Genomic DNA, 72,089 nt, shown 5'->3' with positions numbered 1-72,089 from the left:
AGAAGGACTCAAGCATCCACACTTTGCTCATCCTTCTTCTTGAGCTTCATGTGGTCTGTAGATAGTATCTTGGGTAATTCGAGCTTTTGGGCTAATATTCACTTATCAGTGAGTGGACACCATGTGTGGGTGTTTTATTTATTTATTTGTTCGTTTGTTTGTTTTTGTGATTGGGTTACCTCACTCGGGATGACATTTTCTAGTTCCATCCATTTGCTTATGAATTTCATGAAGTCATCGTTGTTGATAGCTGAGTTGCATTCCATTGTGTAGATGTACCACATTTTCTATATCCATTCCTCTGTTGAAGGGCTTCTGGGTTCTTTTCACTTCTTACTATTATATAATTCCATATCTTTGTTTACTGGAAGTACTCATTAGAATTTTATTAGTTACCCTTGTAAATTTCTAGAATATTTCACTGCATTAGGTTTGCACATCACTTCCGTAATTTTCCCCTGTTCCATCTGGCTTGCTATAGATTCTCTCCCTCCATATCGTTCCCCACCCCCACCAAATTAGTATTGTTCCCAAAAATGCCTGTCCACAGTACACACACAAAAATATATCTCTTTCCATGGAGATCCATGCATCCACCTAGAGCTCTTTTTGTCACTTAGCCTCTCTGGTTCTGTAGATTGAAGCATGAAAATCCTTTACTTATATATCAATATCCTCTTATATGTGGGTACATATCATGTTTATCTTTCTAGATATGGGTTGCCTCAATCAGCATGATATTTTTTAGTTCTATAAACTAGTATGAAATTTTCATAATGTCTTTTTAAACAACCAAACAATATTCTATTTTATAAGTATAACATGTTATCTTTATTAATCCTTGAGCTGAAGAATATCTAGATTCCTTCAAGTTTGTGGCTATTATGAATGAGGCCCTATGAATATGACTGAGCAAGTATCCTTATAGTAGAAGAAAGCATCCTTTGAGTATATGCCCAAGAGTAGTATAGCTGGGTGGTGAGGTAAATCAATTCCCAGTTTTTGATGTAACTGTCATATTATTTTCCATAGTGACTATGCAAGTTTGTACTCCAACCAACAATAAAGGAGTGATCCCTTGCTCAAAATACTCACCAGCATAATTGTAGTCCTCCAGACAGGTTTAAGATGGCATCTCAAAGTGGCTTTAATTAGTATTATCCTGGTGGCTAAGTATGATGAACACTCTTTAAGTGCTTCCTAGCTACTTTCCTGATTTCCTCTTTTCAGAATTTTCTTTCTGACTCTGTACCCCAACTTTTATTTAGATTAATAGGCTTCTTTTTTTTTTTTTTTTTTTTTTAAGTTGGGGACCAAACCCAGGGCCTTTTGCTTGCTAGGCAAGCCCTCTCCCCCTGAGCTAAATCCCCAACCCTAATAGACTTCTTAATATTTAGTCTTGAGTGATTTATGTATTTTTTAATATTATCATTCTATTAGATGAGTTAGTGAAGATCTCTCTCCTATTCTGTGTTTGGCTGTTTTGTCATTTTGACAGTCCCTTGTCTCACAGAAACCTTTCAATTTCATGAGTTCCCATTTATTAATTGTCAGTATTAGAGCCAGTGCTAGCTATCAGTGTTTTGCTCAAAAAGCTGTCTATTTTGCCAATGTACTCAAGGCTATTCCCCATTTTCTCTTCTGTTGGGTTCAGTGTATCTGGTTTTATATTGAAATGTTTGATCCATTCCAACTTGTTTTCTACAATGTGATAAATGTGGATTAATTTGCATTCATCTACATGCAGACATCTAGTTAGATCAATACCATGTTTTGAAGATGCTTTCTTATTCATTGTTTATTTCTGCATTATTTAACAATTTTTTGTCTGTAGATATATGGATTTATCTTTTGGTCTTCAGTTTTATTCCATTGATCAAAAAGCTTGTTTTTATGCCAATACCATGAAAATTTTCATTACCATACATCTGTAGTACACTTTGAAATCAGAGATGCTGGAATTGTGTGTTAATTTGATGGGGATTGCATTTAATCTCTTGTACACTTTTGATAATGTGATGAGGTTTAATATCTTGATTCCACTGATCCATGATCATAAGATACTGTTTCTTCTTACATGTTCTTCAATTTTTTTCTCCATAGTATTGAAATTTGTATCATAAAAGTCTTTCATTTCCTTGTTAGAATTGTTTCAATTTATTTTGTACTCAGGATTATCCAGCCTTCTGAGCATCTAGTTCTCTCCCCAAGGAATTGGGTTCAGAGAGATATGGGGCAAGGTCAGCTCTTGGCACTGTGAAAAAAATTCTTAACAATAAAATAATTATTGGTGTAATCACCATCCCTGACCTCAAGTTCCACTACAGAGCAATAGTGATAAAAACTGCATGCTATTTGTACAGAGTCAGACAGGTTAATCAAAGGAATAGAATCAAAGAGCCAGAAATAAAACCAAACATTTATACACACTTGAACTTTAACACAGAAGACAAAAATATTCAATGGTAAAATAAATGTATTGTCAATAAATGGTGCTGGTTTTACTGGCTGTCCATATTTAGAAAAACAATAATAGAACCATATTTGTCACCATGCACAAACCTAACATCCAAATGTACCAACAACCTCAACATAAAACCAGACACAGTGAATCTAATAGAAGAGAAAGTGGGAAAGTGCTTTGAACTCATTAGCACAAGGAAATACTTCCTGTACAGAACTCCAATAGCCCATGCTCTAAGATCAAGAATTGATAAATGCAACCTAATGGCTTGGAAAATCTTCTGTAAGGCAAATTGGCAACCTATAGATTTGGAAATTGTTTTTTTCTAATGCTATATCTGATAGAGGGTTAATATCCAAATTAAATAAAGAACTCAAGAAACTAAACAATAACAAAACCAAACAACCCAATAAAAAATTGGGTATAGAACTAAACCATGAATTCATAACAGAGGAATCTTGAATTGCTGAGAAGCACCTAAAGAAATGTTCAATATCCTTAGTGATCAGAGAAATGAAAATCAAAATGACCCTGAGATTCTACCTTAATCCAGTAAGAATGTTTAAGATCAAAACTTCAGGTGACAAAAGATGATGGTGTGGATGTAGAGAAAGAGGAACACTCCTACATTGCTGGTGGAATTGTAAATTGGTATAACCAGTCTGGAAATCAATTTGGAGGTTTCTCCAAAAATTGGAAATAGAACTACCTAAAGACCCACAAATACCACTCTTGGGAATATACCCAAAAGATGCCCCAGTAGGCTACAAAGGCATGGGTTCCATATTATTCATAATGACCTTATTTGTGATAATTGGAAGCTGCAAACAACCCAGATGTCCTATGTCACAAGAATGAATACAGAAAATGTGGTTCATTTACTCAATGGAATACTACTCAGTTATTAATAACAAGGACATCCTTAGAATTGCAGAAAATGGATGGAAATAGAAAATATCATTCTTAGTGAGCTAACTCAGAGCCAAAAGGACATGCCTTGTATGTTCTCACTAATAAGTGATTATTAATCCAAAGCAAAACAAAACAAAACACCAAAACTACAGAACACCCAAGGTGGATTCATAGAACTCAAAAAGGTCAACAATTTTCACTTGGGAGGGAGAAGAAAACAACCACGAAAAAAGGGGAGGTACAAGGGAGGGAACGGGATTGGAGGTGGGGAAAATGGGGAATATAATCTGGTATTGGACATGGGAAAATGAATGAAGCCCTGAAGGCCAGCAGAAAGAATGGAAACAAGTGACCTCAGGAGGAAGGAGGTAGGGAGGATGTTCCAGAATGTACAAAAGACCTGGAAGTGAAAGACTCTAAGAACTCTGGCCCTTTTACCAAAAGCGATCTCCGGATTTAATGCAGTCCCCATCAAAATTCCAACCCAATTCTTCATAGAGTTAGAGAGAACAATTTGCAAATTCATCTAGAATAACAAAAAACCCAGGATTGCTAAAATTATCCTCAACAATAAAAGGATTTCAGGGGGAATCACTATCCCTGAACTCAAGCAGTATTACAGAGCAATAGTGATAAAAACTGCATGGTATTGGTACAGAGATAGACAGATAGACCAGTGGAATAGAACTGAAGACCCTGAAATGAAGCCACACACCTATGGACACTTGATTTTTGACAGGGAGCCAAAACTATTCAATGGAAAAACAATAGCATTTTCAGCAAATGGTGCTGGTTCAACTGGAGGTCAGCATGTAGAAGAATGCAGATCAAACCATTCTAATCACCCTGTACAAAGCTTAAGTCCAAGTGGATCAAGCACCTCCACATCAAACCAGATACACTCAAACTAATAGAAGAAAAACTGGGGAAGAAACTCAAATACATGGGCACTGGAGAAAATTTCCTGTACAAAACACCAGTGACTTATGCTCTAAAATCAAGAATTAAGAAATGGGATATCATAAAAGTGCAAAACTTCTGCAATGGAAAGGACACTGTTAGGACAAAACAAAACAGCAACCAACAGATTGGAAAAAGATCTTTACCAATCCAATGACTGCAATGCAAAGACACTGTTGTTAGGAAAAAAAAAAAAAAAAAAAAAAAAAAAAAAAAAAAAAAAAAAAAGCAACCAACAGATTGGTAAAAGATCTTTACCAATTCTATGGCATGTATCCAAAATATACAAAGAACGCAAGAACCCACGATGTTAGACTGCAGGGAGACAAATAACCCTATTAAAAAATGGGGTTCAGCCCTAGTGAACTAGACTGTTGGGGAGAGGGCAGCAATGGGGGGGAGGGTTGGGAGGAACACCCATAAGGAAGGGGGGGGAGGGATGTTTGCCGGAAACGGAAAGGAATAACACTCGAAATGTATATAAGAAATACTCAAGTTAATAATAAAAAAAATAAAATAAAATAAAATGGGGTTCAGGACTAAATAAAAAATTCAAAGCTGAGGAATGAGGAATGGCTGAGAAACACCAAAAAAAAAAAAAAAGTCAACATCTTTAGTCATAAGGAAAATGCAAATCAAAACAACCCTGAGATTTCACCTCACACCAGTGAGAATGGCTAAGATCAAAAACTCAGGTGACAGCAGATGCTGGCGAGGATGCGGAGAAAGAGGAACACTCCTCCATTGTTGGTGGGATTGCAGACTGGTACAACCATTCTGGAAATCAGTGTGGAGGTTCCTCAGAAAATTGGACATTGAACTACCTGAGGACCCAGCTATACCTCTCATGGGCATACACCCAAAAGTTGCCCCAAAATATTTTTTTTTTATTTTTGCCTTTCTTCTAAATTACTAAGATACAGCTCAAATGTTCTTTCATATGCATCTTTCAATAATAAAATTATGTCTTGGAAATAATATTTAAAATCTCAAATATTATTATGCTAGCAGAGAAAATTGAGAATCACATTGTGAACTGTCATATATGCTTTAGAAATGCTCATTCTTTGGCATTTCATAAACTTTTAATATATTAGATAATTTATTTTTGATTTGCATGTAACTGTTCACACGTTTTTTTTTACTTTTAACATTTTTTATTTATTTATTTCTTTATTTTTTATTAACTTGAGTATTTCTTATATACATTTCGAGTGTTATTCCCCTTCCCAGTTTCCAGGCAAACATCCCCCTCCCCCCTCCCCTTGTTTATGGGTATTCCCCTCCCCATCCTCTCCCCCCTTGTCGCCCTCCCCCCAACAATATAGTTCACTGGGGGTTAAGTCTTAGCAGGACCCAGGGCTTCCCCTTCCACTGGTGCTCTTACTAGGATATTCATTGCTACCTATGAGGTCAGAGTCCAGGGTCAGTCCATGTATAGTCTTTAGGTAGTGGCTTAGTCCCTGGAAGCTCTGGTTGCTTGGCATTGTTGTACATATGGGGTCTCAAGCCCCTTCAAGCTCTTCCAGTTCATTCTCTGATTCCTTCAACGGGGTCCCGTTCTCAGTTCAGTGGTTTGCTGCTGGCATTCGCCTCTGTATTTGCTGTATTCTGGCTGTGTCTCTCAGGATCGATCTACTTCCGGCTCCTATTGGCCTGCACTTCTTTGCTTCATCCATCTTGTCTAATTGGATGGCTGTATATGCATGGGCCACATGTGGGGCAGGCTCTGAATGGGTGTTCCTTCTGTCTCTGTTTTAATCTTTGCCTCTCTCTTCCCTGCCAAGGGTATTCTTGTTCCCCTTTTAAAGAAGGAGTGAAGCATTCACATTTTGATCATCCGTCTTGAGTTTCATTTGTTCTAGGCATCTAGGGTAATTCAAGCATTTGGGCTAATAGCCACTTATCAATGAGTGCATACCGTGTGTGTTTTTCTGTGATTGGGTTACCTCACTCAGGATGATATTTTCCAGTTCTGACCATTTGCCTATGAATTTCATAAAGTCATTGTTTTTTGATAGCTGAGTAATATTCCATTGTGTAGATGTACCACATTTTCTGTATCCATTCCTCTGTTGAAGGGCATCTGGGTTCTTTCCAGCTTCTGGCTATTATAAATAAGGCTGCGATGAACATAGTGGAGCACGTGTCTTTTTTTATATGTTGGGGCATCTTTTGGGTATATGCCCAAGAGAGGTATAGCTGGATCCTCAGGCAGTTCAATGTCCAATTTTCTGAAGAACCTCCAGACTGATTTCCAGAATGGTTGTACCAGTCTGCAACCCCACCAACAATGGAGGAGTGTTCCTCTTTCTCCGCATCCTCGCCAGCATTTGCTGTCACCTGAGTTTTTGATCTTAGCCATTCTCCCTGGTGTGAGGTGAAATCTCAGGGTTGTTTTGATTTGCATTTCCCTTATGACTAAAGATGTTGAACATTTCTTTAGGTGTTTCTCAGCCATTCGGCATTCCTCAGCTGTGAATTCTTTGTTTAGCTCTGAACCCCATTTTTTAATAGGGTTATTTGTCTCCCTGCTTTCTAACTTTTTGAGTTCTTTGTATATTTTGGATATAAGGCCTCTATCTGTTCTAGGATTGGTAAAGATCTTTTCCCAATCTGTTGGTTGCCGTTTTGTCCTAACCACAGTGTCCTTTGCCTTACAGAAGCTTTGCAGTTTTATGAGATCCCATTTGTCGATTCTTGATCTTAGAGCATAAGCCATTGGTGTTTTGTTCAGGAAATTTTTTCCAGTGCCCATGTGCTCCAGATGCTTCCCTAGTTTTTCTTCTATTAGTTTGAGTGTGTCTGGTTTGATGTGGAGGTCCTTGATCCACTTGGACTTAGGCTTTGTACAGGGTGATAAGCATGGATCGATCTGCATTCTTCTACATGTTGACCTCCAGTTGAACCAGCACCATTTGCTGAAAATGCTATCTTTTTTCCATTGGATGGATTTGGCTCCTTTGTCAAAAATCAAGTGACCATAGGTGTGTGGGTTCATTTCTGGGTCTTCAATTCTGTTCCATTGGTCTATCTGTCTGTCTCTGTACCAATACCATGCAGTTTTTATCACTATTGCTCTGTAATACTGCTTGAGTTCAGGGATAGTGATTCCCCTGAAGTCCTTTTTATTGTTGAGGATAGTTTTAGCTATCCTGGGTTTTTTGTTATTCCAGATGAATTTGCAAATTGTTCTGTCTAACTCTTTGACGAATTGGATTGGTATTTTGATGGGGATTGCATTGAATCTGTAGATCGCTTTTGGTAAAATGGCCATTTTTACTATATTAATCCTGCCAATCCATGAGCATGGGAGATCTTTCCACCTTCTGAGGTCTTCTTCAATTTCTTTCTTCAGTGTCTTGAAGTTCTTATTGTATAGATCTTTTACTTGCTTGGTTAAAGTCACACCGAGGTACTTTATATTATTTGGGTCTATTATGAAGGGTGTCATTTCCCTAATTTCTTTCTCGGCTTGTTTCTCTTTTGTGTAGAGGAAGGCTACTGATTTATTTGAGTTAATTTTATACCCAGCCACTTTGCTGAAGTTGTTTATCAGCTTTAGTAGTTCTCTGGTGGAACATTTGGGATCACTTAAATATCCTATCATATCATCTGCAAATAGTGATATTTTGACTTCTTCTTTTCGGATCTGTATCACCTTGACCTCCTTTTGTTGTCTGATTGCTCTGGCTAGAACTTCAAGAACTATATTGAATAAGTAGGGAGAGAGTGGGCAGCCTTGTCTAGTCCCTGATTTTAGTGGGATTGCTTCAAGTTTCTCTCCATTTAGTTTAATGTTAGCCACTGGTTTGCTGTATATGGCTTTTACTATGTTTAGGTATGGGCCTTGAATTTCTATTCTTTCCAGGACTTTTATCATGAAGGGGTGTTGAATTTTGTCAAATGCTTTCTCAGCATCTAATGAAATGATCATGTGGTTTTGTTCTTTCAGTTTGTTTATATAATGGATCACGTTGATGGTTTTCCGTATATTAAACCATCCCTGCATGCCTGGGATGAAGCCTATTTGATCATGGTGGATGATTGTTTTGATGTGCTCTTGGATTCGGTTTGCCAGAATTTTGTTGAGTATTTTTGCGTCGATGTTCATAAGGGAAATTGGTCTGAAGTTCTCTTTCTTTGTTGGGTCTTTGTGTGGTTTAGGTATAAGAGTAATTGTTGCTTCATAGAAGGAATTCGGTAGTGCTCCATCTGTTTCAATTTTGTGGAATAGTTTGGATAATATTGGTACGAGGTCTTCTATGAAGGTCTGATAGAATTCTGCACTAAACCCGTCTGGACCTGGGCTCTTTTTGGTTGGGAGACCTTTAATGACTTCTTCTATTTCCTTAGGAGTTATGGGGTTGTTTAACTGGTTTCTCTGTTCCTGATTTAACTTCGGTACCTGGTATCTGTCTAGGAAATTGTCCATTTCCTGTAGATTTTCAAGTTTTGTTGAATATAGGCTTTTATAGTAAGTTCTGATGATTTTTTGAATTTCCTCTGGATCTGTAGTTATGTCTCCCTTTTCATTTCTGATTTTGTTAATTTGGACACACTCTCTGTGTCCTCTCATTAGTCTGGCTAGGGGTTTATCTATCTTGTTGATTTTCTCAAAGAACCAATTTTTTGTTCTGTTGATTCTTTCTATGATCCTTTTTGTTTCTACTTGGTTGATTTCAGCCCTGAGTTTGATTATTTCCTGCCTTCTACTCCTCCTGGGTGTATTTGCTTCTTTTTGTTCTGGAGATTTTAGGTGTGCTGTCAAGCTGCTGACATATGCTCTTTCCTGTTTCTTTCTGCAGGCACTCAGCGCTATGAGTTTTCCTCTTAGCACAGCTTACATTGTGTCCCATAAGTTTGGGTATGTTGCATCTTCATTTTCATTAAATTCTAAAAAGTCTTTAATTTCTTTCTTTATTTCTTCCTTGACCAGGTTATCATTGAGTAGAGCACTGTTCAATTTCCACGTATATGTGGGCATTCTTCCCTTATTGATATTGAAGACCAGTTTTAGGCGGTGGTGGTCCGATAGCACACATGGGATTATTTCTATCTTTCTGTACCTGTAGAGACCCGTTTTTTGACCAATTATATGGTCAATTTTGGAGAAAGTACCATGAGGAGCTGAAAAGAAGGTATATCCTTTTGCTTTAGGATAAAATGTTCTGTAAATATCTGTTAAGTCCATTTGGCCCATGACTTCTCTTAGTCTGTCTACGTCTCTGTTTAATTTGTTTCCATGATCTGTCCATTGATGAGAGTGGGGTGTTGAAGTTTCCTACTATTATTGTGTGAGGTGCAATGTGTGTTTTGAGCTTTAGTAAGGTTTCTTTTACGTATGTAGGTGCCCTTGTATTTGGGGCATAGATATTTAGGATTGAGAGTTCATCTTGGTGGATTTTTCCTTTGATGAATATGAAGTGTCCTTCCTTATCTTTTTTGATGAATTTTAGTTGAAAATTGATTTTATTTGGTATTAGAATGGCTACTCCAGCTTGCTTCTTCTGACCATTTGCTTGGAAAGTTGTTTTCCAGCCTTTCACTCTGAGGTAGTGTCTGTCTTTGTCTCTGAGGTGTGTTTCCTGTAGGCAGCAGAATGCAGGGTCCTCGTTGCGTATCCAGTTTGTTAATCTATGTCTTTTTATTGGGGAGTTGAGGCCATTGATGTTGAGAGATATTAAGGAATAGTGATTATTGCTTCCTGTTATATTCATATTTGGATGTGAGGTTATGTTTGTGTGCTTTTCTTCTCTTTGTTTTGTTGCCAAGACGATTAGTTTCTTGTTTCTTCTAGGGTATAGCTTGCCTCCTTATGTTGGCTTTACCATTTATTATCCTTTGTAGTGCTGGATTTGTAGAAAGATATTGTGTAAATTTGGTTTTGTCATGGAATATCTTGGTTTCTCCATCTATGTTAATTGAGAGTTTTGCAGGATACAGTAACCTGGGCTGGCATTTGTGTTCTCTTAGGGTCTGTATGACATCTGTCCAGGATCTTCTGGCTTTCATAGTTTCTGCGAAAAAGTCTGGTGTGATTCTGATAGGTCTGCCTTTATATGTTACTTGACCTTTTTCCCTTACTGCTTTTAATATTCTTTCTTTCTTTTGTGCATTTGTTTTTTATCTATTATGTGACGGGAGGTGTTTCTTTTCTGGTCCAATCTATTTGGAGTTCTGTAGGCTTCTTGTATGCCTATGGGTATCTCTTTATTTGGGTTAGGGACGTTTTCTTCTATGATTTTGTTGAAGATATTTACTGGTCCTTAGAGCTGGGAGTCTTCACTCTCTTCTATACCTATTATCCTTAGGTTTGATCTTCTCATTGAGTCCTGGATTTCCTGTATGTTTTGGACCAGTACCTTTTTCCGCTTTACATTATCTTTGACAGTTGAGTCGATGATTTCTATGGAATCTTCTGCTCCTGAGATTCTCTCTTCCATCTCTTGTATTCTGTTTGTGAAGCTTGTATCTACAGCTCCTTGTCTCTTCTTTTGGTTTTCTATATCCAGGGTTGTTTCCATGTGTTCTTTCTTGATTGCTTCTATTTCCATTTTTAATTCCTTCAACTGTTTGATTGTGTTTTCCTGGAATTCTTTCAGGGATTTTTGTGACTCCTCTCTATGGGCTTCTACTTGTTTATTTATGATTTCCTGGAATTCTTTCAGGGATTTTTGTGACTCCTCCTGGTTTATTTATGATTTCCTGGAATTCTTTCAGGGATTTTTGCAATTCCTCTATGTAGGCTTCTACTTTTTCTCTAAGGGATTTCTTCACGTCTTTCTTGAAGTCCTCCAGCATCATGATCAAATATGATTTTGAAACTAGATCTTGCTTTTCTGGTGTGTTTGGATATTCCCTGTTTGCTTTGGTGGGAGAATTGGGCTCCGATGATGCCAGGTAGTCTTGGTTTCTGTTGCTTGGGTTCCTGTGCTTGCCTCTCGCCATCAGATTATCTCTAGTGTTACTTTGTTCTGCTATTTCTGACAGTGGCTAGACTGTCCTATAAGCCTGTGTGTCAGCAGTGCTGTAGACCGGTTTTCCTGTTTTCTTTCAGCCAGTTATGGGGACTGAGTGTTCTGTTTTCGGGGGTGTAATTTTTCCTATCTACAGGTCTTCAGCTCTTCCTGTGGGCCTGTGATTGGTGTTCACCAGGCAGGTCTCTTGCAGCAGAAAAGTTGGTCTTACCTGTGGTCCCGAGGCTCAAGTTTGCTCGTGGGGTGCTGCCTACGACCTCTCCGTGGCGGCAGCAACCTGGAAGATCTGCGCCGCTCTTTCTGGGAGCCTCCGTGCACCAGGGTTCCAGATGGCATTTGGTGTTTTCCTCTGGCGTCTGAGATGTGTGCAGAGTGCAGTCTCTTCTGGTTTCCCAGGCGTGTCTGCCTCTCTGTAGGTTTAGCTCTCCCTCCCACGGGATTTGGGTGCAGAGAACTGTTTATCCGGTCTGTTCCTTCAGGTTCCGGCGGTGTCTCAGGCACAGGGGTCCTGCCGCTCCTGGGCCCTCCCCCACGGGAACCCAATTCCATAGGAAGACCAACAGTGTCAACTAACCTGGAACTCTGGGAGCTCCGAGACACTAAGCTACCAACCAAGGAACATACACAGTCTGGACTGAGCACCCTAGCCATATATGTAGCGAAGGATTGCCTTGTCAGTACCCAATGGGAAAGTTGTGCCTAATCTTGTAGAGACTAGATGTCCTAAGGAAGAAAGATAGGGGGAGGGGACGGAGCCGGCCCCTTCTCAGATGTGAAGAAGAAGTGGAATAGAGGGAAGAGCTGTGGGAAGTGGACTTGGAGAGGATCAACATTCTGCAAGTCAAAAAAAAAATAAAATGATTGATTATTTTAAAAGAAAAGAAAAATGAAACACACTACAAAAAAGTGATTTCAAGTACTACACTAAATAGCTATGTATAGAATGGAATCCTTGCTTTGATCCTGACTTTAGTGGAAACACTTTGAATTTCAATCTAAATCGGTTGTTTATAATGGGATTGATGTAAATGGCTATATTATATTAAAATATGCCCTTTGTTTCCCAAGACTATCTCCTTTTGTCAGAAAGGGCTATTTGATTTTATGAAAGTAGTTTTCAGCATCTAATGAGAACATCATGTTGTTTGTGTGTTTCTGTCTGCTTTTATGGTCAAATATATTTGCTGATGTATACATGTTAACCGTCACTGCTAAAATGAGAATAATCCTATTTTATCATTTTGGATTATACATTGCACATGTTCTTGAATTGAACATGAAAAAAATTACTTATTTTTTTTCACTTCAATCGTAATAGAAATTGGTCTATAATTTTCTTGTGATGGATGTGTGACTTTGTGTGGTATAGGTGTAGTGTAATTGGGGCTTTCTAAAAAGCATTAGGCAGGGCTCTTTTTGTTTCTCTTTTCTGGAATTATTTTATGAATTTCTCATTCAGTAGTTATTGTTAAGTCTGCATGAGGTTGTTTGATTTCTTTTGTTATTGTCCAGCTTTAATCTGTGTTAGTAAAGGAGGATTAAGTACGATATTTCAGCTATCTGTTGAGACTTGCTTCTTGTTCAACTATGTGGTTGTTTTTGGAGAAAGTTTCATGAACTACTGAGAAAAGGCAAATAGATTTGGGTAAAATCTTCTGTAAAAGTATAATAAGTTCATTTAATTTCTAACTTTATTTAGTGCCAACATTCTATATTGAGTTTTTGTTGAAAGACCTGTTTATTGGTGATAGTAGACTATTAAAAGCACCCATTATCCGCAAGGCCCTGGGTTCGGTCCCCAGCTCCGGAAAAAAAAAAAAAAAGCACCCATTATCATTATGTGTCAATATGTGGTTTTTATTTATTGGGTATGTTTCTTTTATGAACGTGGCTGCTCTTGTGTTTGGTGCATAGATATTTAGAAGTACAATTTCCCCTTGGGGAATTTTTTTCCTCTAATGAGTATGTAGTATTCTTTCCTCTTTCTTTTAATAAGTTTGGGTTAAATATCTCTTTTGTCATAAGCCAATGTGTTTACACTTGTTTGTATCACTGTTCCATTTGCTTTGAATATCTTCTCCTATCATATACACTGAGGTAATGTCTATCCTTGTTAATGTCATAATATAGATGCAGCAGGAACAAATTATTCTACACAAGAAGTTAGACTCTAGAGATTCAAATAATCTTATTAAAATAGGTTATAGAGCTTAACAATGTATTCTCAACTGAGCAATACCATTTGGGTGAGAAGCACCTAAAGAAATGTTAAACAACCTTAGTTATCCGGGAAATGCAAATCAAAACGACCATGACATAACTCATACTACTAGTCAGAATGGCTAAGATAAAATACTTACACAACTGTAGATGCTGGCGAGAATGTGGAGACAGAGGAACACTCTACCATTTTGGCTGGGATTGCAGGTTGGTACAACAACTCTGGAAATCATTCTGGAGGTTCCTCAGAAAATTGGACATTGTAATATCTGAGGACAGAGCTGTACCACTCCTGGGCATATACCCAAAGAATGCTCTAACATATAAAAAGGAAACATGTCACAGAAGCCTTATTTATAATATACAAAAGCTGGAAAACCCCAGACGTCCCTCAACAGAGGAAATGATACAGAAAATACTGTATAGTTAAACAATGGAGTACTACTCAGCTTTAAAAACAATGACTTCATGAAATTCTCAGGCAAATGGATAGAATTAGAAAATATCCTTAGTGGGTTAACTCAGTCATAAAAGAACAATACTACCAAGAGTTCTCAGGGATGAAATCTCTACCCAAAGACTACATATAGACAGACCCGTGGCTCCAGCTGCATATGTACCACAAGATGGTCTTGTTGGGCACTAATGGGAGGAGCAGCCCTTGGTCCTGCAAAGACTGGAACCTTCCCCCAGACATGTGTAGGGAGATGCCATGGCAGGGAGGCAGGAAGTGGAGTGATTAGCATGGGGAAACACTGTTATAGAAGATGGAGAGGGGTATGGTATAGGAGGCATATGGACTGGAAAACAGAAAATGGAATAATATTGGAAAAGTAAGTAACAAGCACAAGGAGGAAAACTACACCCTAGAAAGTAATCTCCTTGCAATGAAACCAAAAGAAGAGAGATACACAAATATAATTTCACCTCTAACAACAAAAGTAACAGGAAGAAGCAGTCACTATTCCTTAATATCTTTTAACATCAATGGACTCAATTTCCCAATAAAAGGACATAGACTAATAGACTGGATATGTAAAGAAGATCCATTTTGCTACACATGAGAAACATGCCTCAGATACAATGAAAGACACTACCTCAGTGTAAAAGGCTGGAAAATAACTTTCCAAGCAAATGGTCTGAAGAAACAGGCTGGAGTATGCATTCTAATACTGAATAAAATGACTTTCAAACAAAAGTCTTTAAAAAAGATAAGGAAGGACACTTCATATTGGAGAATGGAAAAATCCATTAATATGAACTCTCAATCCTAAATATCTATGTTCCAAATTCAAGGGCACCTATATTCATAAAAGAGCCTTATTAAAGCTCAATGTATATATTGCACCTCACACAATAACAGTAGGAGATTTCAACACCACACTCTCCTCAATGGACAGATGATAAAAACAGAAATTAAACAAAAACAGAAAAACTAACAGAAGTTATGAACAAAATGGACTTTACAGATATTTATTGAACATTTCATTCTAAAACAAATAATATACCTTCTTCTCAGAACCTCATGGTACCTTCTCAAAATTTGACCTTATAATTGGTCACAAAACAATCCTCAACAGATATGAGAAGATTGAATTAACCCAATGCATCATATAAGACCATCATGGACTAAGGCTGGTTTTCAACAAATAACAAAACAGCAGAAAGCCCACATATGCATGGTGGTTGAACAATGCTCTACTCAATGTTAACTTGGTTAAAGAATAAATAAGGAAATAAATTAAATACTTTTTAGAAATTAGTGAAAATGAAGGCACAATATACTCAAATTATGGGATACAATTAAAGCACTGCTAAGAGGAAAGCTCATAGCTCAGAGAGCCTCCAAAAGAAACAGGACAGAGCATACATTAGCACACCTAAGAGCTCTAGAACAAAAAGAAGCAAACACACCCAAAGGAAGTAGAAAGCACAAAATAATGAAACTCAGGGCTGGAATCAACCAAGTAGGAACAAATAAGGCTATACAAAGAATCAACAAAACCAGGAGCTGGTTCATTTAGAAAATCAACAAGATAGATAAAACCTTAGCCACACTAGCCAGAGTGCACATATAGAGTATCTAAATTAACAAAATCAGAAATGAAAAATGAGACATATCAACAGAATCAGAGGAAATTAATAAAAATCATCAGATTCTATTACAAAAGCTTATATTCAACAAACCTGGAAAATCTGAATGAAATGGATAATTTTCTAGACAAATACCAGGTACCAAAGTTAAATCAGTATCAGATAAACCATCTAAAAAAACCCATAATTCCTAAAGAAAGAGAAGTAGTTATGAAAAGTCTCCCAACCAAAAAGAGCCTAGGACTATATGGGTTTATTGCAGAGTTCTATCAGACCTTCATAGAAAATCTCATACCAATACTGTCCAAAGTATTCCACAAATTAGAAACAGATGGAGCACTACCCAATTCCTTCTTTAAAACCTCAATTAAGTTTATATCTAAACCACACAAAGACCCAAGAATGAAAGAGAACTTCAGACCAATTTCACTTACGAATATTGACACTAAAATAGTCAATAAATTTCTCACAAATTGAATCCAAGAATCCACCAAAATGATCGTCCATCATGATCAAGTAGGCTTCATCCCAGGGATAAAGGGATGGTTCAATATACAGAAATCCATCAATGTAACCCACTATATAGACAGACTCAAAGAGAAAAAAAAAGCACATGATCATTTTGTTAGATACTGAGAAAGCATTTGACAAAATTCAACACCCCTTCAGGATAAAAGTCCTGGAAAGATCAGGAATTCAAGGCCCATACCTAAACATAGTAAAAGAAATATATAGCCAATCAGTAGTGAACATTAAACTAAATGGAGAGAAATTTGAAGCAACCCCACTGAAATCAGGGCCTAGAGAAGGCTGCCCACTCTCTCCCAACTTATTCAATATAGTATTCAAATTCCTAGGCAGAGTAATCAGACAACAAAATGAGGTCAAAAGGACACAAATTGGTAAGGAAGAAATCAAAATACCACTATTTGTAAATGATAAGGTAGTATACTTAAGTGACCCCAAAAGATCCACCAGAGAACTACTGAGCCAGATAAACAACTTCAGCAAAGTGTTTGGGTATAAAATTCACTCAAACAAATCAATAGTTTTCCTCTCCTCAAAGGATAAAGAGCCTGAGAAAGATATGAGAAAAATGACACCATTCACAAGGGTCTCAAATAATATAAAATACCTCCATGTGATGCTAACCAAGCAAGTGAAAGATCTCTATGAGAAGAATTTCAAGTCTAAAGAAAGAAATTGAAGAAGATCTCAGCAGATGAAAAGAATCCCATGCTTATGGATTAGCAAGAATAATAAAGTAAAAACTGCCATTTTGCCAAAAGTGATCTACAGATTCAATGCAATCCCCATCAAAACCAACCTCAATTCTTCATAGAGTTAGAAAGAGCAATTTGCAAATTCATTTGGAATAAAACAAAACACAGGATAGCACAAAGTATAGTCAACAATAAAACAACTTCTGGCAAAATCACCATCCCTGAACTCAAGCAATATTAGAGAGCAATAGTGATAAAAATTGTATGGTATTGGTACAGAAACAGGCAGGTAGATCAGTGGAATAGAAATGAAGACCCAGAAATGAGTGCGCATGCCTATGGTCACTTCATCTTTGACAAAGTTGCTAAAAAATACAATGGAAACAAGGTACCATTTTCAACAAATATATCCATGCAAATATAGAAGAATGCAAATATATCCATTCTTATCACCCTGTACAATTCTTAAGTCCAAGTGTATCAAAGACCTCTACATAAAACCAAATACACTCAAACTAACAGAAGGAAAATTGGGAAAGATTCCCGATCACATGGGCACTGGGGAAAATTTCTTGATCAAAACACCAATGGCTTATGTGCTAAGATCAAAAATCAACAAATGGGACCTCAAAAACCTGCAAAGCTTCTGTAAGGCAAAGGATATTATCACTAGGACAAAAGGACTAACAACAGATTGGGAAAAGATCTTAACCAGTCCTCCATCTGATACAGGGCTAATATCCAAAATACACAAAGAACTCATGGAAGTTAGACTCCTGAAAGACAAATAACCCTATTAAAATGGAGTACAGAGCTAAATAAAACATTATCAGTTTGGTAATATAGAATAGCTGAGACGTACCTAAAAAATGTTCAACATCCTTAGTCATCAGGGAAATGCAAATCAAAACAACACTCAAATTCCACCTCACATCACTCAGAATCAAAAACTCACATGGTAACAGATGCTGACAAGGATGTGGAGAAAAAGGAACACTCCTCCACTGTTGGTGGGATTGCAAACTGTACAACAACTCTGGCAATCTGTGTGGAGGTTCCTCAGAAAATTGGACATTACACTACCTGAGGATCCTGCTATACCTCTCCTGGGCATATACCCAAAAGATGTTGCAACATACAACAAGTACACATGTTCCACTATGTTCATAGTAGCATATGCTGGAAAGAACCCAGATACCCTTCAACAGTGGAATGGATATAGAAAATTTGGTACATCAACACATTCAGCTATCAAAAACAATGACTTCATGAAATTCAAAGCAAATGGATTAAACTAGAAAATATCGTCCTGAGTGAGGTAATCCAATCATAGAAAAATACACGTGGTATTCACTCACTAATAAGTGGATATTAGTCCAAAAGCTCAAATTACCCAAGATACAATCCATAGATATATGAAACTAAAGAAGAAAGATGACCAAAGTTTGGATGCTTTACTCCTTTTTAAAAGGGGGAACAAAAATATTCATAGGAGGGATTATGGAGGAAACATTTGGAGCAGAGACAGAAGGAACAGCTATTCAAAGTTTGCCTACATGGGTATACAGCCCATGTGTGTACACACACACACACACACACACACACACACACACACACACACACACATATGCAACTATCAAAACTTCATAAGACTGATGAAGCATGCTGGCAGGAGCCTGATTCATCTGTCTCCTAAGAGACATGGCCAGAGCATGTCAAATACAGAGGCGAAAGCTAGCAGCAAACCATTGAACAGAGCACAGCATCCTTGTTGGAGGAATTAGAGAAAGGATTGAAAGAGCTGAAGGGGCAGGCAATCCCATAAGAACAAAAATGGCAACAACCAGAGCTCCCAGGGACTAAATCAGTATCCAAAGACTATACATGGGGTGATCCATGGCTCCAGCTGCACATGTGGCAGAGGATCGCCTTGTTGGGGACCAATGGAAGGAGAAGACCTTCATCCTGACAAGGCTGGACCGCCCAGTGTATCGGAATGTTGGTGGAGAGCAAAAAGGGGAGGTTGATTGAAAGGGGAATACCCTTATAGAAGTAGGGGAGGAGCAGGTTACAGGGGGGGCTTATGTATGGGAAACTGGAGAAGAGAATAACATTTTAATGTTAGGAGAAGCCCTTGGTCCTGTCAAGGTTGGACCCCATGTGTAGGGGATTGTCTGGAGGAGTGGGCGATAAGGGGAGATAGATGGGGAGGGGAGCACCTTTTAGAAGTGGAGGGAGAGAGATTAGGGGACTTATGGACAAGAAACTGGGAAAGGGAATAACTCTTGAAATGTAAAGAAGAAATACCCAATTTAAAAAAAATGGAAAAATAAATAAAAAAGAAATAAAGAATTTAAGACTTTAAAATTAAAAGAAAAGCATTTCAAATATAAATGAAAATACCCAATAAAAGAAAAAAAGAAGGAAGAAATGTAAATAACAAATATCTAATTTACATATACAGAAAAAATGAAATGAGAAAAAATAATGAGATAGAAAGTAGGTCAATGGGCCAGTGAGCTCACCACTGTTGAGAGCAATGTAAGCTACCCAGCGTGACAAAACTGGTTAGTTAGCAGGCCCCTGTTGAGAGCATTGTTACCAACCCAACCTGTTGACACTGGATATTGAGCGAGAAAAAGAAAGAAGGAAGGAAGGAAGGAAGGAAGGAAGGAAGGAAGGAAGGAGAAAGAAAGAAAGGAAAGAAAGAAAGAAAGAAAGAAAGAAAGAAAGAAAGAAAGAAAGAAAGAAAGAAAGAAAAAGAATTTATCATCCTGAAGGAGGTAACCCAGTCACAAAAGAATACACATGGCATGCACTCAGTGATAAGTGGTTAATAGCACAAAAGGTCAGAATATCTAAGAAAAAATTCACAGATTAGAAGTCCAAGAAGAAGGAAGACCAACAAAATGCTAATGCTTCATTCCTTCCTAGAAGGGTGAACAAAATACTCAAGGGCACAGATACAGGGACAAATGGTTGAGAAGGGAGTGAAGAAATTGTCATCCAGAGAGACTGCCTCACCTGGGCATCCATCCCATACGTTCCCACCAAACAAATCACTGATGCCAAGAAATGATTGCTGAGCGGAGCCAGATAGGTGTGTCTCCTGAGAGGCTCTGCCAGGGCTCTACTGATATAGATTAGAATGGTTGCAGCTAAACATTGAACTGAACAACGGGACCACAATGGAGGAGTTAGAGAAGAGACTGAAGGAGCTGAAGGGGTTTGTAGCACCATAGGAAAAACAAAAATATCAACCAAACAAACCAGAGCTCACAGGGACTAAACCACCAACCAATGTATGCACACAGAGGTTCCCATGATTCCAGCCATTTATGTGGCAGAGGAAATGTGTACCCATGGAGGTTCCCATGACTCTAGATACTTATGTGGCAGAGGATGGCATTGTCCAGCATCAATGGGAGGGAAAGCCCTTGGTCCTGTGAAGACTTGTTTCCCCAATGTAGGGTAATGCCAGGGTGGGTGGGAATGGGAACATTCTCATAAAAGCAGGTATACAGGAGGTGTTTTGGGAGAAGAAGTAAAGGGTATAATATTTGAAATGTAAATACATAAAATACTCAAGAATAATAAAAATTTAAAAAGTAACAATATCGGCTGGCTAGACAACTTATTATTCCTAGGAACTCGATTACCAGCCAAAGAGCATACAAGGAGGCATCCATAGAAGGTTTGGCAGGTAGAGGGGTTGTGGATGTGTAAACGAGAAATAGCCCATCATTTGAGATGTAAATGAATGGAATCATTAATAAAAGTATTAACAATGTAAAAATAATAAAATATAAAAATTAAAATATTATAAAGTGTATCAAAAATCCAAATGTAAACAAGATGATATCTTAATTTAAAGTATTAAAAAGTTTATGTAAAATATTAAAAAGAAGAAGTAAAGGGCTAAAAACAGCCACCTAAATAAGAACATCCTTAGCTATCAGGGAAATTCTAATCAAAATACTTCATTTTACCACAAGCAGAGAGGAAATGATTAGTCAAAAAGCTGACAACAATGTTTGGAGTCCTATCTAAGTCATGGAGTCCCCAGGGAGTGGCAGTAAGGTGGGATGAAGGGCTCCTACATCCAGACATTGAGGAAGAGTAGGGCAGAAAGGATATTGAAGCTCAGCTGTGTCCTACCCCAGTAACACTGATTTATCCCTATCAAAAATGAGCCATTATTTACACAAAGATTTACACTCTGTGCTGTGTTTAGTTCTTATGGTGGGCATTTGCATTAGCATGCATCATGACTACAGACCCCCATACAATCAAATCACTGGCATCACTTTTCTCTGATTTTAGAAATAATACTTCTCTTTTGACAGCATTACTCAGTATATTATAGGGGATTTAAAACAAGCTATTTTTCTATGGTATTCTATTTGTTAAAGGTGCTACATTCTCAGGTATGAATTATCAGTGGGTAGACCCAATGTTCTAGGAAAAAGGCATATCAAGACCATATATCTATTCAGAGATTCATGCTGGGTAAAATAATATCACAGAAAGTTTAGATTCATAAAAAAACTTGATTGCTGTATTGACACAAAGTTAATAATTTGGAAATCAAATCTGTAAAACAGTTAGTTTCATTGCAATAAGATACAAACTGTTTAGAAAGGGGCCTGGATATAATATTGGTGTACAGACACCTTTTTAAAAATTCTGTGACTTGTGGAGATCCTGGAAAGCAAAATTAGGATTGATTCTCTTCATTTGTACAGATCAGGTTGTCTGAGACTTTCTAAGGACAGATACGGACTTTGGGTACCTTCTCCATATCATTTAGCATGGCATCATCTGGTTTACATGTTTTTATCATCATAAATGCCTTTCCCGTGAGTAGTTTCTTTGGTTACATTTGTGGCTGAATTCACTAAGGCTTTCACGCCTTGTGCCTGAATCTCTGTTGTCTTGGATGGAATCATAACGCCTCTGGCTAGAGAGGAATCATGAAAAGGATTTTTTTATCTATATTGTTTGTTATTCTGAAAGCAAGCCCTCAGAATCAAAGCGTGTGGGAAGAAAGCACTTGGCAAATCCACTGGGGAGTGAAGTTTAATCAGAAAGAACTTGGGATGATTCATGTGATAACTTCAGTAACCAATAGAATTCTAAACAATTATATATACATACCCCATGCACATGTGTGCTGTACATTGCAGATTTCAACTTATCATGCTCACACAAGGGCAGATACTTTGTTAATATGCTGTTCTCTTGGACTTTTATCTCTTGCTTTCTGCAGATTCCAATTCTTGTGTGCTCCTACACAAGCAGCGAGTGCTTAGTCAGGATGAATTACCGTATACATGGTGAAGGAAATGTGGTGATTATTGGATATTTCCCTGCTTATGCGATCTACCCTCTCAACAAAACCACTGACTGGAGGATGCTTAAATTCAACAGAGATTTTATGGTTGAGTAAGTCCCTTACCGTTTATTCATTTTCAAGATTTGGCATTGACATGCCCTAGGGGAGGTACAGATTTAAGCTTCATTATTCTGAATGTTTACCCTAGTAAGATATATCCTCTCCTCCATTCCCAGATCTTTCTGCCGTCCTGTCTTTTTAATGACTCATCTGGTCCTTTAAGAGATAATGAATTTGGCATTTATTTCCTTTCTTCAAGAGTACTCACTGGAAATTTCCCCCATATTCTCAGCCATGCCTGTAACTCCTCAGTTTGGATGTTACCTATGTTAGCTCTGCAGGTGAAGGAATATAGAACAAAAAGAGTATTTGAGAGTATTCTAGAAATCTAGCTGTGTTCAGTGGGATAATGCTACTGTTGTTAGTGAACAACTATTTCCCTGGGTGAGGTTACAGTGACAAAGTCTGTATGTGCTGCAGAAAATTTGGGAATAGGAATGTCAGGATTAGAAATTGAGACCTACTGTCTGCTTTAGAAATACCTCCATCTGCCTCAGATTATTTTATCTAACTTTTAATATCTGTCTTCTGTGATAGCTTACTATGTTTACCTGTTTCCTGCATATAGATATGCACATATATGTATATATATGCACATATGCATATATATTTTTGTATATATTATATATGTAATGTGTATTTGTGGTCATGAATATATTTCTCTGCACATACTGAGTTTATTGTATTGGAGCATGTGAAAAATGTTTCTTGGCCTTTATGAGGGGCAAGATTAAGATCAGATAAGTTTGTTTGAGTTTTTTACATCCTGCTAAAGAGAAAAAAAATCATGCATATTAGTGTTAAAGGAAGACAGGTGTATTTTTTCCCAGACAGCCATGTCCATTGCTGTAGGCAACCACACAGTAAGTACCTGAAAATGAGGAGTGCAGCTTGCACTCAAGTCTGAACTCAGCAAGGGAAGGTGGGAATATACTTTCACGACTTTTCATGCAGGGACAAAGAGTGGAAATAAACCTAAAATAAACATGGAACTCAAGATTGATAATTGTTACTGTGTCATTACTGTGTCTGCTGAAAAGTGACTGTGGAAATAAGCCATTAATTCAGCAGTAGAAGAAGAACATGTTCAAGTGTACAATGTCACTTGAAATTAAGGATACTGTAATAGGTTTAGCTTTACCATAGGCAACTTGGGAAATTTAGAAATTGATGCCTGAACAAAATACTCTATAAAGAGTTTATTGGCCCAAGGGATCCTTGCTTACATCAAGGGAGATTAAAAGGCTGCATGGTCTTTCAGATGTTTCTACCTTGCACACTAAGATGGACAATGTTCTGGTTGACAGCAGATGCTATTTTTGTTTCTCATCCTATCCTTGGCTTTCCCGTATCAAAAGATCAGGCACCCCTCACTGTGCGTCATCTTGAATGCCACTTCAGGTGGTACCACAGCAGTCCCATCCCTGCAAACTTCACACTTGTAATTACATGAGCCTTCTGTGACTGTCTTGTTTAATATGTACAAGAAAAGACTGCTGTATAAATGTGATTTAGTACCCTATGATGTTAGAAATAATAAAATAAACTTAAAATGATAAATGCTATAAGAATAACATGTCTGATATAGGCAGCACATTGATTTTTCGCACAGTATTTTTCATTGAGATTGGGACATACGAAAACATATACACTTCAAGGTTTACAAGTGTTTTAAAACTTCAGTAAAATATTTTACATAGTAGTAAGAGACTTCATATGTTACTTGAAAGAGAAACCATTCTTTCTTAAGATAAATTTCTTCCAGTTATATCTGTAGCAGCATTAAGTGTAGTTGTCTTAATTATCATAAACACAAAACACCAAAAGTTTTGGAGCTAGCCTTATTTTCTCTGACACTAATTTGGTCAAATTTTGTAATTTTTTTTAACTTTTTAGTCAAATTAAGAAAATGGTAACTGAATATTTGATGTGGTCTGAATATAAATAATATGACCATCATCAGATTAAAACAGATTAAGTTACAGTAGTACATGTATGAACATTAGAGTATCATTCATGCATGATGGTTAATTTCCCTGCAAAACAATAACAGTTTCACCATGTATTGAAATACTATTCATTCACAATATCATAAAAAAAAAATCCAAATGACATTTTATGAGTTATGTATGCATTATGTATATCGATAACTTAAATTATTTATATATTGGAATATGAAATGTCATTTTACATTTTTTCTACTTCTCTGTGGATACTTTCCATTTATAGTATTTTGCAATTTTAAGGACATAAATATCTCCTTCTTGGTTATTTCAAAATATGTTACAATGTATTGTTTACCTTAAGTGCTTCTGATATTTCATGCTTAAGATATAAAATAACATGAACTTTTATTTCTCTAAAGTACATTTTTCAGTTTTCAAAATCACAGTTTTCAGGTATGGAAGATCTTTTGTGTTTTATTCAAAAAGAGTTTGCGCTAATTTAATTATGCATTGATACAGTTATATCAGTAATATATATGCACATTCCTTTATCATCGTGAGAGCAGTATCATTGCTATGGGAAATGTACAATGGTTAAATTATGGAATGTAATATATCTACTTTTAATTTTTGTCAGATTAATTATACAACTTATTGTAAACCATGTGCTCTCAAAACCAAGTATCTCACTGGGTATCATAGTTGTGCATCCCTTTAATATGAGCATTAGTGAGTTACAGATGGGTGTACCTTTGTTTTCAGGGCAAGTGTTATCTACACAGACAGGTGGAACACCAAAAAATTATACTGAATACTGTATTGCAATTATCTTTTTAAATTCTCTTAAGTGCCAGAGAAACAATGTAAGTAGACCTAGTAAAAATAGCACACTATGTAAATAGCTTTTGGTCAAAATTCTTGCATAGTACAGTTTGGGCAGGATATAAACAACCCTAGAGTTCCCCAAACTGTGATTGTTTCCCGATTTCCTCCCAGTTTCACAGAGGACCATTGTTCATTGTGTGTGTGTGTGTGTGTGTGTGTGTGTGTGTGTGTGTGTGTGTGTGTGTGTGAGAGAGAGAGAGAGAGAGAGAGAGAGAGAGAGAGAGAGAGAGAGAGAGAGAGAGAAACAGAGACATAAAATGTTTATTTACTTCATCTGGTCTACGTAAATGTAAAAAAAATTTAACATAACATCTTGAGGATTTTCAAATTTTTAATCTGCTAAATTCAATACTTGGTAGAGAATGAAGGGTTCTTGGAAAGTATCGTTATATTTTTAAAACTTTTTGAAAATGTGTTTTATGTAGATAGGTTGCTGAAGGATGATTAGTACATAGTAGACATCAATATATAGTGTAAACATATCATTTTTCTAGAGGTTACAGGGGTAAAAGTGGTGTTACATGTGGTGATAGAACTGACTGATGATGTCATTTAATATCAAAGCTTCTCTATTTAGTTTTTTTCCATATAACCTACTGCTGAAAGTGAGGTACTGAAATAACTCATTACATCTGTGCTGTGGTTAATCTGTCTTTGAAATCTACTACTGTTTCATTAGTGAAATTGGGTACTTCTGTGTTGGATGTGTGCATGTTTAAGGGTGTAATACCCTATTCTTTTTTATTTTTTTTATTTTTTATTTTTATTTTTTTATTAACTTGAGTATTTCTTATATACATTTCGAGTGTTATTCCCTATTCTTGAATTTTTTTCTTTAATGTATATAAAGTATGTTTGATTGGTCCCTTTGAATAGGTTGGTTTTATATCTATCCTTTTACATCTCTGGATAGCTATGCCAACTTAGATTCTTCTTCTTAATGTTTTCATTTCTAATTTATGCCTACCAAAAACTTTCCTGCCCTACAGTAATGACAGTCCTACCCTAATGCTTCTCCCCTTGATCTGTGCCACCATTTCTTTCAAAAAGAGCAGAGATATCACTGAAACACAGGCAGCATAACAAGACACAATAAGACTGGGCACAAACACATATCAAGGGTGAGTGAGTTAAACCAATAGGAGGAAATGTGATAGAGACCAAAACAAAAGAGTCATAGACATTCTGACTCCCTTTCTATTAGTCCCACAATATTACCTAGGTAAGAACCATAAAATATATGGTTAGGATTTAGCCCTTATTTTCTTCTGTAGCCTGTGTTCTTCGATTGTCTGAAACTCCACTCTCTCTTCTAATTTTTCCTCCTCTTTCACAGGGCTCCTAGAGCTCCAAGAGGAAGGAGCCAGTGGAGATCTCCAGTTTGAGCTCTCTCCACACATAATGTTTGACTGTGGGTCTCTGCATCTGCTCTCATTAGCTGCCAGTGGGGGCTTCTCTTATTACAAATGACCTAGGCATGTGTATGAATACAGCAAAATATCATTGGTGATCATTCTACTACATTTTTCCCTAACCTATGTCTCTGAGCTCTGCAGTCTCTGGTTCCTAGTCATTTGGACTATGACAAGCATGAGCTCTCTTGCCTGGTGGAGGCCTCAAATTTTACCAATCACTGGTTAGCCATTCCCACACCTTCTGCCTCTCGATAGCCTTATTACAGGCATCTTACAGGCAAGATACATTTAGGCTGAAGGTTTTGTAGCATTGATGTCCCAGAACCAGATCTTGAATATTTGCCTGGTTATAGACATGGATTGTTTTAACTCAGTATCTTCCTTTACTAGAGATCCTCATTAGAATCCTACTAATTACCCTTGTAGAATTCTGGAAGCTTTCACTGCACTAGGTTTACTCATCACTGCCCAGATATCCCCCAGTTCCATTTAGCTTGCCTTGTATTCTCTTCCTTCATATCTTTCCCAACCACTACCTCATCAGTCCTGTTCCCAACCCCACCTGCACACAGTCCACCCACAAAATGTATTCCATTTCCTCTTCCCATGGAGATCCATGCATCCACATAGAGCCGTTCTTGTTACTTAACCTGAGTCTGTGGATTGAAGCAGGATGATCCTTGACATATAAATTAATTTCCACGTATATGTGTGTACATATCAGTTTATCTTTCTTCATATGGGTTGCCTCACTCAGCATAATATTTTTCTAGTTATATAAACTTGCCTGAGTTTTTCATAATGTCTTTTTTTTTTCTCGGAGCTGGGGACCGAACCCAGGGCCTTGCGCTTGCTAGGCAAGTGCTCTACCACTGAGCCAAATCCCCAACCCCAATAATGTCTTTTTTTAATAGCTGAATAATATTCAATTGAATAAATATAGTCCATTATCTTTATTAATTCTTCAGCTGAACATCTTGATTTTTTCGAGTGTGTGGCTATTATGAATAAGGAGCAATGTACATGGTTGAGCAAGTGTCCTTGTGATATAATAAAGCATTCTTTGGGTATATGCCCAAAAGTGATATGGCTGGGTCTTAAGGTAGGTCAATTCCCAGTTTTTGAAGGAATTGCCATATTATTTTCCACAGTAGCTTTACAAATTTGTACTCACACCACCAACAGTGGAGTGTTCCCCTTGCTCCAAATTCTCACCGGTATGTGCTATCTCTTGTGTTTTTGATTATAGTCCTTCTGACAGGTATAAGATGGTATCCCGATGTCACTTTAATTAGTATTATCCTGGTGGCTAAATATGTTGAAAATTCTTTAACTGCTTCCTAACTAGTTTCCTGTTTTCCTCTTTTGAGAATCTTCTCTGGCTCTGTGCTCTGCCTTTTACTTAGAATAATTGGCTGCTCAATATCTAGTTTCTTGTCATATTTGTATATTTTGAATATTACTACTCTATCAGATTAGGAGTTGGTGAAGATCGTTTTCCATTCTGTACACTGGTTTGTCATTTTGACAGTATCCTTTGCCTCACAGAAAACTCAGTGTCAAGAGTTCCCACTTACAAATTGTCAGTATTATTGCCAGTGCTAGCTATAGGTGTTCTTTTTAAAACGTCATCTCCTGTGTCAATTATTTCAAGGCAATTCCCCTCTTTTATCCTTTGTTGGATTCAGTGTACCTAGTTTTATATTAAAGTTTTTGGTCAATTTTGCTTTATTTTCTACAGTGTGATAAATATCACTCAATTTGCATTCATCTATATGCAGACATTAGTTAGACCAACACAATGTTTTGGAAATGCTTTTTTTTGGTTTTCATTGTGTATTTCTGGATTATATAATAAAAATCTGTCATCCTTAGATGTGTGGTTTTATCTGTGGTTCTTCAATTTGATTCTATTGATCAACAAATATGTTTCTTTGCCAATGTCACAAAATGGTTTCTTACCATACCTCTGCAGTACACCTTGAAATCAGGGATGCTGGTACCTCCAGAAATAATTTTCTTCTTCAACAATGTTTTAGATATCTAGGGATTTTTGTTTTTCTACAACAAATTATATTTGTTCTTTCAAGGTCTATAAAGAATTGAAATTGTGTTGGAATTTAGATGGGTATTGCATTTAATCTCTTGATTGCTTTTGGTAGTGTGATCAGGTTTACTATCTTGATCCCACTTATCCATGTTCATGAGATATTGTTCCATGTTCTGATAGGATCTTCAATTTATTTCTCCAAAGGCTTGAAATTTTTATCATATAAGTCTTTCCTTTAGTTGGTTAGAATTCCTCCAAGTTATTTTGTACTATTTGTGGATATTGTTGATGATGTTGCTTACTCCGATTTATCTCTCAGTCCATTTGTACTTTGTATGTGGGGGAGATACTGTTTTTCTTTTCTTTTTTCTTTAATCTTGTATCCAATCACTTTGCTTACAGTATTTATTGTCTGTGGAAATTCCCTGCTAGGATTTTTGGGGTCACTTATGTATATTATTATCTGCAAATAGTGATTCTTTCAATTATTCTTCTTTTTAAGCAGTATCCCTTAAATTTCCTTTGGTGGTCTTATTGCTCTTGCTAGAATATAAAGTACTATACTAAATAATGTGGAGAGAATTACAGCCTTATTTTTTCCTTATTTTATTATAAATGTTTTAAATCACTCACCATTTAATTTGATGTTGGCTATATGCAGTAAAATACCTTTATTAAATAGAAGTGTCTCATGAGTTTCTCTCTCTCTCTCTCTCTCTCTCTCTCTCTCTCTCTCTTTCTCTCTCTCTCTCTCTTTCTTCCCAGTCAGTTTAAATTTTAAGTATATTTACTTTGAAGACTTTTCCATCTTTAACCCTAATTTGGGATCTGTCATTGGATATGAATTATATTTCATGGAAATAGTAGAAACATGAGTACTTTTATCTTATTCAATCTATTTATCTTGTCTCCTCATTGTTTTTTTTTGAACATAAATATTGAGGTGCATTATTGAATGGCATTTAATAATTATGTCATTTTTGTTAGTTTGCTTTTAATTATTATAGCATAATTTTGTTATTTTGATTTCTGGCATTCTTTATTGTTCTCTCTGCCATGTTTGATATTTTATCCCATTCTATAGAACTAACTACTCCTTCATATATCTTTACAGAACTTGTACAGTGATCATGATTTTGTTCAATCTCATTTATGATGAAAAATTTGACTTAACTTTCATTATGACTGAAAGTTTTACTGTATTGTATAGTTTAAGGGAGCACTGATGCTGTTTTTTTAACTCATTGAATATCAGCCCAATCCCTGGTGATTTCTAGTATCTACTGAAAGAATCTTGTGCTATTCTGAAGGACCACTCTTTGAATATTACTTGAGCTTTCTCATTTGCAGCATCGTATGTCTCTTCTTTGTTCCTTATATTAACCATCACTATTGTTTTATAACATGGAAAATTTCTTTTGTGGTATGACACATTGGACATTCTGAAAAATTAAATAGACATAACACACATATAGAAATTCCAATCAAAAGCTAAATGAAAACATATTCTTCTCTGCAGCTTATGAAATTTTCTCCAAAATACCACATATTACGATAAAAGCAAGCCTCTAAAATACAGGAAAACTGAAATTACATATTGCACTTTACCAGACTACCAGGGACAATATCAAAATATAAACAACCACAGAAAGAAAAGAAAGGAAAGAAAGAACAAAAGAAAGAAAAGAAAAATAAGAAAGAAAGAGAGAAAGAAAGGGAGAAAGAAAGAAAGAAAGAAAGAAAGAAAGAAGAAAGGAAGAAAGGAAGAAAGGAAGAAAGAAAGAAAGAAAGAAAGAAGAAAGAAAGAAAGAAAGAAAGAAAGAAAGAAAGAAAGAAAGAAGGAAAGACAGAAAGAAAGGAAGGAAGGTAGGTAGGTAAATCTGTGGAAGCTAAGTAACAAAAATCTAAGCCAAAATTGACTGAAGGAAGAAATCAAGAAGGAAACTGAAATTCCTAGAATGGAATGAAACTAAAATCACAACACATCAGAATCTCAAAATCTATAGCACACAATGAAAGTTTTTTTTTTTTTTTATTAACTTGAGTATTTCTTATGTACATTTGAGTGTTATTCCCTTTCCGGTTTCGAACAACATCCCTCCTCCCCCCTTCCTTATGGGTGTTCCCCTCCCCACCCTCCCCCCATTGCCGCCCTCCCCCCGACAGTCTAGTTCACTGGGGGGTTCAGTCTTAGCAGGACCCAGTCTTAGCTTCCCCTTCCACTGGTGCTCTTACTAGGATATTCATTGCTACCTATGAGGTCAGAGTCCAGGGTCAGTCCATGTATAGTCTTTAGGTAGTGGCTTAGTCCCTGGAAGCTCTGGTTGCTTGGCATTGTTGTACATATGGGGTCTCAAGCCCCTTCAAGCTCTTCCAGTTCATTTCTGATTCCTTCAACGGGGTCCCGTTCTCAGTTCAGTGGTTTGCTGCTGGCATTCGCCTCTGTATTTGCTGTATTCTGGTGTGTCTCTCAGGATCAATCTACATCCGGCTCCTGTCGGTCTGCACTTCTTTGCTTCATCCATCTTGTCTAATTGGGTGGCTCTATATGTATGGGCCACATGTGGGGCAGGCTCTGAATGGGTGTTCCTTCAGTCTCTGTTTTAATCTTTGCCTCTCTCTTCCCTGCCAATGGTATTCTTGTTCCCCTTTTAAAGAAGGAGTGAAGCCTTCACATTTTGATCATCCGTCTTGAGTTTCATTTGTTCTAGGCAACTAGGGTAATTCAAGCATTTGGGCTAATAGCCACTTATCAGTGAGTGCATACCATGTATGTCTTTCTGTGATTGGGTTAGCTCACTCAGGATGATATTTTCCAGTTCCAACCATTTGCCTACGAATTTCATAAACTCGTTGTTTTTGATAGCTGAGTAATATTCCATTGTGTAGATGTACCACATTTTCTGTATCCATTCCTCTGTTGAAGGGCATCTGGGTTCTTTCCAGCTTCTGGCTATTGTAAATAAGGCTGCGATGAACATAGTGGAGCATGTGTCTTTTTTATATGTTGGGGCATCTTTTGGGTATATGCCCAAGAGAGGTATAGCTGGATCCTCAGGCAGTTCAATGTCCAATTTTCTGAGAAACCTCCAGACTGATTTCCAGAATGGTTGTACCAGTCTGCAACCCCACCAACAATGGAGGAGTGTTCCTCTTTCTCCGCATCCTCGCCAGCATTTGCTGTCACCTGAGTTTTTGATCTTAGCCATTCTCACTGGTGTGAGGTGAAATCTCAGGGTTGTTTTGATTTGCATTTCCCTGATGACTAAAGATGTTGAACATTTCTTTAGGTGTTTTCTCAGCCATTCGGCATTCCTCAGCTGTGAATTCTTTTTTTAGCTCTGAACCCCATTTTTAATAGGTTATTTGTCTCCCTCTGGGCGGTCTAACTTTTTGAGTTCTTTGTATATTTTGGATATAAGGCCTCTATCTGTTGTAGGATTGGTAAAGATCTTTTCCCAATCTGTTGGTTTGCCGTTTGTCCTGACCACAGTGTCCTTTGCCTTACAGAAGCTTTGTAGTTTTATGAGATCCCATTTGTCGATTCTTGATCTTAGAGCATAAGCCATTGGTGTTTTGTTCAGGAAATTTTTCCAGTGCCCATGTGTTCCAGATGCTTCCTAGTTTTTCTTCTATTAGTTTGAGTGTGTCTGGTTTGATGTGGAGGTCCTTGATCCACTTGGACTTAACTCAAATAAATCATAGCCTTCCTCTACACAAAAGAGAAACAAGCCGAGAAAGAAAATGCTAACGACACCCTTCATAATAGACCCAAATAATATAAAGTACCTCGGTGTGACTTTAACCAAGCAAGTAAAAGATTTGTACAACAAGAACTTCAAGACTCTGAAGAAAGAAATTGAAGAAGACCTCAGAAGATGGAAAGATCTCCCATGCTCATGGAATGGCAGGATTAATATAATAAAAATGGCCATTCTGCCAATAGCGATCTACAGATTCAATGCAATCCCCATCAAAATACCAATCCAATTCTTCAAAGAGTTAGACAGAACAATTTGCAAATTCATCTGGAATAACAAAAAACCCAGGATAGCTAAAACTATCCTCAACAATAAAAGGACTTCAGGGGGAATCGCTATCCCTGAACTCAAGCAGTATTACAGAGCAATAGTGATAAAAACTGCATGGTATTGGTACAGAGACAGACAGATAGACCAATGGAATAGAATTGAAGACCCAGAAATGAACCCACACACCTATGGTCACTTGATTTTTGACAAAGGAGCCCAAACCATCCAATGGAAAAAAGATAGCATTTTCAGCAAATGGTGCTGGTTCAACTGGAGGTCAACATGTAGAAGAATGCAGATCGATCCATGCTTATCACCCTGTACAATGAAAGCTTTTATAAGAGGAATGATTTTGGCACTTGAATCCAAATCAAAAAGGTTTGGAGATCAAAAATTAATAACTTTATGAGATACCTGAAAGCCTAAAATATATAAGAACAATCAATAGTCATAAAGGTAAGTGGGAAGAGTTCATTAAAATCTGGACAGAAATCTATGAAGAAGAACTAAAATATCAACACAGAGAATGAAAAAAAAACAATAGTAATAATGATAAAAATTTAGCCAAGGTAACAAAAGAAGAAGAGATATTCAAGATGGAAGCAAGATGTTACAATAGACACTGAGAACATTCAAGGAATCATAAACATATGTTTAAAATATATATATCCTCTAAATTGGAAATTTTTAAAGAAATAAATGCATTTTAAGATATACATATGACTTACCAATAGAAAATATGAATGAAGGTAATAATTCAAGTAGACCTATAGCATTGAAAAAGATCCAAATATCAACTTAAAAATCCCCTGCCAAAAAGGCTCAAGTTTGAGATAGTCAGTGCACATTTCTATCAGTCCTTCAAGGATCTAGTAACACTAATATGTATTTAATTATTATAAAAAACTGAAAAAGAAAGAACATTTTCTTTGGAAAATGGTATTAACCTGATTTCAGAAACAGACAAAAAAATCCTATCAAAAAATAAAATAAAAAAAGGAAAATTATAGGACAACCTATTTTGAACATAGACACAAATAAATGTATGAAAACTTAATCCAATAACATGCTAAAATGGCTAAGCACTGTGACCATGTTGGCCTCATTGAAAAGATGCGAGACTGATTCAACACCTTTAAATCAATTAATGTAACCCACCTTATAAACAGACTAAAGTACAGGGAAAAAACTGATCACCTGTTTGAATCGATTAAAGCCCTCTCCCAAAATCCAGCATCATTTCATGATAAACATCTAGAAGTAAATGATGAAACAAAGAATGTACCTCAATTTAATAAAAAAAATTGTTTTAAAAACCAATAGACAACATCATAAGATACAAAGGAAAACACAGTATACATCTCTGAACTTTTGAACAAGACAAGGTTACCCATTCTCACCTCTTCTCTTCAACGTAGATTTAGAATTGCTATTGAGGGAATAAAACAGGTGAAGTAGTAAAGAGACCACAGATAAGAAAAGAAGAACTAAACTGATCTTTACTTGTAGGTGTTATGATAAATTACACGAACAATCTTACAGAGTGTTTAAGAACTCTAATAAAGCTGATGCAGAATTACAACAGAAACCTGTGAGCCTTCCAATGTACAAATAATAAACAGAGAAAGAAATAAAAAAGCTCTCAAAATAGCTCTCAATAAAATATTTCTGAATGAACAAACCTAGAAAAAGAAATAAAGTATTAATAAAGAACATAAAGAAATAAGGAATACGACATAGATAAATTTTACCTAAAATTACAGATGTTAGAAGTATCTACTAATACTGAGCTCATTAATCAGTAGCATTAATTATGGTGAAAATGTGTAGGATTGTGAGTTTCTTGTCTACTTAGCCACAGGACACAGCTGCTTGAGGAAAGGGACAAGGCTCTGAGGCTGCGGAAGCCCAGTCTGAAACATAGAAAATCTGGACATGGTTCCAGTGTCCTTGGACTACAACAAAGACAGGTCAGTGGAGTTCTCAGACCCTTGGACACACAGGCACTGCTGGGAGCAGCAGAAGAGCAGAGAACAGTGGAGGTCCTCGGGATGTGTATGGCCATGGGCCAGGAGAGAAAGGGGGAGCTCCTGCTAGTTCCATTGGGAAGAGTACTTGGCTTGATAAGCAGCAGGTTTGGTGGAAGTTTTGGCTGGTCATTCAGAGAGGCCTTCTATAGGAGATTAGACTGCAACTCAATAGCTGAAAACCTTTTCCATGGCTCCCCATGGCAGATCTCAATGAAAACAGGCAAACCATGGTTCTGAATTGTTTATTGTCATGGCAGAAGACTGATGTGTAAAAAAAAAAACCCCACTTTTCAAGGTGGGCGTAGGATTAAATACCTTTTCCAGAGAGGAATATCTGGGAAGGAAAGCTTATCGGAGAAGCCCTCCAATCATCTAAATTGCTAACTTGCAGAGAGACCTCTGTCTTGAGCCTACCTGAGTTGTGGTCATATCTCTTTTATATGAGAAGCATGTATGTCATGTTTGTTCTAAGTCAGGAGTCTGTTATGGGAAGGGGAATCATCTAAGCCTGAGGATTATGTCCACCAGGTTTCTCAGTCTTGAACATCTCTACTTTACCAAATGTGTTGGCATGGATTTACAGCCCATAAACTGTACATCCTACCAAATCAATCTCCACATTCAAGGCAACACTCATCAAAACATGAATAGCTAACATTACAGAAATTGATGTATGTTTATTTTTCTAATGAAAACACAAAAGTCCCCAAATAGACAAATACAATCCTGAACAAAACAAAAAAATTAGATATTTGAAGCCCAGTTTTCATGTTATATTTTAGAGCTACAATAACAAAAACAGAATTGAAAACAGACCCATGAGCAAAGGAGTAGAATTGAGAACACCTACAATCATATATAAAGGAAGACTGATAGAAACACTATACGTTTGTCAAAGAAAACAATAGTACATATTGGTCAAAACACAGAAACCTGGGAACAGAAAAGATGGCTTAGTGGTTAAGAGCAATGACTCCTCCTCCTGGGTAGTGAGTTCAATTCGCAGCAACCACATGGTGTCTCAGGACCATCAGAAATGTTATCTGATGTCCTTTTTTGTTGTCTCTGAAAACAGCTACCAGTACTCACATACATAAAGTAAATAAAGCTTTTTAAGAAAAAAATATAAAAAGAAAGACAGAACTTTAAAAATACTGACCATACTGAATAGCTACAGGTAGAATGATGAAACTATGTTTATATCTTTCCTCCCATGCAAATTCAAGTTCAATGTATCAAGGACCACAACATAACACCCAAACATACAGGCTAAAATTGTTGCTCTTGGTTACATCCTAAAATTTGATGGTAAGACTCTATTATTTGAGAAAGCATACACTTGAAAAAAAGTATAAAGAAAACTCCAACAGGAATGGACCAGAAAGCTTGATCCGTGCAGGTTACCTTTTACAATTCCAGAAGGTGCTATGCAAACTGCCAATGGAAAAAGGTAATAACCAAGCACATGCAACTATGAACTATTTAAACTACAACAGTAAATGCCATGTTAACAGGAACATTTAGTTGGTATTAACAGGATAACCCAGATTAATCTGAAAAGACTGATTCTTCATTGAAGGTTTTCTTCCTTCAGGGTACTCTGGAGGGGAAATTCCACAGAATTTTCTTAATGATTGATGGGTAAGGAGTGCAGCTACTGTGTATGGTGCCTTTGGAAAAATAGTTGTGTTCTATATTAAAAATCAGATTGAGTAATTCATAAGCAGCAAGTCATGAAGATTTGCTCCATCATGGTCCCTGTTTGTTCCTATCTCCCAGCTCCTACCTTAATTTCCTGCCATGGTTTCCTGTGATTTTGGACCTGTATGCAAGGTGAGTGCCTACAATCCCAGGTGAGTTGATTCTGTGGTGTTCCTTTTGGTGTGTTTGACCCCAGGCTTCTAAAATCCTCCCACCGCCTCTTTTGCAGGATTCCACAAGTTCCATGTACTGTTTGGCTGTGGTTCTCTGAATCTCTAGTATAAATTGGGATAGTTGTAGGTGCAATCAGGTCAGTGAAGTTTGGAGAGCAAATATATTGGAAGAGACAACTCAAAATCTGGGCATCTTGGAGACAAGCAAGAAAATTAGTGCAATAAAAAATTCTAGGATTCTGCAAGTTGACCTTAGATAAGAATTGTAGCAATGGGAGATATGCAGCCTAAACTGTACATCTCCTGTAACCAGTCAAGACTTTTGGTGGAGAAATTGGGATTCTAACCCTGACACAAAACCTTCAACCTACAATTTGCCATGCCTAAAAGAAGTAGAGTAGATGGAACAGAAATTGTTAGTTGGTTAACAAATGATTGGTCTAGCTTGAAATCTATGCCATTAGAGGGAGCCTACCACAGACATGGCCTGGAAGGCCAAGACCTGAATCTAGATAGCTCAAACTTCAAGGATAAAACCAAATACTGCCGTAGACGACCCAGGGGAGTGTGTCAGCAGAGGGACCAAGGCTTGGATTTCAGGAAGAGAACGGATTCAGCGTGACAGACAGACACAGACTCGAGGTGTGTGCTGCTGCAAGTAGCTTTCCTTCTTGGCACAGATTTAAGCAGTTAGCACAGGTAAATCATAACTGACAGTCATCCAGCTCTTATTCATTACCCCACCAATGTCCCTTGCAAGGAGGAAAGTAGAACATACAGTTTTCAGCCTCAAACAATAGTTTAGAAAACTGAAGTTATACTACCAGATTTGTGGGCACCAGGTAGGCATTCATCATTTATCTTTGTTTTAATAAAGTTTAAACTCTATATTTATGGCCCCTCAGATTAATAAGGAAATTTTTGTAACTGTAGTTAACTCTTGATAAGTTTGTTCAACTTGTTGGAACCTGTCTATGATCTTTTTAAAAGAATCATTACTGTTTTGAATCATGCTAAACAAAACTTTTCCAAAAGGGGGGAAAGGCTTTTCTGGAACAGTTATGTTGTTAGTAACTGCAATTAATTTCTCTCCTATTTACTGGGAGCTAATGGATACAGCAGTTGAATTCATCGCAGCCGTTGAGTTTATCAGTATCATGATGGTGTGAGATGTTTCCATCTATGAACTTTCAGTTCCTGAGACATCTAAAGGTGCATGACCATGTTCCCACACTGCTTTATTTTTAAAATCAGATATTGTTGACAGGCTTAAAGTTGCTAAGGTCACCAAGGCTAAAACACAAAAGGCACCTCCACCACAAGCATAGACCCTAGTCATCATCTATTTGTAGGGAGACTGTCAGGAACCTCCAGGACGCCAAGCCATTCTAGGCACATGCCTCTGTTCTGGATAGAAACAAAGCATAAGAGCTTCATGTCACAGAGACTCTACTGGAGTGGGTATGGCATTTCCCAGTTTTTTGTTTTTAAGATGAAGCTCCAGGATATCTTGCCTGATGGTATGGAGGGACTTCAGGATCAGCCTAAAAAAAAATAGGATAGATTAATAATACAACAATCACGAGCCCTAACCCTATGGCTGCAAAGATGGAATACTGAATCCAATTCAGTATTAGGATTCAAAGCTTTTAAACTTTTAGTGAACGATGCTGCAAGTTTATCCATGTTCCAGGCATCTAAACGTCTCTGACTCATGGCTGTAATCTGTTCCTGCAATTGCTGCATGTCATAAGAAATATTTGTAAGATGTAGAGTAGATGGAACAGAAATTGTTAGTTGGTTAACAAATGATTGGTCTAGCTTGAAATCTATGCCACTAGAGGGAGCCTACCACAGACATGGCCTGGAAGGCCAAGACCCTGAATCTAGATAGCTCAAACTTCAAGGATAAAACCAAATGCAAATGTCAAGAAACAGTCAATGAAATGACTAAAAATAAGATGCTACTATTTTCATAGATGGTCATTGCCACAATGACCCATAACAAAGTATGAAAAATTAGAAACAAAAGAGTGTTCTTGACTGAATGTAACATAACGATCATACTCTCTCCCTTCCAGGGATCACTGTAAAAGGAAAAAAAAAATATCTGTAAGAGCTAGAGGTGATGTGAAACTATATGGAAACATCCAGACATAGCAAGGAAGCTCCATTTAGGAACATACCACAATTGTGTCAGCATGTACTACATCTGTATCAGCCCAGACCAGAAAGAATCTCAGTAAGCAGAAGGGAGATGAGCAAACAAGCTCATATACAGCTACAGAGTGAGTGGCAATTTTATGCAATGAAAGAGGATAACACAATTTTCTTTAAGGATGTGTACTTCAAAGGCTGACCACATTTCAGCAGATGGTCATGCATCCAAGAATGCTTGAACAATACAAATTCGTCTTAAAGAGTTATATTTAAGGAAAAAGAGTTAGATGGGCAGAAACTAAGATATACCTTAGGAGAGTTAGCAAAGATGAGTATATGAACATATGAGTTTGTCAAAATTCTAGATTATTAGAAAACTTTAAAAATCCTCTCACTCTGAATCTGACAGACAATAAGAAAGAGAAAACACTTGACTTCATTATCATGGGAGAGAATTTCCCAAATTAGACCATGACAGTATAGATATTAAGACCAAAAATTAAAGGACTTGTGTAATGCTACACAATTTTACTCCCTGTATTTTAGAGGTAGAGCCACAGGAATTTCTCTGAGTTGAGGCCATGTTTCACGAAAGAGCAATTTCAAGAATAGCTAAGTGTAGAAAGAGATACACTGTCAAAAAGGACAGATATTTAAAAGGACTCCATGGAAGAAAGAAACAATGCAAAATAGAAAGAAAGGGAGGGAAGGAAGGAGGAAAGAAGGAAGCAAGAGAGAAGAAAGAAAGAGAAGAGGAGAGCAAAGTAAAACAAAGGAGGGAGGAAGGGACATGCTAAGGGAGAACAAAAATTAAGATATTGGACTGCAGAAAATTAAGATTAGTGTATAAAAATTGAGACCTTCATAGAGAAAAAGAGAGGATCTACTACACAGCTGAGAGAGGGATAAGGAATGGAGTATGTAAATAACTCCACAAATTTTATCATCAAATTAAAACTTGTTTAAGATAGAATATTATCCCAGTCAAAATATCAAGTTACAAAAGTAATGAAAGGTGACATATGAATGTGAGCTTGGGAAAAGGGGAAAACACGATCACTGCTGATAGCACTGTAAATTAATCCAGCAGTTGAATTTATTCTTTGATAACTGTTCCTTCAATTAACATCTCAATTAAACAGTTTGAGAATTATACTTACTGGACGTTTCTCTGTGTTGGATACTCTGATTTAATTCTTTGTCCAATGAAGAGTTTGCAACACACTTTCTTTTCTGCTGGTGTTATCTCCTCTCTACACCTTCAATCTCAACTCCACACAACATGTTTCCATTGAAGTGACTACAAAGTCAGTCTTGTTTTGTTTCCTGGGACTTTTAAGTTCTTAAATATGAAAAGACGTCTGGACACGTTGCCCATTTTTGCATGTATGCATTTGATATTTTGCGTTGATTTCATCATAGGATGAGAAAATAGGGACAAACATCAATTTCCTGTCTGCTACTTTCTAGTTACACCAGGATCTCATGGAAATACGTTTTTGCATGGAAGCCCATTTTGCTTTTTTATTTCTTTCTTACACGATAAATCACAAAATGCAATTTTTGCTCCGTATTCCAATTTATCCTATTAGTCTAGGAGTAACACCATTTATATCTTTTCCATGTATATATTTGGAAACCCATTTTTTGTTAGATAGTAGAATAGCTTAACCCTCTGGTTTCTTTGATATTTACACTTAAATTAGCCTTTCAATCCTTTTTCCATGATGTAGTTTTTATTGGATATTATTATTGAAGGTGGAGCTTATATAGATGCACATGTTTGTGCTAGTGGACATACATAGGTATGTGCCAGGATGTGGATGACAACAGTCAACCTAAGTGGAAAGAGTCACATTCTGGGTGCATGGTCTCTTATTGTCAGCATTTACTGTCATGCCTAAAAAGACAGGACAGAATGTTTTTGGGATCCACTTATCTTCAGAACTCCCAAACTGGAAATTAAAGTGTTTACCAGTGTGCCCTATGAGATACATGACTATGAAGGATCAAACAAATGCCCATGTACTGGAGTAGCAAGCATTTTCCTCTCACACAAGCTCTCCCAAAAGCCATTGTGTTTGCACTATTAGATGAAAATGGTGAAATACATTTAAGATTTTGTGCTCCTAACTATCTCACAGCTTTATTTTTCCTGTTTAATTCTTCCAAATATCTCTCAATTTTCATACTTCTTTTGTTAATATGATACATATCTTAGTACTTAGCTTTTGCTGATTTTAGATTATTACTGTTCAGTGAGATAAAGGTTATATTACCAAATACTCAGGGTTCCTGTGAATCATTCTATACATATAGATGCCATGATTTTCTCATGAGCTTTAGTTGCTATTTATTTCCATTTCCACATATCCTACTATCACGAAAAATATAACATTGCATTTTTGGAATATGGAAATAGGTCAACATGAGATTGAACTTGAACACACATATAAAGCAAATTTTATATCATACTACCCTAATGAAACTAACATATATGGATATTATATTTTACTTGTAAAATGTTGTAATATTTCTCTGTGTTTATAAACTTGCTTGTTAAAAAGTACATGTTGTCTTCTTCTCTACTGACTAATAGTAAGTGAATAGGAGAGAAAACCAGAAGATACTGAGTTTATATCTGCAGATTTAAAATAGTGGGCATAGTATTGCAAATATGTAAACCTGCTGATGTTTTGGTGAAATGAGGAAAAGGCAGGAAAATCTCCAGCATCACATGAACTACAAAAGACCTGGCATTAAGTGGTAGATGGTGATGATGCCCATCCATAAATGTTTTCAGTCTAACACACTTTTGTATATATGCACATACATGCATAAATATGCACACAGAGACACACATGCCATGTAGAAACATGTACACATATTACACAACTACATACATAAAAATGAATTCTTAAATGGTAACTGTTTTCAGACTAGTTGAATGATATAGATGCTTGAAAATTAAACAGTGTCTTCATAAGTAGTGGCTTAATCAAGAAACATTTGATTTTTGGGGTTGTGCGGATTGAAATTAAATCAGGAGATTGGAAGTCCTTCCCCTAACTCATGGACAAGACTTGGTCACATGTACAAGGCAAACCTCATTTGGTGCTCAAGTTATTAAGTTGTCTCATTCAGGGATTTACAACATCCTAAAAAATTAAACATAAAAAGATTTTAGTCTTTTGGAAGCTTAGTATAGTAGAACCTTCTTTAATAATGGATAGATGACAGAAAGATAGATTGATCGATCAATCGATACATACATACATGCATAAACACATACATACATACATATAAAACATACATACATATATACATGCTTTGATAGATATATATTTCTTGCCACCAGACGAAACTTACCGTTCTAGAAATATGTATAATGAGTCATAGATAAAATAGGTCCTATGGAAACATCGAAAAAACCCAGGAAATGGATAAAACTTTTGGTTGCTCTACAAAAAATTAAGGTAAGGCCCTTTGCTGAATACAAAACTGACCAAACTTATTGAACATGAAGTAAATGAGATAGTATCTACCTAGAGTCATTAATTCTATGAACGAACAGTCATGGTACTAGAAGGTACTCTGCCTGCTATGAAAGGAAAAAGGTAAAAATCAACTAAGCTTAGAATCCTGTGACCAACAATGGTTTTGTGCCTACAAGATACAAATATGCAATAGTGAAATAGTGGCCCAAAGCTTGTGATACTAACCAACCAATTTTTGAGTGGATTTAGGATCCACACCTCCATGAGATGGAAACCTACTCTGTTTGTGTTGTCAAGAACCTAAAACTAAATAGGCAATGGACCTAGGGGGAACAAAATATTATCATTTGGCTAAATGAATGTCAAAAGAAGATAACTCCTTAGAATATTCTGTTATATTCATAGATCAGTGTCACCCTCTGCAATCATCAGAGAAGTTCTGTATAGCAGTAGCATACACAGTTCTAAATGAGATGTATCCATACAACCTATACTGGGCTCAGGAAATGCGACAGAAGAGAAGGATGGAAAATGGGAAGAGCCCAAGAATGTGAAGGAGACCTAGAAAACTAGTCCTTCTAAACATAGCTAAATTGATGGACATGTGAACTCTCAGAGACTGTGGAAGTATGTAGAAGTTACATACCAGGCTCTGAAAGGTAGACATCCAGTGTTTAGAGGTGAAATGTACACAAGCCCCAATATTTAATTAGGAAGGAATTTGCAAGCTGTCATAAAATTCCATCCCTTGCTCAACTGGAAATACAAAAATTAGTTGTTTCCAAATGAGTCTCCTTGGATACACAAACTATTTTTAAGGCAAGGACTCATGCTCAGCAGTAGTTAAAAAACAAAATAAACTCAGTGGCACATTGAAGGACAATTTTTAAACTATACATGACACTTGTGTCTATAATATGGTTTTCTTGTTGTTTTGTTTCTATGGTTTTCTATTTATGAAAGCATGTGAGTCTCTGTCACTATGTATCATTGCATCTCTGTTCATTGAACTTTTTTTTTACATTCTTTGTGTGTGTGTGTGTGTGTGTGTGTGTGTGTGTGCTTGTGTGTGTGTGTGTGTGTGAATGTTGTCCTATTGTGTCTTATTGGTTTTATTTTTATGTATTATTATTTTAGGTGCTTTGTTCTGTTCGAGAAACAGAACAAACGAATGGATGTGGATTTTTGTGGTATGTGATGTAGGTAGGACCTTTAAAAAAGTGGTGGATAAGACACTTTAATGAGAATAAAATGTATAAAAACAAAATATTTTCAATAAAAAAATAGGAAAAGGGTAAAGAATATTGCTGTTCTAACCCCAGCAAGTAATGAAAAGATATTTAAACATGGGATTTTGGAAATATATACAGTCAAACTGTAAAAGCTATTGCACTAAACTTGCACATATGTTATGTGGTATGAGTCTTCATTCTAATTACTGTTCTACCTTATGTACAGGATTAAGTTGAAGAACTACCAATGTATTTTGGCTATGATGTTTGCCATTGAGGAGATCAACAACAATCCCTATCTTTTACCCAACAAATCCCTAGGATTTGAGGTCAATAATATCTCACAAGGTCAAAGGTACACTCTAGCCAATGTTTTTCGCTCACTTTCAACATCTACATGTGTTGACCTTAACTACAGAAATGCACACGAGAGCAATTTTGCTGCTGTACTTACAGGACCATCATGGGCAATATCTGAATACATAGGGACACTTCTGGATCTTTACAAATTTCCACAGGTGAGAGAATGTGACAGGATATAATATAAAATCAGTTCTTCTTGCTGATATTTTAAGAGGCTGTGAAGGAAAAAGGGGAAACATAAATCACTCTTCATGGAGATGAAAATGAGTCACGGAGTTAATGATACATTTGTATCTCTGTAGCTTAGTATTAATAAAAGGGAAAAGGTAGAGTAGACAAAATACATTTTCAAAAATAAGAATTTTCTATACTTTTTTTTGAAAACCCATAAAAATTGCAAGTTTGACTTTGAAAGTAGGATTTGACCCGAAAGCTTCAAACCACAGTTGTACTATTGAGGTGAATTTTATGACAATGTTCTTCTTAACTACTTTTTCTATAGCTTACTTTTGGACCTTTTGATAGTCTCCTGAGTGAACAAAGACAGTTTTCTTCACTGTACCAAGTGGCCCCCAAGGACACATTTTTGACACTTGGCATTGTATCTTTGATGCTTCATTTCCACTGGATCTGGGTGGGGTTATTCATTATAGATGATGACAAAGGTGCCCAGACACTGTCAGATTTGAAAAGTGAGATGGATAAAAATGGAGTCTGCACAGCATTTGTAGAAATGATCGTAGTCAGTAAAGGTTCATTTTTTACCAAATCCTGGAAAAATCAGGTGCAGATCCTGGAATCATCATCAAATGTGATTATTATTTATGGGGACTCTGATTCTCTATTAAGTTTAATAATAAATATTAAACAGAAATTACTCACATGGAAAGTATGGGTACTGATCTCAAAGTGGGATGTTTCTAAATTTGATGATTATTTCATGATAGACTCATTGCATGGAGCTCTTATTTTTTCACACCATCATGAGGAGATTCCTAATTTTACAGAATTTATGCAGAAATCCAACCCTTACAAATACCCAAAAGACACTTATCTTCATGTATTGTGGCACATTTTCTTCAACTGCTCATTTGTTAAGAAAGATTGTAAAATTGTGAATAACTGTTTGCCTAATGCCTCCTTGGGATTCTTGCCTGGAAACATATTTGACATGGCCATGAGTGAAGAGAGTTACAATGTATACAATGCTGTGTATGCTGTGGCCCACAGTCTGCATGAGATGATTCTCAATCAAGTACAATTTCAAGATCATGAAAAAGGAAAAAAGATGGTATTCTTTCCTTGGCAGGTAATGTCACTTCAGTTTTTTTGTGACATGAACAACGTGTCACTCTCAGCATTTATAAGCCCACTTCTACTAAGCAATATATATTATAGTTTATTTTATCAAAATTCTGCAAGACACTTTGAGAAAAAAATTTAAAATAAATATATAGCTGCATTATAAAGAGCCATCCAATATTTTCACAGTAATATAAAAAGTACATTTAATCCACAGATTTCACACAACAGAAAACACACATGCCTAAAATGCTTATGAATTGAAAGTGATCACTCATAAAATCTTTAATTTATAATGTGATCCTCTGTATAATTAAATTTTGATTGCTTATGACTATACTTTCAATGAAGCTGAAATTTTCTCCATGAAGTTACGATTTAGTGTAGCTTTATTCTAAGTATTTTATAGAAAGAGATTGGAATATTTTATAAGATAATGATGCATCCATTGTCTTTGGCTATCATGTGTTAAATGTGATTGATATCTATATTAAAGTTTATTTTCACACAAGGGATCAAAACCATCTGGAGATACTTCCTGACGTACCTTCACTTTTACCTCTTTAGAGTTTATGTAATAGAAGCACATACATCTCTTTTAGCTTCACCCCTATCTAAGGAAAACACTATTCAATCAGGATGAAGTCAATGAGGTTCTGGATTGGAAAAGGAAATCACATGTAGAGTATGACATTCTCAACTTTTGGAATTTCCCTAAAGGTCTTGGGCTAAATGTGAAAGTAGGAACATTTTCTCCAAGTGCTCCAAAGAACCAGAAATTGTCCATATCTTCTAACATGATACAGTGGGCCACAGGACCGGCAGAGGTGAGTTGCACCTTATTTATGTGTTTTAAACCTCAAAATCATGTTTCTGAGTGTTAGGAGTCTTCATTCAGGGCCTATTCATAGGCACAGAATGCCCACTAATATAGAGAATTTTCTTAACATTTAATTTTGGAAAATAGACTATTTTCAATTACCTACTTCAATTATCATGAATACTGAATTTGTCAGGGTGATTTCCATCAGTATCTCAGATCATTGACAGAAGGTATATTGTGATTCTCACTTAGAATTTTTTTATTCATTGGCCAGTTGGCCTTTTGCTTCCAGGCTGCAGTCAGCACAGAAGATCATAATGGGAATATATAACTGGGCTGCTTGTTTGTTTTGCTGTTGCAAAAATGCTACCTAACAATACGGTAGGAATTTGTTGCTCACAGATTAGGAGCCAGGTTCTTAGATGACAGAGGCAGTGGTTCACATTGCATTAATAGTCAGGCTACAGAAACTGCTGAGAACTGCTGTTCACATCATTTCCTGCATTTCTTTATTCATTGACCATGATCATCAGGTATTAGAGTTGCTATTAATACACCAAGTAAACTAATCTTAAAAAGTATTTCCCAATTATTCTCATGGATATATTTCCACAGTGATTCAAAAACCCATCACACTGACATGATGTACATTTATCCTGGAAACATTTTTTTGTTTGTATCCAAGAGTAAAGAGGCTGTAGATTTGTTGTCATATCAAAACATGATACCAAGATCATAAATGTTTACTTCTATTCCTCACCATATAATCTTTGAACAAGTTTCTAACAAATTCATATTATTGCAGAAAGTCATTGACCACATGGTTCTGTGAATGAATCATCCCACTAGAAAAACAATCCATCTATCTATATTTAGATAAAGTGACATAAATAAATTAATGGCTCTATTTTCAAACCGACTCTATTGGTGATTCCATAAAGTCCTGACCAATTGCTATCATACATTACATTTTCAGATTCCTCAGTCTGTATGCAGTGAGAGCTGTCATCCTGGATTCAGGAAAACACACAAAGAAGGCATAGTTGCCTGTTGTTTTGACTGCACTCCTTGTCCAGAGAATGAGATTTCCAATGAGACAGGTACATGTCAGTCATGCAGAAGACATTCATTTCTGTCGACATCTGTAATTTCTAAGAAAACAGAAAATGCCTATATGTGAACTTCAATCAGTTCATTTATGCAAAGATCATTCTGTTCCTTACAGATGTCTGAAAATTACAAGTTATAGCTCATTTTCCAACTGAAATAGTAAACTCTTCCCATTTAAATTCCTACCTGCTTTCTGTTGTTGAACAATTGTGGTTGATACCACCTGCAGAAAGCCACTTTATTCTCACCAGATTACCCTGTTTTTACCAAGTATTTTGTCTTACTTTCTTTCCTATTGATATGACTAAGCAAGGTGAGCAAGCAAGTTATAACTGGTGGTCTTTAATTGGCTCATATTGTCATGTGTTTAGTGTCTGGGAAGGAAGTATAGAGGCAAGTGAAAATTTGAATGACAAGGACCATGAATGCTGTCTTGGTGGAATGATTAGGAAGTATAGCCATGTTCAAGGAGGACTGTCACTGAGGGTGGGTTTGGAGGTATCTAGAGGCCCACCTCATTTACATTTAGCATTCACTCTCCCTCTCTCCTACACTCTCTCCCACCTTCTTTCTCCTCCTTCACCTCTACCTCTCCCCTCAGTGGCAGGTTTCACATATGTTTTTTCGAGATCCCTTCCTTCTTGTAGTTTTCCATGTTCTCCATCTGAAAAGCTGACTTCGGAAGTGAAATGTTTTCTTTTATATGTTGCCTTGGTCATAATGTCTCTTCTTTGCAATGGCAAATTAACTAAGACAGCATAGTAAGCAGAGTTGAGAGTTCACATGCTGATCCATAAGTAGGAGTCAGAGAAGACACTCTGAATGAAAAGATCCTTAAGGCCCTTCAATAGCAACATACGTCTACCAAAAGAGCTGCATCTCCCACTCCTGTCCAGAAAGTCCCACCAACGAGGAACAAAAGCATAAAAATCTTTATGTCATGCTGGACATCCTCATTGTAACCACAACATTTTGCTTCCTGGTATCCATGTTTTTGTTAGCAAATCATTCTTTTAGTTTGATTTTATAAAACTCTATGTATTAAACAACACATCCTGAAAATAGACTCCCCTCCTCCCAGCCAACAACCCTAGCCTCCCATCTCAAACAAATCAACCTTTCTTCAAGTCCCTTCAGAAAAAGGACAGAGATGTCAACTGAATGTGCCATGCAAAAATGCTATTAGATGAGGCATAAGCCCTCATTTCAAGTCTGGACAAGGCAACACAAAAGGAAAAATAGGTCCTACAAGTATGTAAAAGTACCATTCACAATCTAATTTCACTATTAAGAATTTCATTTAAGATGCCATCATTGGATGGATCCTGTTTTCATGTCCAGTCATTTAGTCTGTGTGTTTTGATTGGAAAATTGAAGTCATTAACACTGATAGATGATAATAAGCAATGAATGTTACTTCCTGCTGTTTTAAGTGATGGTCCTGTTGTTGTTGTTGTTATTTTTGATTGTGGTGTTGGTGGTGGTAGTGGTGATTGTGTGTGTGTGTGTGTGTGTGTGTGTGTGTGTATGTGTGTGTGCTCGCGTGCGTGCGCACATGTGTGTGTACATTCTTTTGCTTTTGTTGGTGTGAAATTATTTACTGCTTTTGTATTTGCAGGTGCAGTTAATCTTGAGTTGAAATTTTCCTTGTAGTACTTTCTATAGGAATGGACTTGTAGATAGATTACATTTAAATTTGATTTGTCATGAAATAGCTTGTTTTCTCCATATATGGTGATTGGGAGTTTTACTGGGCTGGCATCTATTGTGTCTAGAATCTCCAAGCCCCTACGGCTTTTAGAATCTTCACTGAAATTCTTTATTTCTTCTGTTTTCTTGAGTGTACTTAGCCTCCTTTGTATTATATTTTTCTTTTAGTATCTTCTATAGGGCTGGGTTGTTGAAAAAATATTTTTTTATGTTTTGTCATGGAATATTTTCTTTGCTCCATGTACAGTAATTTAAAGTTTTGCTGGCTGATATCTGTGCTCTCTTAGAGGCTGCAAGACATCTGTCCAGGTTCTTCTGGCTTTTAGCCTCTCCATTAAGAACTCAGGTATGAATTTTATAGGTCAGCTTTTCTATTTTGCTTGAACTTTTTCCTTTGCAGCTTAAAAAAATTCTTTCTTGGTTCTGTACATTTAGTGGTTTTGACTATTACCTGGATTGGAAACTTTGTATTCTTGTCCAATAGACTTAATGTTCTCTAAACTTCTTGGACCTTTATAATGTTCTAGAGGTTAGGATATTCTTCTTCTGTAAGTTTGGTAAATATGTTTTTGAGCTGGGAATCATTTCCTTTTATACCTATTATTCTGAGTTTTGATTTTTTTTTTTTTTTGGTTTTGCTCATATATACCTAGTTTTTTATTTTATTTTTCTTGGATATTTTATGTGTCTACATTTCAATTGTTATTACATTTTCCTCTTGTCCCATTTTCCCTGCCCTCCTCCTGATTTTATGTGTGTGTTTCAACTCCCACTCTCTCACTCCAACCTCAATGCCCTGGCATTACTCTACATTGGAGAAACAAGCATTCACAGGACCAAGGGCCTCTCATCCTATTGATGTCAGACAATGTCATCCTAGGTAACTTATGTGGCTGGAGTGATGGATCTTTCCATATCTACTCATTGATTTGGTGAGTTCTGGTATGTTAATATTGTTCTTCTTCCTATGGTGTTGCAAACCCCTTCAGCTCCTTCAGTCTTTTCTCTAAGTCTTCCATTGGGGTCATCTTGTTCAGTCCATTGGTTAGTTGCAAACATCCTAACCTCTATCAGTAGGGTTCTTGCAGAGCCTCACATGAGACACCCATATCTGGCTCCTGTCAAAAAGGACTTCTTGGCATCTGCAATAGTGACTGGGTTTTGTGGCTACATATGTAATGGATCCCCAGTGGTGCAGTTTCTGGATGATCCTTTCTTCATTCTCTGCTCCACTTTTTGTCATTATATTTCCACCCATGAGTATTTTGTCCTTTCTAGAAAGGAATGAAGCATCCACACTTTTGTTTTCCTTCTTCTTGGGCTTTATATAATCTGTGAATTTTTTATTTGTTATTCCAAGCTTTTGGAATAATATCCCGTTATCAGGCAGTGCATACCATATGTGTTCTTTTGTGATTGGGTTACCTCACTCAGGAGAATTCTCTTTTTAGCTCTAATCACCATTTTTAAATAGGGTAATTTAGTTCTCTGAAGTCTAAGTTTTGTAGTCCTTTGTAAATACTGGATACTAGCCCTCTACTAAGTGTAGAATTGGTAAATATCTTTTCCCAGTCTGCTGATTGCCATTTTTTTGTTAGCAGTGTCCTTTGTCTTCCAGAAACTTTGCAATTTTATGAGGCCTCACTTGTGAATTTTTCATCCTAGAGCATAAGTAAGCTATTGGTGTTCTGTTGAGCAAATTTTCATCTGTGTCTATGTGTTCCAGGCATTCTGCACTTTCCATTTTAGTAGGTTCAATGTATTTAGTTTTATGTGGAGGTCCTTGATTGACCTGAACTTGAGCTTTGTACAGGGAGACAAGAATGGATCAATTTGCATTCCTGCACAAGCTGACTGCCAGTTGAAATAGTACCATTTGTTAAAATGCTGTCTTTTTTCGACTGGATGGTTTTAGCTCCTTTGTCTAAGAAGTAGTGGCCATAGGTGCATGATTTCATTTCTGGGTCTTCAATTCTATTCAATCATTCTACCTGTCTATCTCATAATGAATACCGTGCAGTTTTTTTCACTATGGTTCTGTAGTATGGCTTGTAGTTAGTGATGGTGATTGCTCCAGATGTTTTTTTTTTTTTATCATTGAGGATAGTTTTCACTATCCTGGATATTTTATTATTCCAAATGAATTTGAGAATTTTTCTTTCTAACTCTGTGAATAATTGAGTTGGAATTTTGATGAGGATTTCACTGAATATGAACATTGCTTTCAGTGAGTTGTCCATTTTTATTGTATTAATTCTGTCAATCCATGAACATGGGAGAGGTTCACATCTTTTGGGATCTTCTTCTAAACCTTTCTTCATACACTTGAAGTTCTCTTACAGGTCTTTCACTTGTTTGGTTAAAGACACCAAAAGGTATTTTATTAATTTGTGACTATTGTAAAGGGTATCATTTTCCTTCTTTCTTTCTCAGCCCATTTATTCTTGGAGAAGTGGAAGTCTACTGATTTGTTTGAGTCTCTCTTTGTTACTGAGGTGTGCTTCCTGTATGCAGCAAAATGCTGGGTCCTGTTTACATATCCAGCCTGTTAGTCTATGTCTTTTATTGAGGAATTGAGTCAATTGATGTTGAGAGATATTAGGGACCAATGATTATTGTTTCCCATTATTTTTCTTTTTATAGGTGGAATTATGTTTCTTTTTATAGGTGGAATTATATTATGTATATTATGTAAACATGTGGCTATACACATGTCTACATTGCAAAATAAGATGCAGAGTTATAAGGTACAATGCCTAATCTTGCATTACCAAACTTACATTAGCATCAGGTCATAAATTCATTTTCTGTCTCCCTCCTCCCAAACACTTACAAGCAAGGCTGCCGTGCTCAGAAGCAGTTCTCTCTTTCTCATTCCAAAAGGCAGCATTTTATGAGCTTATGCAAGAGAATCTACAACATGGATTGTATATTATGCCTACTTTTGACTTTCTACATGCACTGCTAAACACTTAGAAGGATTAGATATTTCAGATGAGGACATCAAATTTTCCCCCAATATGCATAATAGTGCTGTAATCATACACCTGTAAATATATAGTAGTGTTGTAATCAAACACACTTAACTAGTTAGATCTCAAAGTGTCTTCTGGTGAGAATATTCTGGTCTCTGACTTTTCTTCCTTTTGAGTCTTTCTCCTGTTTCCTGTGACACAGGCATCTGTCACTTAGATGATATACTTTCACAACTCTTCTGCAGGCAGCCTTGCTATGAACCAATAGAGTATACCGAATGTATGAGGATACAAACTACTTTTGTCATACATTGGCAGCCTCTTTAATACCTAGAGACTAGATATTATAGGATTCCTTTGTTCAGTATGGAGAATATATACTGTATAGCACTTACATGAGATGCCCAAAATATACAGAGTGATGGGTAAGCTAGAAATGTCTAGCACACTAATGGAATCTTTTTGCAGTTTCTTCCCTCCCATCTCTTCAATCCAATGAACAAGTACAGACAGTACACTGTTTTCAGAGGTGGGTTAACAATTCAATACTATTTCTTTCTTTCTTTTGTATTTTTAAAAAATAAAGACATTTATTTCAAAAATAGTTTGATGAAGCAACAGAGCCTGTAAAGCTCTGGTATTTCTTCCTTTTTAAAAAAAATCTTCCATTTTCATTAAATTTGACATTTATTATTTACATTTCAAATGTTATTCCCTTTCCCAGTTTCCAGGCCCACATTCCCATACCCCCCTCCTCCCCTTACACCCCGACCCCATTACCATCCACCCAACAATCTTCTAAACCGGGAGTCCAGCCTTGGCAGGACCAAGGGTTTCCTCTTACACTGGTGCTCCAACAAGGCTATTCACTGTTACCTATGTAGTTGGAGCCCAGGGTCAGTCCATGTATAGTCTTTGTGTAGTGGCTTAGTACCTGGAAACTCTGGTTGGTTGGTATTGTTGTTCTTATGGGGTTGCAAGCCCCTTCAGCTCTTTCAGTCCTTTCTCGAATTCCTTTAATGGGGGTCCTGTTCTCAGTTCAGTGGTTTGTTGCTGGCATTCACCTCTGTATTTGACATGTTCTGTTTCTCTCAGGAGAGATCTATATCCGGTTCCTGTCAGCATGCACATCTTAGCTTCATCCATCTTATCTAGTTTTGGTGACTGTATTTGTATGGGTCACATGTGGGGCAAGCTCTGAATGGCTGTTCCTTCAGACTCTGCTCTAAACGTGGCCTCCCTATGCCCTCCTATGGATATTTTTGTTCCCCTTTCAAAGAAGGAATAAAGCATCTGCATTTTGGCCTTCCTTCTTGAGATTAATGCATTCTGTGCATCTTGGGTATTTTGAGCATTTGGGCTAATATCCACTTATCAATGAGTGCATACCATGTGTGTTTTTCTGTGATTGGGTTACCATTATATAGTTTAATCCATTTGCCTATGAATTTCATGAAGTCATTGTTTTTGATAGCTGAGTAGTACACCACTGTGTAGATGTACCACATTTTCTGTATCCATTCCTCTGTTGAAGTACATTTGGGATCTTTCTATCTTCTGGCTATCATAAATAAGTCTGCTATGAACATAGTGGAACATGTGTCTTTGTTGCATGTTAGAACATCTTTTGGGTATATGCCCAGGAGAGGTATATCTGGATCCTTAGGTAGTTCAATGTCCAATTTTCTGAGGAACTTCCAGACTGATTTCCATAGTGATTGTACCAGTTGGAAATCCCACCAAAAATGGAGGAGTGTTCCTCTTTCTCCACATCCTCACCAGCATCGGCTGTTGCCTGAGTTTTTTTTTTTTTTTTTTTTTTTTTTTTTGAGGCTGGGGATCAACAGGACCTTGCGCTTCCTCGCAAGCGCTCTACCACTGAGCCAAATCCCCAACCCCTGTTGCCTGAGTTTTTAATCTTATCTATTCTGACTGGTGTGAGGTAGAGTCAAAGGGTTGTTTTGATTTGCAATTCCCTGATAACAAAGGATGTTGAACATTTCTTTAGATGCTTCTCAGCCATTTCACATTCCTCAGCTGTGAATTCTTTGGTTATCTCTGTATACAATTTTCAATAGGGTCATTTGGCTCTCTGGAGTCTAACTTCATGATTTCTTTGTACATTTTTGATATTAGCCCGCTATCAGTTGTAGGATTGGTAAAGATCTTTTCCCAATCTGTTGGTTGTGGTTTTGTCCTAATGACAGTTTCCTTTGCTTTACAAAAGTTTTGCAGCTTTTTGAGATCCCATTTGTCGATTCTTGATCTTACAGTATAAGCCATTGGTGTTCTCTTCAGGAAATTTTCTCCACTGCCCATGTGTTTGAGATTCTTTCCCACTCTTTCTTCTACTAGTTTGAGTGTGTCAGGGTGATGTGGAGGTCCTTGATCCACTTGGACTTAAGCTTTGTACAGGGTGATAAGAATGGATCAGTTTGCATTCTTCTACATGCTGACCTCCAGTTGAACCAGCACCATTTGTTGAAAATTCTATCTTTTTTCCATTGGATCATTTTAGCTCCTTTGTCAAAAATCAAGGGACCATAGGTGTGTGGGTTCATTTATAGGTCTTCAATTCTATTCCATGGGTCAACCTGCTTGTCTCTGTACAAATACCATACAGTTTTTTTTGTTTTTATTTGTTTTTGTTATTCCAGATGAATTTGCACATTGCTCTTCCTAACTCTATGAAGAATTGGATTAGAATTTTTATGGGGATTGCATTGCATCTATAGATTGCTTTTGGTTAAATGGCCATTTTTACTATATCCAGCCAATCCATGAGCGTGGGAGATCTTTCCATCTTCTGAGATCTTCTTCAATTTCTTTCTTCAGAGACTTGAAGTTCTTATCATAAAGATCTTTCACTTGCTTGGTTAAAGTCACACCAAGGTGTTTTAATATTACTTGGGACTAATAGGAATGGTGCTGTTTCCCTAATTTCTTTTTCAGCCTATTTGTCTTTTGTGTAGAGGAAAGATACTGATTTGTTTGAGTTAATTTTATACACAGTGACTTTGCTGAAGTTGTTTATCAGGCTTAGTATTTCTCTGGTGGAACTTTTGTGGTCATTTAATTATACTATCATATCATCTGCAAATAGTGATATTTTGACTTCTTCCTTTCCAGTTTGTCTTCCTTCTTTTGTTGTCTGATTGCTCTGGCTAGGACTTTGATAACTGATAAGGATTCCCTACTTACTCAATAACTTATATTGAATAAGTAGGGAGAGAGTAGGCAGCCTTGTCTAGTCCCTGATTTTCAGTGGGATTGCTTCAAGTTTTTTCTCCATTTTATTTAACGGTAGCTACTGGTTTGCTCTATATGGCTTTTTAATGTGTTATGGTATGGCTCTTGAATTACTGTTCCTTACAGGACTTTTATCATGAAGTGGATTTGAAAGTTGCCAAATGCTTTATCAGGATCAAAAGAAATGATCATGTGTTTTTATCTTTCAATTTGTTTATACAGTGTATAATGTTTATGGTTTTCCATATATTGAACCATTCCTGCATACATGGGTAAACTCTACTTGATTATGATGGGTGATCATTTTGATGTGTTCTTAGATTCTGTTTGCAAAGATTTTATTGAGTATTTTTGCATCAATACTCATAAGGGAAAATGGTCCGAAGTTCTCTTTCTTTGCTAGATTGTTTTGTGGTTTAGGTATAAGCTTAATTGAGGCTTCATAGAAGGAATTTAGTAGTGCTTCATCTCTTAATTTTGTGGCATAGTATGGATAGTATTGGTATGTGGTCTTCTAAGAAGGTTGGATAGAATTCTGCACTAAACCCATATGGTCCTGTGCTCATTTAGGTTGGGAGACTTTTAATGACTGATTCTATTTATTTAGGAGTTATGGGGTTGTTTAAATGGTTTTTCTGTTTCTGATTTAACTTTGGTTCCTGGTATTTGTCTAGAAAATTGTCAATTTCCTCCAGATTTTCGAGTTTTGTTGAATATAGGCTTTCGTAGTAGGATCTGATGATTTTTTTAAATTTCCTCTGATTCTGATGTTATGTCTCCCTTTTCATTTCTGATTTTGTTAATTTGGACACACTCTCTGTGGCCTCTGTTTAATCTGGCTAAGGATAATTCTTTTTGTTGATTTTCTCAAAGAACCAGCTTTTGCTTTTGTTGATTCTTTGTATAGTCCTTTTTGTTTCTACTTGGTTGATTCCAGCCCTGTGTTTGATTATTTCCTGCCTTCTACTCCTTTTGGGTATATTGTCTCAATATTTTCTCTGGTATCTTCTGCACCTTAGATTCTCTCTTCTGTCTCTTGTATTCTTTTGGCAATACTTGCATCTATGACTCCTGATCTGTTTCCTGTGTTTTCTATCTCCAGGGTTCTCTCATTTTGTGATTTCTTTATTTCTATTTCCATTTTCAGATCCTGGATGATTTTGTTTAACTTCTTCACCTGTTTGATTTTGTTTTCCTGTAATTCTTTAAGGGATTTTATGTTTCATTATTTAAGGGCTTCTCCCTGTTTACCTGTGTTCCCTTGTATTATTTCTTTAAGGGAGTTATTTATGTTCTTCTTAAAGTCCTCTATCATCATGATGGATGTGATTTTAAATCCAAAACTTGCTTTGCCAGTGTATTGTGGTATTCAAGGTTTTCTGTGCTGTGGCAACTGTTTTTTTTTTCTTTTCTTTTCTTCTCTTTTCTTTTCTTTTCTTTTTTTCAGAGCTGGGGACCAAACTCAGGGCCTTGCGCTTGCTAGGCAAGTGCTCTAACACTGAGCTAAATCCCCAACCGACAACTGGGTTTTGATGATGTCAAATAGCCTTGTTTTCTGTTGCTTATGTTCTTGCACTTGCTCTCATCATTCAGTTATCTCTGTTTTTTTTTGATCTTGCTTTTCTGTCTGTGGCTTGTCTCTCTGTATACCTCTGTAAGTATATCCAGACTCCTGGGAGTCTAGCTCTGTTCAGGCAGGATTTGGGTATGGAGAGCTATGGCACAGGTTCAGCTCCAGGCCTATTTTTGTTCTTATTTAAACTTTTTGTTATAGTTTGGCTTACAATTGTATTTTTTAATAGTTTGTGTGCATGTGTGTGAGAAACGAGGGTTTTCTTTAATTTCTGCTTTATTTGGTTGGGATCCTTGTTCTCATTTAGAGAGGGGGGGAGTGAGAGAGAGGGAGAGAGAGAGAGAGAGAGAGAGAGAGAGAGAGAGAGAGAGAGAGAGAGAGAGAGAGGGAGAGAAACTGTCTGGTAATAAAAATGGGTAGGATCTAGTGGCAGTAACAAGAGGGCAAAATCCTGATATGAATGTATTATATGGGGAATATTAAAATTGATGTCATGAAACAAAGAAAATTAAATATAATTTAAAATTAAACAATATATAGAAATATAGGTATTTTGTTAATATATTGAAAATATGCAAAAAAAACCTTGTATGTGTACACTGTGATTTGAGAATAAATTAACAAGTTATCAGGAACACTGTTCAAATGTTGTTCAATAAAAGCATAAAAACATATGTGCAATTCTGTATCTAGTATTATAATAGCTAGTATTATGTAGGGTTACTGTGTAGGTAATGTCACTTAATAGCTAGTATTATGTAGGGTTACTGTGTAGGTAATGTCACTGGTGAAACACTTCAATGATCTGAGTTTCAGAACACTAATTCAATCAGGTTCCTTGAGACAAATAAGACATTCAGAGTAAACTCTGTATATTATCCAATTGGAATACATACAGGAGAACATGCTTATTTTATTAGGATTTCAAAGGACATGGTCTCTGTCACACTGAAGTCACATGCCCTCTTCAAACCCAATTCTGTTGCCATTGTAAGGAATGCTCGCTGACAGGAAACTAGTGTGGCAGTTCCCAAGGAGGTCTGGCCAGAAACTGACCAATTCAATGGTTGCTTGGGGCCAACCATCAGACTGTGATCACAGAACCAAGTATGGGAGCTGGCAGAAGTATTGGAGGACGTGAGGGGGATTACAACCCCATTGGAAGAACAACATAGTTTGGCCTAACCACCTTGTTCCCCATAGTCTAGACCTCTAACCAAGTAGTGTACCTAGAGTAATCGATGGCTCTAGATAAATATTTAGCAGAGGATGGCCTTGCCTCAGAGCAACAGAAGGGACAGTGTTTTTCCTGGGGAGGTTTGATTCAGCAACAGAGGGGGATGCTAGATCTGTGGGGCAGGTGAGTGTGGGTGGGTAGAGAACCACTCTCAGACAGGCAAAGGGGAGAGAGAAAGGACAGATGCGGGACAAAGGGATGGTGGAGGGGTAACTGAAAAGTGGCATAGCACAGGATGGTGAGTTGGTGGAGGGGTAACTGGGGAGTAGAATATTATTTGAGATGTAAATGAATGGAATGATTAATATTTTTAATTAAAAAAATAATGGTTCATATTAATAAAGATGCCTAGTCAGAGCCAAATTAGATTCATGCAATATACATTGCTCTAGTGAATTCTAATACAAATATATCAGAGTCACTAAAGGCAAGGATACAATACATGTAACAAGAGAAAGAAACATTAATTCTGTTTAATTCATATCAGCATGCAGTAGAAGGAAAACTGAGTTTTGGAATATTCTCAGACATCGGAAACAAAGCAAGGTGGTTCTGATAGCAGTGCAGTGTGTGATAGATGGGAAATGGCTTAGAAAAGGAGAAACCAGTGTATGCACTCATGATCATCTCCATTTCTGCCAGATATGGATCAGTGTGTAAAGTGTCCAGAAACTCACTATGGAAACACAGACAAGATCCACTGCCTACAGAAAACTGTGACATTTCTGGCCTATGATGACCCATTAGGGAAGACACTTTGCTTCCTGTCCCTGGGCTTCTCCTCACTCACAGTTGCTGTTCTTGGACTGTTTCTGAAGAACAGAGACACCCCCATTGTCAAGGCCAATAACCTGCCTCTCAGTTATACCCTGCTCATAACTCTGATGCTCTGTTTTCTCTGTACATTGTTCTTCATTGGCCATCCCAGCACAGCCTCCTGTATCCTGCAACAAAACATTTTTGGGCTTCTCTTCACCATGGCTCTTTCCACTGTGTTGGCTAAAACTATCACTGTTGTTATAGCCTTTAAGATCACTGCTGCAGGAAGAATTAGAAGATGGCTGCTGATATCAAGGGCCCCTAATTTCATTATTCCCTTATGTACCTTGCTCCAAGTTTTTCTTTCTGGAATTTGGCTGACAACCTCTCCTCCATTTGTTGATAAAGATGCTCACTCAGAACATGGGCACATCATCATCATTTGCAACAAAGGCTCAGCTATTGCTTTCCATTGCACCCTGGGATACCTGGGAGCACTGGCCCTAGCGAGCTACTTTATGGCTTTTATGTCAAGGAATCTACCTAACACATTCAATGAAGCCAAGTTCCTGGCTTTCAGCATGCTGGTATTCTGCAGTGTCTGGGTTACCTTCCTCCCTGTCTACCACAGCACCAAAGGGAAGGTCACGGTGGCTATGGAAGTCTTCTCTATCTTGGCTTCCAGTACATCTCTCCTAGGCATCATCTTTGTTCCCAAGTGCTACATCATATTATTAAGGCCAGAAAGGAGCTCACTGCATTATATCAGGGAAAAATCATATGCTAGGAGAAAAAAAAACCTTAACACCTAACTTCTGTGCTTCTTAAATTATGTAATGCCTTTGAATGCTCGTTAGTCTTCACTATCTGAACACTCACAAATAAACCGGTATTTGGACTTTTGATGCCAGGGGCTATTATTTCTTTAAGTAATCATCCTAAACTAATCCTTTTTTTCATGTTGAAATATACACTGTATTTTTGTATTATTCTTATATTCATTATTTCTTTAGTGTTATTGGTTAAGTTTGTAATGAAAATCTAATTTGTGAGTTCTTCCACTTGGATCATTCACATAATTAATTTCGCAATGTGATCCCTCTATTAAATGTGTGCTGAAGAACAGAATCAAGTGATGTATGTAAAGTTTACTTTTTTAATCTTTTGTTATTTTGAAATTCAATACAGCAAATTTATGTCAATATATTATTTCCTGCTGAAGTTGAGACATTTAAAAATATGTCATGTATTCCATACATATGTTTTTTATTCTGAAAAAGATCTAATTCCCATGTATTTGATGTAATCTATCTTAAATTTTATTTTATACCAGGTCACTGAAAATCAGCTACATTCAAAGTTATTGTGAACTTAGGACCTTATAACCAACTGCCAAATGTCAACCACAAAACCCAATTTATTGTCAGTATATAAAACACTCTTTGTATTATGATGATATCAAATGTACAGACATAGCTACTCTCTCTGACTCTATTAAATTCTCTGATTCATTCTAAACATTCAAACAGCCTTTATCATCGGGAAACCAAATCGACAAAGGAAACAATATGTTTTTTTCAAGAAGGGTGTCAGTGAGGCAGAGACCTGTGTAGATCAGGCTAGCCACAACCTAAGACCTACTTTCCTTTGTCATCTAAGTCATGGCATGATTAAAAGCATGTACTACTACCCCTAGCCTATAATTTTCTTCTTAAATGTGTATCTTTATAACTTTGCTACCACTGTGATTCTAGATCTGAGGAATTTGTTTTTATTCATAGAATAATTTTAGAAAAATTGATATCTCCTAGAAGAGTTGGTGAGGTGGCTTAGTAGTTAAAATCACTGGCTGCTCTTCAAGTGTAGAAGAACATGATTCCCAACATAAAAATGGTTGGTTGCTTACAATAATCTGTAACACCAGTTTTAAATCACACAACAACTTCTTCTAATATCTAAAAGCACCAGACATGAGTGTGGTACAAAACACAAATGCAACCCAAACACATGTATGTACACAATAAAAGAATTTTGGATGGGGTCAGAGGCAGTGAAGACAGGCTTTCTCTGTGTGGCTCCGGATGTTCTGAAACTCACTCTGAGACCAGAATGGTTTCTAATTCAAAGAGATCCACATTCCTTTGTCTCTCAACAGCTGGGAATAAAGGAATATGTCACCACACACACATCTGAAACAAATTTTAAAAGAAAAATAAAGATATGGAAATTTTCTCTGATAAATACATTAGCTTAAACTTTATTGTCCATTATCTTCTTATTTTCTTTTCAGGTTTTTGTTTTCTATAATATGTATTTTGTAGTTATCTTGACTATATGTCTGTGCACTGTGGACATGTAAGTCAGAAGATTGTCTTGTAGGAACTTCAAGTCTCTGAAGAAAGAAATTGAAGAAGATCTCAGAAGATGGAAAAACCTCCCATGATTCATGGATTGGCAGGATTAATATAGTAAAAATGCACATTTTGCCAAAAGAAATCTACAAATTTAATGCAATCCCCATCAAAATCCCAACTCAATTCTTCATAGAGTTAGAAACAGTAATTTGCAAATTCATTTGGAATAATAAAAACCGAGGATAGCAAAACACTATCTTCAACAATAAAAGAACTTCTGGGGGAATCACCATCCCTGACTTCAAGCAGTATTATAGAGCAATAGTGATAAAAACTGTATGGTATTGGTACAGAGACAGGCAGCTAGATCAGTGTAAAAGAATTGAAGACCCAGAAATGAACCCAAACACCTATGCTCACTTCATCTTTGACAAAGGAGCTAGAACCATCCAATAGAGAAATGACAGCATTTTCAACAAATTGTGCTGGTTCAACTGGAGGTCAGCATGTACAGGAATGCAGATGGATCCATTCTTATTACCCTGTACAAAGGTTAAGTTCAAGTGGATCAAGGACCTCCATATCAAACCAGATACACTCAAACTAACAGAAGAAAAAGTGGGGAAGAGTCTCAATCACATAGGCACTGGAGAGAATTTCCTCAACAAAACACCAATGGCTTATGCTCTAAGATATAGAATAAAGAAATGAGACATCATAAAACTACAAAACTTCTGTAAGGCAGAGGACACTGTCATTAGGACAAAATGGTAACCTACAGATTGAGAAAAGATTCTTACCAATTTTATTTCCGATAGAGGGATAATATTCAAATTATAGAAAAAAATCAAGAAGTTAGATTCCAAAGAGCCAAATAACACTGTATAAAAATGAGGTACAGGGCTAAACAAATAATTCTCAGCTGAGGAATATAAAATGGCTGAGAACTACCCCAAGAAATATTTCTTATCCATAGTCATCAAGGAAATGCAAATTAAAACAACCCTAAGATTCCACTTCACACCAGTCAGAATGACTAACATAAAAAACTCACGCGACAGCAGATGCTGGCTAAGGATGTGGAGAAAGAAGAACTTTCCTCCAATGTTGGTGGGATTGCAAACTTGTATAAACACTCTGGAAATCAGTCTGGAGGTTCCTCAGAAAATTTGTCATTCCACTACCTGAGGACTCAGCTATACCTTTCCTTGGCTTATACACAAAAGATGCTCCAACATGCAACAAAGACACATGCTCCTCTATTTTCATATCAGCCTTATTTTTAATAGCCAGAAGCTGTAAAGAAACCAGATGCCCTTCAACAGAGAAATTAATACAGAAAATGTGATATATTTGCACAGTGGAGTAATACTCAGCTATCAAAAGCAATGACTTCATGAATTTCATAGGCAAATTGTTTGTACTAAAAAATATCATCCTGAGTAAGGTAACACAATCATAGAAAAGCACATATGGTATGCACTCACTGATAAGTGAATATTAGTCCCAAAACTCAAATTATCCAAGAGGCAATTCACAGAGCACGTGAAGCTCGACAAGAAGGATTACCAAATTCTGATGTTTCACTACTTCTTAAAAGGGGGGAAATATTGATAGGAGGTGATATGGAGGCAATATTTTGTGCAGAGACTGAAGGAACAGGCATTTAGTGCCTGCCCCACACATGGTCCATATATATATATATATATATATATATATATATATATATACACACACACACACACACACACACACACACACACCACCAAAACTATATAAGTTTGATGAAGCTAAGATGTGCATGCTGACAGCAACCGGATATAGATTTCTCTTGACAGACACAGCCAGCGTATGTCAAATACAGCGGCAAATGCTAGCAACAAACCATTGAACTGAGCACTGGACCCCATTACAGGAATTAGAGAAAGGAAAAGGGTTGAAGAAGCTGAAGGGGCTTGCAACACCGTAAGAACAACAATGCCATCCAACTAGAGCTCCCAGGGTCTAAATCATTACCCAAAGACTGTACGTGTGTTGACCCATGGTTCGAACTTCATACATAGCAGAGGACAGCCTTGTTAGGCACAAATTGAAAGAGAATCCCTTTTTCCTGCCAAGGTTTGACCCCCAGTGTAAGGGAATATGGGAGGAGGGCATAAAGGGGTGTGGTGGGGATTTTTTATACAAAAAAATAGGGTGAGGGTATAAGTGTTTATGGATAGGAAACCTGCAATGAGAATACCATTTAAATGTAAATAAATAAATATCCAATAAAAGAAATAGAAGAATGTCTCAGATTCATTTGAAACTGGACTTACCGATGATTGCCAGCTGCCATGTCAGCACTGGGAATCAAATTCATGTCCTCTGTAACATCATCCACTACTCTTAACTGCTGATCCATTTCCCCAGCAGGCCAAATACTTTATGACCGTTTCAGTGCCATTGCTTGTCATGGATGTAGTCATGTATCATAAAATGCTTTTGACCCATACCTATACAGTCACCAAACTAGATAAGATGGATGAAGCAAAGAAGTGCTGGCTGACAGGAACTGGATGTAATCTCTCCTGAGAGACACAGCCAGAATATGGCAAATACATAGGCGAATGCCAGCAGCAAACCACTGAACTGAGAATGGGACACCCGCTGAAGGAATCAGAGAAAGGACTGAAAGAGCTTGAAGGGGCTTGAGACCCCATATAAACAACAATGCCAAACAACCAGAGCTGCCAGGGACTAAGCCACTACCCAAAGACTATACATGGACTGAGCCTGGGTTCCAACCTCATAGGTAGCAATGAATAGCCCAGTAAGAGCACCAGTGGAAGGGTCCCTTGGTCCTGCCAAGACTGAACACCCAGTGAACGTGATTGTTGGGGGGAGGGCGGTAATGGGGGGAAGATGGGGAGGAGAAAACCCAAAAAGAAGGGGAGGGGCAAGGGGTTAGGGGGATGTTGGCCATGAAACTGGCAAAGGGAATAATAATGGAAACCTGGAAAGGGAATAACAATCGAAATGTAAATAAGAAACACCTAAGTTAATAAAGATGAAAAAAAAACCCTGCTTTTAGAAATCCATCCATTGACTTGTTATTTCTGAATTGCTGCAGTATAGGTTTTGATGGTATGTCCTCTGGGGGTTCAGGATTTCATTCAGTTACATTAATTACTCCCCCCCTTTTTTTTTACCTCTAATCCCAATAGATTGCATCCATTAGCACTTCCTTTTGGTTAATTTTGTTAAGAATTAGTTTATCTTAACTAGTTTTGAAAAAAAAACAGCTTTCTTCACTTCTTCTACTCTTTATATTATTACTTTTAATAGTAGTTGTTTGTGTTAATTTATACATGCCAATACATAATATTTTTGTATTACAATTTGTGCCCATTTCTACAATGTCTTAAGATATACAGTTACTTGTTTGGGATCTGATTTTCTTTGTAACTTAGATGTTTGGAATTATAAATATACCATTCAGAGTGGCCTTTATTAGTTTACATTTGTGATTCCTTTAGAAAGAATTAAAAGAATTTTTCAGTTCAATTAATTTCTTCTCAAAGATTCTCAGTAGTGTGCTAGTTATCTTTGTATATCTTTATTTTCTCTTATATCTCCTGTAATTTATTTCTGTCTTCTTCTGTTTGCACTCCAGTAGAAGACAAGAAGTTCTTTCAGATCCATTCTATGTATTGAAACTTTCTCTCTGCCTTAATTTGAGATATGTTTTAGACCAAGCCCTATGGTCTGTTTTAAAGAACTACTTTCCAGACTGTATGAGAAAAGTATCCTGAAGATCTGAAGATATATATCATTTCAGTTACCTTCCCACTTAACTACAATTGAACTTTTTTTTTTTTTTTTTTTTTTATTAACTTGAGTATTTCTTATGTACATTTCGAGTGTTATTCCCTTTCCGGTTTTCGGGCAAACATCCCTTTCCTCCCCCCTTCCTTATGGGTGTTCCCTCCCCACCCTCCCCCATTGCCGCCCCCCCCCGACAGTCTAGTTCACTGGGGGTTCAGTCTTAGCAGGACCCAGGGCTTCCCCTTCCACTGGTGCTCTTACTAGGATATTCATTGCTACCACGAGGTCAGAGTCCAGGGTCAGTCCATGTATAGTCTTTAGGTAGTGGCTTAGTCCCTGGAAGCTCTGGTTGCTTGGCATTGTTGTACATATGGGGTCTCAAGCCCCTTCAAGCTCTTCCAGTTCTTTCTCTGATTCCTCCAACGGGGGTCCCGTTCTCAGTTCAGTGGTTTGCTGCTGGCATCCGCCTCTGTATTTGCTGTATTCTGGCTGTGTCTCTCAGGATCGATCTACATCCGGCTCCTGTCGGTCTGCACTTCTTTGCTTCATCCATCTTGTCTAATTGGGTGGCTCTATGTGTATGGGCCACATGTGGGGCAGGCTCTGAATGGGTGTTCCTTCAGTCTCTGTTTTAATCTTTGCCTCTCTCTTCCCTGCCAAGGGTATTCTTGTTCCCCTTTTAAAGAAGGAGTGAAGCCTTCACATTTTGATCATCCGTCTTGAGTTTCATTTGTTCTAGGCAACTAGGGTAATTCAAGCATTTGGGCTAATAGCCACTTATCAGTGAGTGCATACCATGTATGTCTTTCTGTGATTGGGTTAGCTCACTCAGGATGATATTTTCCAGTTCCAACCATTTCCCTACGAATTTCATAAACTCGTTGTTTTTGAATTGAACTTTGTTACCTTTTTGTCTGCATGACTCTACTGGCAAGAGCATCAAAGAGAGTATCTGAACAACTCACAGACATTTCTAGGAAAGGGGTAGATATTTCCAGACAAAGTTAATGACCCTAAAGTTTTGGAGTGAAATCTGCACTGTACATCATCTTTCTTCCAGAAGTCCTGCATTGCTAACTGAAAGATCACTCAGAAACCCTAAAACTGTGGGGTAGAATATGAAAAATCATGTGACATCTGGGTCAGAGAAGAAATCAAGCATCCTGATTGTGACGAGCCCACCAAAAGAGTCTGAAATTCAGAGATACTCACAAACACCTAAGCAGTATGCAGGATCTCTGGAGGTTGTATTCTCTGTCAGAAACTGCTAAGTATAATGTCTTTATCATTGGGAGACTGTGGAGCTCATCTTAGTGTTGGTGCTGGAGGTAGAGGTGGTATTTGGTTTGTTTCAGCACACCCTCTCTGCTTCAGCTTCAGATTTCTGCCATGATTTCCATGGATGGTGGGCTACGAGCAATAATATGAAGTAAGCCCATTCCTTGCATAGTTGCTTTTTGTTAATATGTTTTGTTATAGAAACACTTATTAAGGCATACAGTTAATATCAGTACCACAGTAAATTTCTTTAGGGCAAATCAAAAAAATAAATAAATAAATAAAAAACAGTCATGGATGTGTAAGAAGCAAACAGTTACAGAGTGATATTCCTAAATTGATATATCAAGAGATAAAATTGGACCACAGATATAAAAGAGGATGGCATTCTCTATCTTGGATATCCATCTAAAATAAGTATTTATCTCTTTTCTTACATTTATTTAGGACTATCTGTTGATAAATATGTGTCAGTACCTATTAAGTTGTTAGCCACATTCATATGGAGACAAAATATGTTGAAACCCTTCAAGTAAAAACAAGTATGCTTCTGTTTAGATATCCCTATTAGTACAGAGATATAATATGATAGTACATAGATCTTTATAAGTTCATTTGAGTAAGTCGTTGAAATTCTAATTGTAAACTTTTTGTGAATATTCATTTTAGTGCATAGCCATAAGAGGTAGGAGACTGGGCCTATGTAGTTGAGGGTAGCCTGAACCTGACAGACTTCATGACAATTCATCATCCTCTGTCTTCCTACTTCTGGCATTATATTGTGAGCTACTGTGATGTCACCATAAATAAGGAGTTCAATCCAGTTTGGGATAAAATGTTTGGGACTGTTAGTAATTCTGTCTTCTGGATTTGTCATTTTGACTGATTTTCAGCACCAAAAGAATACTGAACAAGGATTTATAAGATCTCTAAAATTCAACAGTAAAGCAGAATTCATGGGAAGTCTACAGTCAGAACTTCTCTGATATGTCTCAACCACAATCTTTAGTTCACAAATGAAATGGGAAACAAATTATAAATATAGTCTAGAAGCTAAATACACATAGAAGTGACCATAAGCATGAGGACGGTGGTGACGTCTGTGGCTCTGACTTCAGGTATGAATGTGTTACAGTCTTTGGCAGTGTCTTTCCAGGAGAATAATCAGAGTGCAGATTATGATGCTGTAAGGCATTGGTTGATGATAAAACCACAAGAAGCTTGGACCTACACTGAAATCAGAGTTGTAACAAACCCATTTGATTTTACATAAAGCATCCCTTCCTGTAGTCCCTGGACTAGTGCCTTTCCCTAGAAAATAGACATCATTTAAAGTCACAAACACCTGAAAAGATTGACAAAAAACCCACAGTTTTGGAAGCTATTTCTCTGATAATTGTTCTATTCCATTTACCAAGATCAAAGTGAGAATCTCTTAGTCATTGACAAATAGCTTGCTCCTTAAAAGCTAACATTAAAATGGATAAACTTATAAGAAAATATATTCTGAACCACAACAGCATGCAATTGTGGTTGTGAGAATCTGCAGACCAGCTGTCTAAGAGCAGAAAGATGTTGGTTCTTAAAAGGGAAAAATGAGATTCTAGGTCACAATCACAAGAAGATCTAAATAGTGGAAACAGGAAATTGTAGTCTTCTCGAATCTCCAGAAAATAAACTGGGAACCACAGTGTAACAGATCTTAAAATATGTATTTGATGCCTAGAACACATGAAACTGAAGACGGATGATCAAAATGTGAATGCTTCACTCCTTCTTTAAAAGGGGGAAAAGGAATATCCTTGGCAGGGAATAGAGAGGCAAAGATTAAAACAGAGACAGAAGGAACACCCATTCAGAGCCTGCCCCACATGTGGCCCATACATATACAGCCACCCAATTAGACAAGATGGATGAAGCAAAGAAGTGCAGGCCGACAGGACCCGGATGTAGATCTCTCCTGAGAGACACAGCCAGAATACAGCAAATACAGAGGCGAATGCCAGCAGTAAACCACTGAACTGAGAACAGGACCCCCGTTGAAGGAATCAGAGAAAGAACTGGAAGAGCTTGAAGAGGCTCATGACCCCTTATGAACAACAATGCCAAGCAACTAGAGTTTCCAGGGACTAAGCCACTACCTAAAAACTATACATGGAGTGACCCTGGACTCTGACCTCATAGGTAGCAATGAATATCCTAGTAAGAGCACCAGTGGAAGGGGAAGCCCTGGGTCCTGCTAAGACTGAACCCCCAGTGAACGTGATTGTTGGGGGGAGAGTGGCAATGGAGGGAGGGTGGGGAGGGAACACCCATAAAGAAGGGAGGGGGATTAGGGGGATGTTTGTTCGAAACAGGGGAAAGGGAATAACATTCTAAATGTAAATAAGAAATACTCAAGTTAAAAAAAAAAAAGGAAAAAATTTGAAAAAAAAATTTTGAGGAATTTAAATTATTTCAAAAAAGCTTAAATTAGGATATATTGACCTTGTGAAGTAAATGAATTGAACATGCAATACAAAGTTTCAAGTAATTGACCCTCATTTACACTTGAGGGAAACAGTCCTAAAATTAATCATAAAACTGTACATATATTACGAGGATGATGTGGTACTTACCTTATGCTCACTCAATGCAATATTGTTAATTTTTGGAAATGGACCAGTGAAATTTCTTGGCATCTAAAAGCACCTGGTTTGCTATCTTAGATACCTAAGTTAGATATCCGAAAGCCACATGGAGTGTACTGAACCAGCTCCCAAAAGGTACCTTCTGAAATTTACAGATACATTGTGCCACGGATATAGGTACACTTATATAAAAGTCATACATGTACACACTCAGTGGTAAGAAGTATAATCTATATATAATTAATGGAAAATAATAATGAATTATTCAACAGTTTTAAAATTTGTGTTAATTTAAAATCTTCCTTTCTGTGCTTTTAAAGTGTTTTAAAAAGGAATTTTAATTTGGCATCTTAAAGATTTCTAATTATATGTGTAATTGTACATTTTAAAAATAAGTATGACCCAGTAAGTGGTCTTGGGTCATGTGTGTAAAATCAAATCTTCATTGAATTGTGCCTTGTTTCTGGACTTTGACTTCTGATTCACTGATCAAAAGTGTATATCATTTGCGTAGATAAATTCTGTAACTTATAAAATATGTATTTGCTACATTTATGTGCATATTATCCTTTTTTGTCAACTTGAGTCAAGTTGAGTTTTCTGGAATTAGAGCACATCAGTTAAAAAATATGTATTTGAACATATATATATATATACATATATATATGTACATACATACATATATTCATACAAATGCATTTGCAGCAGAATGGTGTGTCCACAGAATATTAGAGGAATACATACAGTTTGCTCTTCTCTGCATTTCAAAATCATGAGAGGTTGTGCAATAGAAGGCACCTATAGGACTTAGAAAGAAAATATGTCTTAGTCTTTTATTACAGTTATATTAGAACCAACATAGAGGCCAATATTAAACCTTTACTTGTTAAACTTCAAGACAAGTTGAAAATCTTATCCTCAGTGATAAATTGGTCTTTCAAGAAGCTCTAGGTTTTTAGCCATTATACTACAAGTAGCTATACCTATGTGAGAATCTGTCAGAGATCTGTTGGATCATGATGCTACTTGTGTGACCAGAAGGAAATTCTCCTCTATCTTGAATATTATCTGTATAGACTGGATCCTGCACAAAGTCCTCTTAGTAAGGTCACCATGAACTCCAGGAGTAAGAGGACATGTTATTTCTAAAGCTACTAGATATTTTATAGGGTATCCCATATTCCTTCATGACTTCTCTGTCATTGGAGGACTAACCCATCTTAATTCCTCTGTCTGTAGTAGTATATGCTTATACGTTTTTTAAAAACCAGAAGTCTTCTCTCTTTCTCTCTCTCTCTCTCTCTCTCTCTCTCTCTCTCTCTCTCTCTCAAAGAATTACATTAATTTTATGTGAATGTTTGCATGAAAACATATATATGTATCTGTATGGCTGGTACATAGAGTAGTAAATGTGCATTGAATTTCCTGGAACTGGAACCAGGGACGGCACTTAATCATCATGTAGGCCCTCAGAAATGAACCTGGTCATTATAAACAGAAGTAATCACCCTGACCCTCTCAGCAATATCACTAGACATTTCCTGGGTAATATTTAGGTAGAGTTGAGACAAAAGCTAAAAGTTGGTTGATCAATAAACAGTTTGATTGGACAAACATTTTCCTCTTACAACATCAGTTATGGAAATTACAAAGAGCAGATTAATACTTTCAGAGAACTCCATTGATTGCAATATATTGAACTTTGACCTTAGAATGTTAAGAGCACAGACACCATATCAACATCTCATTTTTCACATTCAATTTAGAAATTCCTCAGACCCTCAAAGTGTGGAAAGACTTCCCAGCTTTCTTTCTCATGCTGGGGAAACATTTATCTTTATATACAAATTCTTCATTGTTTAAAATATTTCTATTCTTACATTTACAGCCATTTCTTCTTTCTGTAATGTTTATATCTTATTGCCTTCATTTACATGATAAAATGGTAAAATTAGTAAATTATTTTAAGAAAAAAGCTTTAAAAATCACTAATTTATTTATTCACTTTGCATACTAAATCCTCTCCTGCCAGTCCTCCCTCTAACATCTCATTTTCCAATCCTGCTCCCTTATCCTCTGAAAATGGAAACCATTCCTACCGGGTTTCTCTCTCTCTCTCTCTCTCTCTCTCTCTCTTCTCTCTCTCTCTCTCTCTCACACACACACACACACACACACACACACACACACACACACACCCCCACAGCACTACAGGACAAAGACAAGGGAAATTCTCTCTTACTGAGGCCAAACAATAGAGCCCAGTTAGGGGAATAGGATCTACAGTCAACAAATTCAGGGACAGCACCTGCTCCATTTGTTGGTGAACACTCATAAACACCAAGCTGTATATCTGCTACAAATCTGGGGAGGCCTAGATAGAGTCCATGCTTGTTCTTCGGTTGGTAGTTCAAGATGCTGGGATCCTCCAAGGATCCAGGTTATTTGATTCTGTTGGATTTCCTGTGTAGTCCATATTATCTTCATGTCTCTCAATATTTCCCCAAACTCTTCCACAAGACTTCCTGTGACCCACCTAATGTTGGCCTGTAGGTCTGTCTCTGTATCTGTTTCTATCAACTATAGGGTTAAGCCTCTTAGAGGACAGTTATGCTAGCCTCCTCTCTGAAAGCTTAAAATAAAAGCATTAATACAGTCAGGGATTGTTTCTTGTCATAGGCATGGTCTTAATTTTTGGCAGTCATTTGTTGGCAATTCCCTCCTTCACAGCTCTATCTTTGTTTCTGCATATATTGTAGGCAGTACAAATTTTAGGTTGAAAGTTTTGTGGGTACATGATATGTGTATATTTTTCAATCTATATTAATAAGGGTTCAACCTTCTCTGTAGTCCACCACCAGAGGGAGTAGAAAAGAAAGGTTAGAGTATATTGAGGGGAAGGACCTGTTTAGAAATAGTTCTTTGGGACAATTCTCATCTTCTTTGTTCTTAAGTAAGTCATCTAGGAAACTGCAAACAAAAATCAGCAGCTACAGTCCTGTCTACTAGACAGACACTACACATGAACCAACAACTGTAGTCCAGTCCACTTAGAAGACACAATACAGAAATCAAAAAGTCATTCCAATTGAGAAGAAAAACAAGGCTTGTCAAGCAGCCTGAGTCCAAGGAAGTAGTAAGAAGCAGCAGGAACATCGTGAGAAGTTCTGTGGCAAGTTTCTGTCAATGATGTCAACAAAAGTGAGGCTCCACAATACAATATAAGGTGGTCCAATGCATTCATGTTGTTAGTGAATAACCACAAGGTGGAGAAAAGTGAATAAATGCTCCAACTTCCACTGTTTGTGGAATCATATTTATATTCCTTCTAAACATGGCACATATTATAATGTGCCTGGTAGTAAAACATCCTTTTACATGGCTCTTTGTACCCAGGTCCCATGAGGAGAGTGCTGGATACTCAGAAGTGTGGACAATCATAAGAGCACACGTGAGAACACCATTTCTGCCCACATTGTTGGCCCAACAGT

General features: G+C 37.0%; 1 protein-coding gene across 1 annotated transcript; it reads left to right on the top strand.

The window, feature by feature from the left end:
- The first annotated feature begins 22,083 nt into the window (after positions 1-22,083).
- Positions 22,084-59,341, top strand: LOC116906775 (vomeronasal type-2 receptor 116-like). Its single transcript, XM_032909622.1, has 6 exons — positions 22,084-22,298; positions 43,655-43,946; positions 44,294-45,100; positions 45,696-45,920; positions 46,893-47,016; positions 58,413-59,341. The coding sequence occupies exons 1-6, from the start codon at positions 22,084-22,086 to the stop codon at positions 59,339-59,341; spliced, it is 2,592 nt and encodes an 863-aa protein (XP_032765513.1).
- Positions 59,342-72,089: the final 12,748 nt, after the last annotated feature.

Source organism: Rattus rattus, chromosome 8, assembly GCF_011064425.1.
Source record: "Rattus rattus isolate New Zealand chromosome 8, Rrattus_CSIRO_v1, whole genome shotgun sequence".
Lineage (NCBI taxonomy): Eukaryota > Metazoa > Chordata > Mammalia > Rodentia > Muridae > Rattus > Rattus rattus.
The sequence above is the reverse complement of the archived record's forward strand: the minus strand, read 5'-3'. Positions and strand labels throughout refer to the sequence as shown.

Bases quoted from the DNA above. Each gene is read 5' to 3' on its own strand.
- LOC116906775 (XM_032909622.1), top strand. From the start codon at position 22,084: ATGCTGTTCTCTTGGACTTTTATCTCTTGCTTTCTGCAGATTCCAATT. The intron at 22,299-43,654 runs GTAAGTCCCTTA...CCTTATGTACAG, and splicing joins AACAGAGATTTTATGGTTGA to GATTAAGTTGAAGAACTACC. The intron at 47,017-58,412 runs GTACATGTCAGT...CATTTCTGCCAG, and splicing joins TGAGATTTCCAATGAGACAG to ATATGGATCAGTGTGTAAAG.